Source organism: Mixophyes fleayi, chromosome 1 (genome assembly GCF_038048845.1).
Source record: "Mixophyes fleayi isolate aMixFle1 chromosome 1, aMixFle1.hap1, whole genome shotgun sequence".
NCBI classification, from domain to species: Eukaryota; Metazoa; Chordata; class Amphibia; order Anura; family Limnodynastidae; genus Mixophyes; species Mixophyes fleayi.
In genome coordinates this window covers 341,614,199-341,686,287 of record NC_134402.1, presented here as the reverse complement: position 1 = coordinate 341,686,287, position 72,089 = coordinate 341,614,199, and the positions used below count along the sequence as shown (strand labels likewise).

At 40.3% G+C, this 72,089-nt stretch overlaps 1 protein-coding gene across 2 annotated transcripts; it reads left to right on the top strand.

Annotated features, from left to right (window-relative positions):
• The first annotated feature begins 38,219 nt into the window (after positions 1 to 38,219).
• On the top strand, positions 38,220 to 67,005 carry GNB1L (G protein subunit beta 1 like). Of its 2 annotated transcripts, none has more exons than XM_075216542.1 (7): positions 38,220 to 38,306; positions 38,775 to 38,911; positions 40,643 to 40,768; positions 51,433 to 51,589; positions 55,396 to 55,491; positions 65,182 to 65,397; positions 66,651 to 67,005. In XM_075216542.1, the coding sequence occupies exons 2-7, from the start codon at positions 38,796 to 38,798 to the stop codon at positions 66,915 to 66,917; spliced, it is 978 nt and encodes a 325-aa protein (XP_075072643.1). In that variant the 5' UTR covers positions 38,220 to 38,306; positions 38,775 to 38,795; the 3' UTR covers positions 66,918 to 67,005. The 2 variants fall into 2 exon arrangements, with proteins under 2 accessions (XP_075072643.1, XP_075072634.1); XM_075216533.1 differs by having other exon boundaries at positions 38,234 to 38,306; positions 38,779 to 38,911.
• The last annotated feature ends 5,084 nt before the right edge of the window (positions 67,006 to 72,089 follow it).

Here is a 72,089-nt window from a genome sequence, read left to right as displayed (position 1 = left end):
TTTCCTAGTTATATTTTTATAGGCGTTTTAACAATTGAATAACTTTTAAATTACACACTATTACCTTGACTTAATTACATTGTATTTTTAATGGAGATCCTTCCATTTACTCCCTTTTTTCTCACAGCCCCATGTTATTATGATGAAACATATATTTTACACATTGGCTTCCACATAACCCTATATAGGTTGTTTTTTTATGAAATGCTGCACAACTAGAGATACAAGCAAAAGTGGTTGACTTTTAAGAAATCCAATATTCCCCTCCGACCATAACAAATTTTGGGACATACAGGGCCAGATTCAACATGTAACGCAAAGTGAACGCAATTTGCAGGACTTTTTTAAATGGATGGAAATTGCATGCATGCCTGTAGTCAAGTACAAGCGTATCTGAAGAAACATTTCCGTTTGAATACAGGCAAAAGTACATTCTGTCTATATGGTACTAACCGTACGCAGACACAACACACTGCAGGATACGTACAATGGCTATTTGCAATATAAAGTCCCATGAAAACGCATGGATTTTTTTTTTTAAAATACATTAACACCTGTTAATACTATAATCATCATCATCACCATTTATTTATATAGCGCCACTGACTCCGCAGCGCTGTACAGAGAACTCACTCACATCAGTCCCTGCCCCATTGGAGCTTACAGTCTAAATTCCCTAACACACACACACACAGACACACACAGACAGAATCATTAATAAAAATACATTTAATTTTATTGTTTTAAATGAAATACATAAAAGGATGTTTTTTAATGCCTACTTTACATCATATGCATTTTTACAGTTGCTCTTAATTGCAAACACATGTTCTAGCATAAAAATTAAATAGATAGGGGACAGACTGCGCTTCCAATAAGATGTAGGTGTAGCCTGAATGGTAATAATGTAATGAGGGGAGGGGTTCTACCCCTAGTTCAAAGATGAAAGAAAAGTATTACCTGGCGCATAAATAACAAATGTGTAAATCAATACAAAATATATTTATTACAACATAAACAAAAATCCATAGCTGGTCCGGACCAGTAAAAGGAATATTTTTTTTTTTTTGAAAATTCTTTTTTATTGTACAGAGAGATAAACAGGTTTACATCACATCAGATAATTACAACACATTTTCTCTATGTACAAATAACAATTTTCCTTTTTTAGACATACATGTAACATAAATAGGAAAGAAAAAAAAAGAGAGCAAGAATGGAAACGGGGGGAAGGGGGGGGGGGGAAGGAGACTGACCAAGTCACTGGATAATGTAGCCTCCTAGTGTGTCTTATGATACATTCTACGGCATCCTATTAACACCAGTTAATTGGCTATTTGCCAATCCCTCTCATTCAGGCTAATATTTATCCGAGTCAACCTCCATCTACCTTCCTCACAGATTCCTCAGTAAGGACCACCTAGTATCCTCAAAGACCCGCATGATATGGAGGGGAGATGATTCTTCCAAGGTGTCTATATACGCACCCCATTCAGCATGGAAGCGCTCCACTCCTTTTTCTAAATCATGGAAAGTTGCTCGTCTATCAAAAAATAGTGTTTCCATCAACTCCGATGTAACCTCCAGTATCGATGGGGTCGTTTTGGATGTCCAATTGCCCAAGATTGCTTTTTTAGCTAAGGTGACCATGATTGTGAGTATCGGTATAATCCGCGAACCTTCTATCTGTTCCTTCCAAGAATCAAAGACTGCGAACAACAGTACTTCATAATGAGCAGATACTTGTATTTTAAAGGTAAAGTTTATATGTTACCAATTTATTCCAAAACTTAGCAATCTTTGGACACGACCACATGTTGTGTATCAGAGAGGCCTGAGCTTTCTGACATTTCGGGCATATACCTGATTCTGTTACAACCATAAAACGCCTCTGCAATTGCGAAATATATGCCCTAATAATTGTTTTGATATGGACCTCCTGGAGTCTGGCAGAACTGAGAGCTTTCATTGTGTGTTTCATATAACATAACATCTCTCCTGGAGGTCGTATATTCGGGAGATCTTGCTTCCAAGACTCCCATGTTTTGGCCCACACCTTATCAGGTACAACATCAATTAAGTCAGCATATAAATATTTGATCTTAAACCTATTTATTCTAGCAAAGACTAAGGTTGCTTCTAAATCACCTGTGCCTTCAACGCCATTGCTTAATAACCATTCTCGTTGCTTACTCTGAGCATAGTGTCGGATCTGTAGATACATATAAAACTGATTATGTGGGAAGGCAAGCTTTTCTCTTAGTTGCTGAAAAGAATATATTGTGCCCCCTGGGTCAAAGACATCTCTCACCCCCATAATCCCTTTCTCTCTCCAAGCTCTGAAGATTTTATTTTCGAGTGAGGGCAAGAATTCTGGGTTTCCCCAAAGTGGTAGGTATTTTGTGAATCTCGGGTTGCTTTTAAACTTTTTATTTATTGCTATCCACGCCGTGTATGTATCTCTGAATAAGACATTGTGCAGTTTTACAGATGGTATCTTTGCCCTGGGTAAATGAAGTAGGGCGGCTGGGGCATATGGATAGAAACATTCTTCCTCTAGTGATTTATTAGTAAAATGCTCAATCCCCAACAACCAGTCTGAGATGTAACGAAACATGGCAGATCTGTTAAATGCTTGTATATCTGGGAGACCCAGCCCCCCCTTGGTTTTTGGTAGTATCAGCCTTTTCCTGGCCATCTTCGGCTTCTTATTTTGCCATATAAACTGTAAAAGGAATATTTTAATGGAGCTGTGAATTGTGACTCCAGATCCTTTTACTGGTCCGGACCAGCTATGGATTTTTGTTTATGTTGTAATAAATATCTTTTGTATTGATTTACACATTTGTTATTTATGTTCTAGCATGTATACCTGACTGTTATCACTATAAATCGGCACTTACACCTGCCCTGTAACTGGTGCTAGTGATACGACTAAAAATCACAATGGACAAATGTGGGTGCGCTCAACCTTGGTACGTCCTTTACCGTACATTGCCTATCTGCATACGCTCTCTCTCCCTTGTTCCATCCTTCAAATCGCAGGCGGTCGGAAATGTCATGCACTTGCGTAAAGTCTGTTTGTGAGCATGCGCATAGCGATTTCATGCAAAATACGGCAAGCAATGTATTTAATATTATAGTGGCCGGGCCTCCCATTGACATTTCCTGCAACTTTTAAAGTCACTTGCTATTTTTATGTGCAGTAAAGCAGGTACAGGTGTGTATTTCTACTAATGCTGCTAATCCAGATATACCACAATTCTAGGAAAATGAGCCTCAAGATTTCTTAGTGGCAAAAGAAGAATTAATTTGAAAAACTGTGACACATGGAAGCGCTAAATATGAAATAAGCGAGAGGACAATGGCATGCAATGTTTGCCTTATGGTATTACAGCTGGATGGATATGGAGCAGAGATCCCTGCTGGTGTAAACTGTGTGATAAAGGATAAGTGAGCTGAAAAATCTGTTTTAAACAACCTGTTAATGACACTGAGCTTATCAATGTTCTGCTAAATTGCAATGGTTTATGGAGCGTGTAAACCTGAATTCAGTGAGCAGTTAAGTATCTTTTGTTATTACGGAGCATTCCAAATACAGCAGGTATGTTTTTCAAAACATTTGCTTTCAGACTATATTGCTGAATTTGTTCTGGATTGTGCATGTGTCAAGGTATTACAATAATTCAGTTTATTTTGGTTAGAGAGGAAAACTGCCAGCTTTGTCTCTCAATAGAATGACACATGGCACATTATTGCACTGATGTAAATAAATGTATTATTAAATTAGCCATCAATATTTTTACTTATCTTAGTTGCGATTTCCATGTTTTGTTACTGCTAAAAAGGCTCAATTTTCTAAGCCGGAATAATTATGCCAATCATTTTGAAACCGTATGTTAAAGTGAAAGAGATGATAAAACATAAGAGAATGCAGGATTAGGGAAGTGGTACATAGGTGCTTTGTGCAACTGTGTATTGAACTTTCAGTGTTACAGTGCCAACCAAATACAGCGTATAAGAGCTGGGCCACAAAGCACATGTGTGCCATTTATAGAGAGAATATTACAAAAGCATCAAATTATGACTAGAAAAACTATATTTTAATTAAAGACAAACAATTTGAAACCATTTGTGTGATGGTCCAATTAAAACTAAATAGTGTAGTATGATTATTGTCTTCCTCCCACTTTCCTCCTCCCCCTCCTTTTCCCAGTTTGAAGTTTTTATTCCCCTTTGTTTTTCACTTTAATCTTTCTTGTTATTTTCTTCAATATTTTTTTTTTGCTTTTCTTGTAATTGCAAATGTTTTATACTTCAATGACATATATCTTAATAAAAAATACTAATACAGAATATATTCAAAAAGTATTTAGTCTTGTAAAAATGCTGTGGGACATACCCACTATAAGAACCAAAACAAGTGTTCTAGCACAGATATTTTAAATGTCCCCACCCCAGCTCACCAGTCCTCCTTAGACAAATGGTTTGTTTTCATAAATAATTATCTTATTCATAAATAATAATTATTAGTGGCCTTTTGCATTTCTGTTACCTGCTGGTAGGTTGTCAACTCTGCATGAAACCCTGACAATCAATTGGACAGATTCAGAGTTGGGGGAGGTGTCCTTGTTAAACTATAAATCGAAGTATAAATTTGCAGCCTTTTTTCTGGATTTGCTACTAACCCTAATGAGGTCCATTATACTCGGTTGTGTCTCAGGTAATTCTACAAACAGTATGTCCCACATTATAACCAGCACTGCCCCAAAGTAATGTGCTTGCAGAGACTAGCAAACAATATGAAGCAGTTACACAAATAACCAGCAGTGCCCCCAGCACTTTATATCAGCCGTGCTATTTCACACAAATGAAGTGCCTGAACCACTACTACTGCCTGGCTGGCTTCCTTCTTCTCCATTTGAAGGGTAACTAGTATAGCCCTAATACAGGGAGCAACACATCTAAGTATAGTTAGAGGGAAAAATCAATAAAATAAGGGGGCGCTTCCATAGTGTAAAATCATTGAACAATTTATTCAGCAAAGTATAAAACAGATTATGCACATATGGAAGTACAACGTATACAGGCGTGGATCGAAACAAAGGTTTCTCTGAAGCTTTAAGGGTGTATTTAAGGGTCATTTTGTAGAATGTACTAAACAAATGCTAACTAGAATCTGATTGGTTGCTATAGGCAACATCTCCACTTTTTCAAACCCGCAGTTTAGTAAATATACCCTTATCGTTGAATCAAAGTATCGCTTCAAGCACACAGCATTATGTACATGATGAAACTCAAAGTGTTACAAGCCAGACCCTCAACGCGTCTCGTAATAAACTTTATCAGAAGGGGGTTGGCTTTTACATTTAAAATACACATATTTATTGGGCTCCTCTAGTTCTGCATATCAGATGTATCAAGGTTGTTTACCATCCACAGATCCTTCAACGCACACCTCCCACATGAGCAAAATAGTTATTATATATATACATATATATATATATATATATATATATATATAAAATCCCACACACATCATGTCAATTTACATACATGTAAAAGTATATATATCTATAATATAAATGTCTAGTGGCGTGTGTTAGTCTGTCTGTGTGTGTGTGTGTGTGGAAAAAATAAAACCAAGCTGCAGCGCCACCTGCTGGGCGGAGTTATACACTGACCTACTAAATTCTTAGGGGGGTATTCAATTGTTGCTTTTAACGCGCTAAAACAAAAAAAAACGAGCGCTCAAAAAATATTACAGTTTATACAGTAATATGCGCGTAAATACCGTCAATACGGTAGTTTACTCGCTGAATTTCCCTGAGCTGCGAGATGAAATTTAGCGAGTAATTACCGTATTAACGCTAATATTTTTAGAGCGCTCGTTTGAGAGCGTTAACGGCAACAATTGAATACCCCCCTTAGTGTGTGTGGGGAAAAAAATTCAGAAAGGGCTGAAATTTGGTATACTAAGATGTTTTTAATTTGTTAATTTAATTTGTTAATTGTTAAAAGTGTTTATAAAGATTTAAAATATATATATATTTCTTGAAGGAGAAGTGACAGTTGGGAGTGGTTGGTGGTTGCCGGGGGTGACAGTGGGGAGTGGTTGGTGGTTGAGGCCTGGGCTATGGCCCAAATGCATGACAAGAACCTTTTTAACACCTTAAGTAGCTTGATTTGACTAGAATGCATGAGTATCATGCACGGGTTAACTTGCATATATATATATATATATATATATATATATATATATATATATGATACCAATAAAAATGTATAAAAGAAATACATGCATATTAATTACATTAGGTCATAATGTCACAATAAAAAAAAAAAAAATCCTAACATTTTAAGAAAACATTTTACACCCTGTATATAACCTCATCGCCGACTGTTGTATCCAAATTATGTTTGATCAGATCTTTTCACAGTCCTCAGACCTGCATTAAAAAATGATAGTATTCTACAGTTTATCTAAATAAGACCACTCACTGCATATTGTTAGAACGATCTCGTAGATAAATGGCACCAATGAAAAGTTGCTAATGATTTTTAATATGTAGTATCATTGTTCTTAATCAGCAACATGAACCAGTTATGTAGGTTGCAACTTTTGCTTCAGGATTTATAAATCTATTCCTTGTACATCTGCATGCTGCCACTATTTCATTGCTCTGCCGTGTGAATTGGGAAATACTGGGTTAACCAACATTAGAGGATTATGTTTATCAGGTGAGTGACTTTCGCTTACAGTACTCTGATTTGTGACTCAGATTATATTATATGCCTGTCAAATAAATTAACTCTGGTAATAAATGAGCAACTTTATAATTACTGAAAACTTCCTATGTACATTTACTTATTTTTTGTTGTCAAGCAGATGTATCCTGACCCATATTATTACACGCCTGTGCCGATGTGGTAACCCAAGCCGAGGAAGACATGCTGGAGGTAAGATTAACTATGCTTACAGTTTCAGTATGGTGATGGTGACGTCTGCTGCTCTTTTTTACTGTGAACTAGAGGTGATACTCACTGGCATACATTAGATCAGGGGTAGGCAACCTTCAGCTCTCCAGGTGTTGTGAAACTACAAGTCCCAGCATGCTTTGCCAGTAGATAACCTGCAGATAGGTGGGAAGGCATGCTGGGATTTGTAGTTTCACAACACCTGGAGAGCCGCAGGTTGCCTACCCCTGCATTAGATTATATAATGGCATGTCATTGTACCTCTATGGAAACCACCCTAGCAGAATGATTAAATGCCGTTACTCTACAGAATATAATGTTTTAACTGGCACACACCTAAATTCCATATCAGAAATAATAATGGTGGTGCGTCTTACACTTGACACATGTGTAATGATTGTAATGACACAAGTCCTGCCATACTGTGGACAATCTACACGGTTCCTTAGAAAATACAAAAAGTACTTGAAAGAAGTGTTCACAGCAGAGAATGTTGTGCGCAGTGAGGAATGGTCAGTTAACTGGTAGCCAAGAGGTAGAAATGACAGACAAAAACACTGATTAAAAAAAGAATTGCAGCCTGACAGGAGTGGGGTAAGAATGATGAATGTTTATGTTAATGCATGGCTTTTACATATTAGAATGATTAATGCTTATGTTAATTTATGACTTTTACATATTGATTAATTGCATTTGTTTTACTGGCTAAAACAGTGCAAGTGGCAATGAGATCCATATGTTTGCTGGCAAACTCCCTTTAAAAATCTTTATAATCACTTTTCATTTATACTCTGACTAGATCAGTGACTGTTATGTACACAGTACCCAGACTGGAAAAAGGAAAGAAAAACAAGTTTCCGATGTGTTTGCACGGAAAGTACTATTGTTCTGGGGCCTTGTGAAATAAAATTATTTCATCTATTGGCGCTTGTTCCTATCTGCTGCCATTGGCTTGTTGCTCTTTCTCCATCTCATTGACCATACTAGTATTACACTGCCAGATAAAGCAAACAATTGGCTTCTTTACTGCTGGGTTACTGAAACATATGGGTTCCTCGGTTTGAAAGTTTTTTTTAACTTTGCTAAATTACTGTTCACTACATAAAAACTGCCAATGAGTAGTTACATTTTGTAGGGTTCTCTGATTAAATTTAATTTGAGGCTGTGGTGTCATCTGTATGATAATGCAACAACATCAGGGATGGATGATGAGAGACCCAACTCAAGGAACGTTACATCCTCTGCAAAACTTGCTGTTTTAATGTCAATCACAATAACAAAAATTGTACCTTTTAACAACCAAAATGAAGAGTACAGTGTAAAGTGGGGAAGCTGTGTGTTTATCAGAGATATGATCACAGAACACTTTGGACCTCATTTACAAAGTACACTGGATGTGAAGAGTAAAGCATCTTGCTTTTACATAGCAGCTGCATCTAGATCACGCCCATTTCTCCACAAACTGGAAGTGAGCCACTGGCGGATCCAGAGGGGGGCGATCGGGGCATTCGCCTCCCATAGCAGCAATCTTCATACTTTAAAATTGCTGCTGAAATGTCCGATCACTGGGAAGAAGGGGTCGGTGCCAGCCAGGCCAACCAGAGTGACGGAGGGGCATAGCTATGCAAAACCGTCCCCCTCCCCCCCCAAAAAAAAATAATTCTAGGTCTGCCTATGAAGTGAGCCTAAAATTCTGGTAAAACTTTGAAGAAGCAGCCTATGCAAAAATGTAACTCTCACCTTTACAGTCCAGGTGCCTATCAGTTTAGGACCATCTCTTTCATCATACACATTTTTTTACTGCTCAGTTTAACCTTATTTATGTCTTAAATTAGTCATGAGTGAAGGGATATTAGGACTGCCTTTATACATGTGCCAAGTCTTTTTGCAGAATGTAAATTGCAGCCGGGGATGCCCTTTAAAATGCACTCCTCATTTTCTCTGCATTCAATAATCTCACACTGAAAAATTAAATGCTGCTTCACAAATCTAGATGCACTGGTGCATGTACACCTTACATAGCAAGAAATGCCATCTCTGCACCCAACTTCTCCCATTGGCAAATGCAAACGCAAACATATGCTTTGACACAAATGCCACCATCTTGCTTCGCAAATCCATGGGCTTTGATGAAAATCTAGGAGAACCTATGCAACTCAATATTAACTGTCATAACCTAATATCAGGGAGTGTCTGCACAAACCCTATTATGTTAAATAAATTCCAACCTCATATCCATCCACACTCCATCCCGCCCTCTCTGCTCTGCTAAGGACTGCTGCCTTCTCACTCTGCCGCCAAGACTTCTCCAGTGCTGCTCCCGACCTCTGGAACTCAATCCAGCACCATAACAGACTTTCTACTAGTCTCCAGTGCCCTAAAAACTCATCACTTTAGCAAAGCCTACCATTCCTTAACTTATTCACTACTGCCCCCCCCCCACTCGCTCACTCAGTCCCTCTCTGTGTTTATGATCCTCCCCACTAGACAGTAGCTCTCTCAAGCTGGGCTCTCTTTCCTTGTGTCTTCCAGTCGTCAGTATTGTATCCACCTCCTCACCCACAACACACTACCTCTCCTTGGACTCTGTCACCGCCCTCAGTGTCCCTAGCCCTGGTTGCACTCATGCTCCTGGGCACAGGGTTTGCCTCATGCTGACATGCTCCCTTACTTGTACCCATCCCTCCTCTTTACTCCTCCCTGTACTATGCAACTAGCTCATTGTGTAATTTGTAGTTGTTCTGCCCTAGTAATTAACTCATTCCTCTTTGTACATTGTTAAATATGTGTATCCCCTCACACACACACTATACTCTGCTGGACCCTTTGCAGAGCCTTATAAATGAACGATGATGATGATAATAATAATAATAATAATAATAATAATAATCTATTATACTGCACTGAAAGTATAATAAATTCAGGAGCACATCTGAAAGAACATATAGTTTTATCTGTTATAATTTTGAGTATTGTTACTGATACATTGTGATCCCGCACACCTCCCCTCCACCCTGCCTACATGTGTTCTGACTAGCATAGCATATATCCAGGTTTCTAGCCACATTGTTTGCAGTCTACCAAACAAAGCCAATGGTAAAGATATGTACAATATTTCCACTATGGATTTCTCAAAATGTTAGCATATGAAAATGCCCCCACAAATGGCATATGGGCTTCAACATTTTGAGTAAATTGAAATTTTAGAAGAATCTCATTTTTTAAAACAATATGAACATAAGAAGAATTCCAGATATTCTTGTTTTAGCCTATATTTATGTTCTTGGTTATTTCAGGTGTTTCCTTGCCTCTTTGAATAAACTTCTGTAGCCTCATCTTAAATAGCAATCTATTCCAGAAACAACTCTGTGCAACCTATCCTAAATGCATTCATTTACATCAACACCTATACAAGTCCCTACACTAGTTGTTTACAATCTTCAACAAAATATTAATAGTCCTGTCCCTTAAGCTGGGTACACACTACAGAAATTTCGACCAACTTTTTATGCCGAGCAATTTTACATGCGATCGATGGTCCGATCGCTCGGTCCATGGACTGCATACACACTAGCCTTGTTTAGGACGATAAACGGAAGAGCGGACGTCCCTTTAGCAACTTTTTACAGCCATGTTGTCGTGAACAATGATTTAAATTCGGTACACACTGCAGCGACATTTTCGGGGAAATGTACGAGATACCGAAGACATTAGCATAAAGGGGTGGACCCTGCACTATAGTTAACTCCCAAAACAGCTTAAAAACAGAAGACTACACTGTCCCTTCATTCCTTCCCATTTCTAAACGTACAATGGCTACAAAACAAGAACAAGCAGCCGCACTTCTCATGCTTACTGTGGCAAGAAGAATGATGGTACAGAACCGACGAGAAAGAAGGAGAAAGAATAGATCTTGTTGGAGCAAAGAGTGGTTCAAGAGGAGAGACACGTTCTGCCATATGCCCCTGCTACAGGAGATACGGGACAACAACCCCAATGATTTCAAGAATTTTCTCCGTATGAATGATTTAACTTTTCAGGAACTGCTCCAACTTGTAACCCCTCTCATCCAGTGGGAGAACACCCATTTAAGGAGACCCATACCGCCAGAGCAAAGACTGGTGGAAACCCTACGTTTTTTTGGCAACAGGGAGAACACTGGCAGATCTGAAATACAGCACGGCTATTTCACCTCAGGCTCTTGGCATGATAATACCTGACACCTGTGATGCTATCATTGAAGTTCTCAGTGACCAGTATATGAAGGTTTGTACAAAGCAACAGTATTTATTTATTTTAAAAATATCGTTTTACAAATTAACATATTTAATGTAGTAAAAATAAATTTAACTTGGAATGTGCAAATCATAGATTGTTAGGACCAGCGCAACAGTTTATAAATGTTGGTAAGTGCAAAATTTCGCTTGTGTCCATACCAGGTGTGTCCCCAACGTAATGTGGCATCCTTACTGATGGTAATGGCGTGGATGTCATACAAGGGTGAGACATGCCGCTTTGTCCACCCATGGTCTGAAATGTGTATGCTTGTTTGTGTCTATGGTTAGTTGAGGAAAGACATGTGTCCGGCCACAAATCTTCAGTGGAAGCCCTACACATGATGTTGCACAGCAGCCGTTCCATTTCAGTTTGTATGCGCTTGCTACTACTTCTTATTTTGCTAGCTAATGTTGATTTGAGTAACTCAAATGTGTCCTGTTCCTTTCTTGGTTTTAGCAGACTATTAGCACAATCAAGCATCCTTTCTGCTAGTGCATCACTTTCTGGTATTTCATGTATTCTGCGTCTCTTTCGCTTCTGATTTATTTTTGCTGGTGTATCACCTTGGGTCGCATCTTGCCTGTCTGCAGTTAGCTGTCTTTCACGTGGAGTGGGATAAATAGTTGTAGCATCCGGGTCTTCAACTTCTAGCAGGAGAGCATCAGACAGTAGTGCAGGCTGCAAAAGAGTAAACAAATGAGGGGAGGCAATTGCATGCATGTTCAAATGTTAACTATGTACACATCTTTATGTTTCAGGTCCCATCGAGCGAAGCAGACTGGAAAGTGATAGCGGAAGACTTTGAGAGACTATGGAATTTCCTAAATTGCGGTGGTGCTATTGATGGCAAACATGTCCGAATCATGCCACCATCAAACAGTGGATCTTTCTACTACAACTACAAAGGGTTTTTCAGAATTATTTTAATGGCCATCGTGGATGCGAACTATGAATCCCTATTTGTGGACATTGGGAAAAATGGAAGAGTCTCAGATGGTGGTGCATTGGAGCATACTGCCTTCCATAACAAACTAAAAAACAATGCCCTAAACCAAGGGTGTCCAACCTTTTAGCTTCCCTGGGCCACATTGGAAGACGACGAGTTGGTTTGGGCCGCACATAAGATACACTAACAATAACGATAGCTGATCATCCAAAAAAACATAGTTAACATATATATATATATATATATATATATATATATATATATATATATATATATATGAGAAAAAAAGTGATATATATATATATCTCATTTTATTTTTCAAATCCCTCTATACTTACCTTTCAATTGCCCTGTTTAAAAAATCCTCTCTAGTTATTATACTATAATCACTTTTTGTATTGTTACGATGCAATATCAATAAAGTGCATTTAAGCCAGGCATTGTATATCAGGGTGCCCTGACCAGGCCTGCGGTACATGACATATACATCACTGTGACCCCAAATTGTGACCTGTTTTGCTAATTACACCACTATGTTAGTTAAGGGATAACAACTTATAATGGGCCAAAGAGAATAATATAAAATGCCCCATTAGTATTACAAGTAGAAGTATGTAGCCATGTAGCAGGGAGATAAGGTCCATGATGCTCCAGGACCAGGTGACTTTTATTCACTGGTCAGCGTCCCTTGAAATAATAAAAAAAAATCCCCCTTAACTTACCTTTTAAATGGCTTGTTCTCCTGTCCTCTTCTCTTCTTTTCTCCAATTCTCTGCTGCTGATTGTTCTTCTCGCGCGGGCGACTCCTCTGTGCTGCGCTCCGCAATGGATGTTGGGCGTGATGACATCACGCCCGACATTCACTGCGAGCACCACACGGAGGAGGAGACAAGGGAGGGAGCCGGAGTACTAGCTGACGTGACCGCAAGGTAAGTATTTTCTTTTTTTTTGCAGGATTTTTTTTTTACATTAACAGTGCTGCCCCCTTGCCACAACCAAAACTCCTTCTGGGCCACATTTACAGGCGTGCTGGGCCGCATGCGGCCCGCGGGCTGCGGGTTGGACAACCCTGCCCTAAACCTTCTATTGCGGAGCAGCACTAAATATGGATTAAATTTTGTCTTTGTGGCAGATGATGCCTTTGCATTGCATGGGAATGTATTAAAACCGTACCCGCAAAGACATATAACCCATGAAAGGCGTATATTTCATCACAGACTGACACATGCTAGGCGTGTCGTAGAAAATGCCTTTGGGATTTTAAGCAACAGGTTCAGAGTTTTTCAGTCTACAATCAACCTGCGTTTGGACAAAATAGACAAAGTTGTGATGGCCTGTTGTGTTCTGCATAACTTTCTGCGGCGTAAAAGCATTAGTGGCCGTACCACCCAAGTCAATGTGGAAAGTAATGGTGAGGACATGGAGGTAGTGGGCCTAACAGCATTAGAGTGTGGCCACTCTAAAAACAGTTGTTCTGTGGCAAAATTAAATCGTGAGGCCTACCTTTCATATTTCAACGGTGATGGTGCCGTGCCATGGCAAAATGATTGAATATGTATATTTATAAACATGTTATGCATTGTTATTGTGTTGTTGATTGTTTGAACATTAATAAATCTGTTACATTACAACATAATGATGTACTGTACTTACTGTGCCGCTTGCAGGTATATCATATGCTTGCTCTACCTCTGGTGATGAACTGCTGTCTGTGGGCAAGTTGCTAATGGACGTACGTGGTGTTTCTTGGTCCTTCACAAAGTGTAACATATCAAAGTACCATAGCTTTGGCACATACACATCTTCAGCTGCAGCTCCTGATTTTTTGGATGCTTCAACTTTATTTAATTATTTTTTATACACAGTCCTAAGGTTCTGGATCTTGCTTTTTGCCCATTCAATAGTTGCTGATAGGTGATATGGCAGACATGCTTTTACAAGCTCTTGCATCGCAATGTTTCACATCATTCTGTTAGAATACTCCTTGGATTTGGCTTTTCACAAACATGGGTGAGCCCGGTAGGTCTCAATAAAATCCTTTATTAGGTCAGCATTTCTTTCATATGTCATTATGATGATCTGTTTTGCTATAATGAAAAGAAACATAAGTCCCATCCGTGCTGTAAATATCAACAATGCAAGTACACATGTATGTATCAATCAGAAATAACTTACCGTATATGTGAACGAATGTACAGCTCCGAAGAATCGTAAAATCCCTTCGTATGTAATGGTCATGAACGGGTTACAGTTATAGAAAAAAAACTGGTTATTATACACGAATAGTCTTCACCCACAATGCTCCATTCTCTAAACAAACGCCCGTGTCAGAGTGTATAAAATTATAGAGGAGCCTGTCTTGCGCCGAGGAACGTGAGAAGATGGAGAATAAAGAGAAGGTGTTAGTGGGGGTGGAAACAATGGAGACGGAGACGCAGGCACAAATGGTGCCGGAAGGGCCAACAAATGTAGAAAAAGTTACAGAGGGGGATGGAGATGCTCAAGAAGAATGTACTGCAGGTAAAAGAGCAAAGTCAATGAGCCCTAGAGAGATGGAGATGATGGTCAAAGTACTGGACCAGTACGACTACGACTGTCAAAAGCGAAAGTACAGAAAAGTGAATAATAGAAAGGAATTGATAATGCAAAAACTACTGCGATTACTGAAGGAAAAACTTGGAAAGAAAATAAATAAATTCCAAGTCCAGAAGAGGTGGTCGGACCTTAAAAATAAAGAAGCTTGGAGACTGGAGCGAATCCGTAAAAACATAAAAAAAAGTGAGTAGCCCGTGTAGTCGTGTAATGTACCTGTACGAAGGACTTTATGTATTTCATTCTACTGTCACATGAACCAATGCAAATGTATGATTATTGTTTTGTCAGAAGCAAGAATTAACGGTGACAAGGCCACTGTAGATACCACTGATGTAATTACACCTGTGATAAAATGCGAAAAAATAAATGTGCCCGAGGGACCACAACACAAAGTGATCTCGAGCATTGTGCAAGGTGAGCACATGTCAGGTGTTGGAATAAAACTTGTATTAACTTTAGTACAGAGATAGAAGCAAAATGGTAAAACCTTTGTATTTTCTTGTTTTATAGATTCCATCGTCATATCAGACGAAAGTTCGGAAGAGGGAAAAAATGTCGCCGAGCTCTACGATCATTTGAAAAAAATGAAAGACAATATTGCGAACATTAAGAGAAAAATCAAAATCCTTGATAATACTTTCCATGATATGTATATGCTGTTTGTGACTGTTGTCCCACAAACCAGTACCACCATTTCACTATAATACTACTTTTTTTTCACTTTTCAAATTGTACTGGAGAATTTGAATGTTTCTATTGCTTTTACCAGCAATAAAAGTTTTGCATTCACACTGTGTGGTTTATTTAGAGTATTTCAGACATATTGGGGCATATCCATTATGTAATAAAGGTTATTATGGCGTTATAACTTTCATAGTTTTGAAACTTTATAGAGGATAAATTAAAAATGAATGCCAACATACATCCAAAGGGTAATAACCCACGTGCTTTCTACACGTGTAACAGTCTACAGCCAGACAGGTGCAATACACATCCATACAAAACACAATGATGTGCGGATTCCGCACCACGTGGGACTGTGATTGACATCAAAAATTTACATACACACGCCCCCCAGGTCGAGGAAGTATCGGAGGATTGTCGTGGATCCGTCGGAAGTTCATACACACTACACAGCGAAAACGAGATTGGAACGAAAATATTAAACGGTACGACCAACCAAATGAGGCGAGAATCGTCCACTTGGGCAGACTTTCGACCATCGTGTAAGTGTACACACTGACCCGACTTTTGAACGAGCGGTCGTATGTCGTCAGTTTGAGACGATTATTGGACGAAAACAGTGTAGTGTGTACCCAGCTTTACTTACTATCCATACTTAATGACTTTCCCAGAATGTCCGGGAGAATGCCGAAATAGTGGGTGATTTGTTATATTCCTTAGAGAGCCAGCCAATCTCCCCAAAGCCAAACCAGACAGAGTAGTGGTTATTGGAATCCAGGATAATTATGACGTTCATGTCATTATGCTCTACCCACTGTGGCATAATGATGTGATTCATACTCTGACCACCACAGCGTAATGATGTGATTTGCATTATCTCTGCAGTGGGAATAACTTCAGGACAGAAGTCACATCATTAAGTTCCACCCACACCTGAAAAATCTTAAAAGTCAGCAACTTTGCCCTTGTCTATATCAAAAGCCCTCTGTGGCTCCACTCCTCCTTGCACTGCGTACCTGATCACTAAAAGCAGAGGCTTCAACAATTATCCTATTTCCTCTTAGAACCTCACTCACACCTCCAAAACATTTTCTGCGCTGAATCTCATTAGTGGAACTACTTTTTGTCCCTAAATTCTTACCAAACTATTTTCTCCACTTAACACCATCATTTTTGCCAGTTGTATATGTATGCTACTATATATAATTTCCGTAATGGTATAGCTCTACAGCATATGTGTGTCTCTTTTCAACAATAATTATTAAAAAATAGTTAATGAAAGAGTATTAATATAATTAATATAATACTATATTAATGAAGAGTCAAGCTTTCTTGATGTAAAATGTATAACATCTTCCATAACAACTGTTCATTTCTCCAAAATGCATTAAACTAGTATTTTCATCATTTTCAAGATCCATAGCCACCGTGACCAAATCATACGACAGTGATAGTGAAGCAGCTAATGCCGATAAGGGAACTAAGAAATGCTTCAGTACAAGGAAAAATATACTAAAATATATTTTTAAAGAATTAGAGAGGCCTGGAGAAAAGATTGTTACCAGGAATCGTGAGTAACTCAGGGACTGCGGATGTACTTATTACTTATTTATTACATCCACTAGCCCTCCTTGCAGTTTAAAATCTAAGGACCTAATTCATTAAGGAAAGTTAAGCAAAAGTAAGCAAGTATGGCAAAACCATGTTGCATTGGAGGGGGAGGTAAATTTAAAAGGTAATGGCAGATTTATGTTTGGGGTAGGGCATGTCCTAGATCAACTTTAAATTTCAGTGTAGAAATAAGATATCAAGTATGTCTGTGCTACATGAAAAAACAGACAGTATTTTCCTTATGTGCAAAATAATAAACTCATTTGCTGCCCTTGCATGTTAACATGGTTTTGCCCAGAAAACTCGAGTAAGAAAACATACTCAATTTTTTGCTTAACTTTCCTTAGTGAATCAGACCCTAAATCTCTGGGTGGTAAGCTTTCTAATCTGAGTAGTTTATTACCACTAAGCCTAATCATATACAGTATTTAGTCTTTGACATGTTGAGATTTCAATATTTGTCCCTACTCCCATTACTTTGCCGTGCTGCCTGCTTAATGTCGCAGAGCTTCATGCCTTCAACCTCTACCACATCCCATACTTATGTCTAGAAAATAAATAAAAAAAAGTTTTGTGCGTTTTTTTTAAACCACATGTAGTGATGGCATACGTACATCCCTATTCAACAAGGAGCAGATCTGAAGAAATGTATCTTGTTGAATACGGGTCTAGGTACGCTCTGCTCTGACAGACACAATACACTGCAGGATACATACAATACATATGTTGAAAATTAAGTCCACACAGAGGAAAAAAAAGTATTCAATTAATGTCACAAAAGAATTCAATAAATATAGTCATTAATGACAAAACATTAAAAGACAAAGAAATCTCCCCACATAAAATATATTTATTAAGATGTTATAATGTCTATTATACATAAAATATACTTTAGAAGTTGCTGCTGACACATGTCCTAGCATGCATATGCGACTATTATCACTATCACTCGGCACTTACACCTGCCCTGTAGCTGTTGCAAGTGATACGACAGAAAAACATATACCTTAGAGATGCCCAAAGCTTGAATCGGATGTTGCTGCGTGTTCACGCTTCGCACACCTATACTGTACACTGACTACATGAATATCCCTATTCCCCTCCGTGTTCCACAACTAAAATCGTAGCCTCCGGTAAAGGTCTTTAGTGCTTGAAGATGAATTGAATGTTTTTGTGTTCACTGGCGTATGGTCTGGTTCTGGGCATGCGCAGAACGATTTTATGAAAAATACAGCACATAACGGTACTTACGTCCCTTAATGAATCAGGCCCTATGTGTGTGTATGTATGTAAATATGTATGTATGTATCTATGTGTGTGTGTGTGTGTGTGTGTGTGTGTATATATATATATATATATATATATATGTATATATGTGTGTGTGTACATATTCTGTATATACTGAAACAGAAGGCACTCTGCTCCTCTGTCAATTCTGTTGGCCAGTGTGGTCTTTCAAAAAATCCCAATCTTGACACATGACATTTCTTTATCTTTCCTACTGGAACCACCACTAATCATCTACCCACGGTCATTCATGTAGGAAAGCTAATGCAAATATATCTGGGAGTAAATGTATAAATCTGCGTTCTTGAGAAACTGCCGTTTTTTGGCGATTTGCTTGTGGTATTTAAAACTGCAATTTTATAAAAAAAAAACAAAGCCTGGCAGGGGATACCTACATTCCACCGGTCTCAAAACTTGTGGAATAGGCTTGACATTGGTCCCCAAAATCAATAACAATAGGTTCAGCAACAAAAGATTATTTTGAACAAAAACTTAACACCAGCTTTTTTCCATGAGTAAAGTTGATCACATATGTACCCACCTTGCCCAAGCAACAGGATCCATTTCTAATTTCCCATATGTGTGGTTAGCCAAACTGAACAGATCTGGCAGCTTGTCATTCAGCCCAGATCTGATGGAGTTGGAAGATGGCCACAACACAGCAGCAGTAGTATCCACCTACCAAATTGCTGTCATTACTGCATGCATGACACTTTCTCCTGGCTCTGAGAACTATCCGGCCATTTCTGAAATCACAAACAGTTACAATTAGATTTTTATTAGGTAGTGTTCCAACATCTTTTCTAGTTTTCTGTGCAGCACTGAAGGAGTCCAACTCTTTTCTATATATTTAATTTAATTTATGGAAATGTAACAACAGTTTCTATTTCAGTTATGCAAGTACTTCAAAAAGGTGTACAGTTATTCCCATGGGAGCATCTTCTTGACACTTATGAAGGGATTGGCCAAATATACAAGGGCCTTGGACCTCATTGTTAAACTGCATTAAAGAAACATGGATTACAGTGAACCTGCTACAGCCTAAGATATGTATATTTGGATTGTCACTGAGTAGATGTATGGAACGTAATACCAGTATTTATGTTACAAATGTTCTGACATTGGCAAAGGTAGTAATTGATAGATCCTAGCTGGCCTCAGGAGCAGCAAACAGCAGTAATTGGATAACTTTGTTTAATGAGACTCTAGACTGTGAATGGTTTTTGTATACTAGTAGAAACTGTCTACTTAAATATGAAAAAGTCTGGTCCTTGTGGATCAATTTCAAGTGGGCTATCTGCTCAGGGGCATAGCGTATTGTTATAAACTCAATATTTGATTGACATGTTATCAGAGAAGGCAAGCAACATATTATTGTATGAACATTTTACTGTTTGCATACAACTAACTGAATGCAATCATTGAACTTAGAAAATGGGGTTTTGTACTGGGGGAGAGGGAAGATATTTATCTTGTGTGCTCTGTATTAATATGTAAAGCCAAATAAAAATGACTTAATAAAAAAAAAAAATCTTTGGCAACTGACAGTGAAAAAATTTGGAGAAAACATTTGTGTTAAATAATGTTAATTAGATAAAATTATATGTAAAAATATATTTCAGAACTATAAACTTTTTTTCTCACAACTTTAGCTATTTTGGACCAAACAACAATATTCTAAACATCTTAAAACGTATCATACGCTTGTCGGCGGAAATGCCGAAAATCGCGTGGTGCGTGCACTATTACCGTTATTATGCGTGTAAAAATCCATTATTACGGTAGTTTTCTCGCTGGATTTCAGCTCGCGGCTCCCTGAGCCGCGAGCTGAAATCCAGCTTACTATTACCATAATAACGGTAATCGTTTTAACGCGGCGGGGAATCGGAAGAATTGAATATGCCCCTAAGTGTATCATATATCAATTGGCTGGAAGGCAGAGAAATAAATAATTTACAAAGAAGGTGAATACCCCCACCCCCTAGAAAGGTGTGCATATGACTTTTTACTAATTCCTCAAAAATTCTATTTTGATTTCATGATGTAAGAAAAATAAATGGGAAAAATGTGTGTGAATAATGTACAGCAACTTAATTTAAAGATTCTTCTTTTGTTTATACTTCAAAGACACTTTAGAATGTCTCTGGAACGCAACTTGCACACAAAGCTTTGCCCTAACTTATCCACCCCTCTACCTAGCAAAACACAGAATTCCACTCTCCACACTATGCCATTTTGTGACATGTTTTGATGATCACATATTTGAAACCCTAATAGTGCTCATACCATTACTCATATGACCACCTCTTGCAACCAGTAGCTCTTCATTACAGAAACCGCCTAACTCGACTCATCCACCTTCTGCTGACCACAACTGCACCCCCATATAAAATATCTATGGACCTCTACCCCTAGCAGCTACACCTCGGCAACTTAAAACTGCACTAAGACTACAGACATGCACTTCCACGGCAACCAACTACAAGCAGTGCTCCAAGGCTATGAACATATAAGTAAAAACTCATCTGAGTTTGAAACATGCCTTTTACTGTGCAGATGTGAAATGGTTATCAAAACTAGGGGGATTGTGTCTCATGGTTCAATCAACAGGTTCCTTACTCAGACAATCTCCAGCAACTGCAATGGATCCAACCACAGCTGATGAGTCCACCTATAAAAAAGGCAAACATCATGTGACCAAAAATAAATTCTTACACATAATTTATATTTACAAGACCATCAAGGCAACATGTGTCAGAGACTGAACAGCAGCCAAATTTGGTAGAATCTGTCGCCATGCCTACAGAGGGAGATAAGGACACCATCATTACCCTCAATGTCGCAGACAGATTCAGCACTACCTACTGCTGAAAGTGAAACCACTCAGCAGGTGCTGCATGCAGATATAACTACGCCTACCTCTTCTGTCTACTTCCACTGACAGTGGTGTTGCCAGAACACCATGAACATCTACTCCTCAGAGACGAAGGGTGGCAGTGGTAGTGGCCATGGTAGGCACCTCCTAAGTGAACCATCCTCTAAAAATGGGAAAGAAAAATACTTTTGTATGTGATAAAACAAAATATTGTGTTTTGTGTATTTCTTTACAGCTCTAGTGATAAGTACAAAAAAGGGGGGAATACTACAGCACTAGATCTTTAGATGTAGATATGCAAGTTTAAATTACCTCCCAAATCTTTGGCCTAATAATGTTCCAGTTCATTCAGAATATACATCAGGAGGTGCTACCACTGTACACAACATGGATTCATAGAGAGAAAACAGTGATTTTGTTGTAGTGCACAAATCAAACAGACAATTCTTTTAATGATCTATATCAATTTGTATCCTGAGGACATATCATAATGTACTAAACTATATTATATACAATAAGAAGACATTCCCAGCTTGTGGTTTTAACACACCACACTACACATATTTTAATATATTCACTGATATATTGATTTTATTTTAAGTTATATAAAGATTTAATAAAAATGTAAACAATAAAGTTGTGTCTTTTCAAGCCATATGAAAAACAAATATCATAAGCATTAGAATAAATAAGTTCTCAATTAAAAAAATAGTTCTATCTAACCCAGTGTAGAAGAGAAAGTATTTTATAAATATAGTAATGTGACTTCTAATGACCTTCATTGGACAAAGTACAATGTATGTAACAGTTTCTGTATTAGGATGTGGTTACATTCACTTTAGGATACTGAACTATTCCTAAACCTCCAAGATCAAACCCAAACGTGGCATAGAGGTGTTTTATTTGGCCAGTTATAATGGTCCATGTGTGGTACTGGAGGTTAGGTTGGAGCCCCAAGAAAAGGCAGCCCTTTTCCCACCCCCTGACCAATTCCTGTCCCCACCCCACCAAAAATAACTTTCACCCCCCCCCCCCTATCCCCCAGAGGAAGAGGACATGGCGGGACCTCTGATAACTATGGAGGCACCCCTGCATGAAGAGGCCATGGAGGAGTCCCTGGTAGAGGAGGCAGGCCCCTGGAGAAGAATGTGATTTTATGTAATTCTGTAAGCTAGTATAATACTATTTTTTTTGTAGCATAAATGTGTAGGCCTCAGAAAGGCTTCCTTTACTAAATGCTATTTTGCTATTGCAATTCTATTGGTGTCTGCCTTCATGGGTCCTGTAAGTGTTTGTTGCTAAGTAATCCCTTCCCCCATTATGTCTGCATGTGTCTCCAGAATGCAGTTTCCTGGCTAGTAGTGTGTTCAGAATAAGATGAAGCTTGCACAGAAGTGGAGCAAAGTCTGAAAAAAAGAGGTAGCAGTATCTATTAGACCCCTGTATACAGAGGAGCCATATGGAAGGTGTTGGTGAAGGGAGTACACCCCTGTCAACTGTTTAAAAAGTTCAAACGGAAGACTGGAGTAAAGGAAATACCCCAGAGTGATAGAGAGACACAGTGAGAAGAAGGAAAATATATTTTTAAAAGAGAGAGACGACTGGAGTCCCGAGGAGAAAAAGCCATCTTGGACTCAAAGGCTGATCAGTATATGGATATGTAACCTCTGTTTATTGATTTACCGAGACTGTGTATTATACCAGTAGTCAGATAGGGACTAAGTGGAGAGGCCTGAATATTGTAATGTAAAAGAACACTTTTGCTGGACTGAGATAATATTAACAAGGGATCAGTGTAGGGACAATTGATTAGAAAGCAGAGACTGAATATATGAGAAACTGCGCAGACTACCTCACTGTCCTCTCAGCCACATATAAGAGAAATTCATAAACCTGCAGTGTGAAGAGCTTACGATATTGAATTGACTATATGGTCATGTCTAAGGGGGAGATGATGAAATACCCACTACACATATGAAACATATGTCCTTTTAATGGTGGAGAAAGGCAAGTCTACTAGAACCTGTGTTATGCAAGGCAAAATAGTATAACTACAAGTGATTTATTGTGATACTGGGTCAAACCCACAGCAAGAAACCTGAGTTAGCAGGACATTTGGCTGTTAAACTCTTGGTCAACCGGAGACATATAAGGAGAGAATCATATTGAAAAAAACTGCATAATCATTTATGTCTATTTATGCTGTTGAACTTAATTCATGCTATTTGATATCAGTAATATTTGCCAGATAATCATAGTTAAAAGAGAGGTACCTCTTAGTTGTAGGATAGTTGTAGGATAATAGAGAGGAAGGAATATATATGTATAATAGTATAGGTATTAGATAGTACTATTTATCAATTATATACAATTGTTTGTTTAAATTACAAATTATATTATATTTCAAAATACTATAAAAATCCCTTTAAAAGCTCATACCTCATTAATAAATGTGCCAGTGTGGCTACTAACGGTAATTTCCATGTGATATTACTAATTTCTGTGTGCCTTTGGTCCAGTGAAGGGGGGCGCAGGGTTCCTTGGTCTCCCTCTGGTGTTGCTCCAACCAGGACACTACCCAACAAAGACCCTTCAGTAATCAGACCAAGGTGGAGGCACTGCACAATCTACAATACAAGGTACTTAATTAATTTGCAGACCGCACATACAAATTGATATATACACCCTAACCGGGAAAAGGGGTGTTACTCTCCAGGTAGAGAGGAAAAACCACCAGACATTTTAATTAAAAAAAATGTTATGTTCAAAATGTTTATTTATAAAAAATGATTTAGTTAAAAATCTCTTTAGTCACTTCCTGTAATTGGTCCGACCGTTGCCAGGGCGCCGAAATAACAGCGCTTGCGCCCCAGCTATATGGGGCAGCCAGGCGCGCCTCTGCAAGCCTGCGGGCTGATTAATTTGGCCACTATTAGTTAGTCCACTCCTGAGTGTGTTTAACAGGGCAAGCCCTGATTGGCCAGCATTAGTATTTAAGGCAGGGAGGGCTTAGCATCCCTGCCAGTTATAGCGCTTACTGACCCAATTTGCTGACCTGCTCCTGTCTGTCGGACCCTGTCCTATGGATACTCTGCCTGTTGGACTTTCTGCTGTGACCTTCTGCCTGGACTTTGGACTCTGCCTGTTTGCCCGTGACCCTTTGGCCTGTACCTTGGACTCCGCTACTTTGCCTGTGACCCTGATCCTTGGGGGGGTATTCAATTGTTGCTTTTAACGCGCTAAAACAAAAAAAAGAGCGCTCGAAAAATATTACAGTTTATACGGTAATATGCGCGTAAATACCGTTAATACGGTAGTTTACTCGCTGTGAAATTTAGCGAGTAATTACCGTATTAAAGCTAATATTTTTAGAGCGCTCGTTTGAGAGCGTTAACGGCAACAATTAAATACCCCCCTTGGTGTGTTTACTGACCACTATGCTTGTTTGTGACCCTTGACCTTGGCTACCGTCTGACTATACGCTGCCTTCTATTCAGCCTCCTGGCCTGCCGCTAAGGGCTTGTATTACCAACTCACACTACGCCTGGAGTTAAGTCCTGGGGGCATCTGAGTACCGGTGAGCATATAAAGCTCTAAGGGAAAGGCGGCTGCTATAGGTGAAGACCTCCATCATCTTGTTCTCTGAGTTGATGTTCAGACCGTCAGCCTAACATGTGTTTTCTTTTTTAAAAACAAATTTGTACTGATATGATTGAGGTATGTTCTATATAGCTTTTTGATATCATGCAATTACACCTTGCAACAGTACAGATGGATGTGGTAATGCATCATACAAAGGTTAATATGCAGGGTTGGTATTACAATTATGTCATGAAACATAGAAGTAATACGGTGAGTAAGGGTAATGAAGAAATTGCACGCCTATGTGTTCCAGTGTCACTCAGGAGAAATAAAGTAGTATGTAATGCACTAAGATGCCTTTGCTCATCAATACAGAGAAGAGCAAATATAAACACAATGATGTGTGCATTCGATTTTACGTCCTGTGTGCTAGTCCCATATATATCAAGAAACGTATTGGCTGCAATCGCTCGACCTTGAATACAGACGTGAGTATGCCCGATTTACGTGTGTTTTTTGTTTTGTTTTTAAAATGCACATTGTCATTTCCCCTTCCTGCCCGGCCGTTACCAGGGCAACGGCCGGACGCCTCTACAGTAGCGCTGCGTCCCGGCGGTGCTGGTAGCCGAGCGCATGCGCGCAACAGGCAGCCTGTGGGCTGATTTAATGAGGAGGGCTGAATTTACAGGCATTAGCCTGCAACTGTGTATTTCAGGGTCAAGTCCTGATTGGCCCTGCTCTGCCTAGTAATTAGCCTGCAGGAGTGTATCAACTCCTGATTGGTTTGTGTCTGTATTTAAGGCAATGAGGTCTGCTGTCTCATTGCCGGTTATAGCTTCTGTTGCCAGTCTGCTGACCTGCTCTGTGCCTTGTTCCTGCCTGTTGGACTTTCTGCTGATTACCCGTGTATGACCCTTTGCCTGGATTTGGACTTTGCTTGTGTATCTCGTGACCCTGACCTCTGGCCCGTTTACCGATCTTCCTGTCTGCTCGTGACCCTTGACCTCGGCTTGTTAATTGGAATTGCTACCTGCTGCCGGCCATTGACCTCTGCTTGGACTTCACTCCGCTTGCCTGGGTTCTCCCCAGCCGGTACACACTTCACGACCCTCTGTCAGGCTGCAGCCCAGCCTGTCCCCACCATCAGGGGCTCCAGTGAACACCTGACTGGCAGAGTAGACTCCGGGTTGTGTTGTGCCGGCTGGAGGGATTCCTAACATTATAACCGGCCAAAACACGTTCTGGAGACGAGGTTAAAATGGATGGAAGCGGAACTACACCGTCTCCGGCGCAAGCCCTAGCAGGCCATGTTGAGTTCCTGTACCAAATGATCCAGGGATTGTCTGAGCGTTTGTTCAGGAAGAAGTTGCAAAAACTTCACAACCCACTCCGAGTTCCACCTGTGAACCTAAAATGAATTTGCCGGATCGGTTCTCCGGAAATAGATCCCTGTTCCGGAATTTCAGGGAGAGCTGCAAGCTCTATTTTCGGTTGAGACCCCGCTCCTCCGATTCAGAGCAGCAAAGAGTCGGGATTATCATTTCCCTCCTACAGGGTGACCCTCAGTCCTGGGCCTTTTCCTTTCCGCAGACCAGTCCTGCCATGCAGTCAGTAGAGGCTTTCTTCGAGGCATTAGGTCTACTATATGATGACCCGATCGAATGGCCTCCGCTGAAGCTCATCTACGGGCCTTGAAGCAAGGCCGGCGGTCGGCAGAGGAATACTGCGCTGAATTTCCTGATAGTGGATGGAATGACCCTGCCTTACGCAGTCAGTTTCGTCTAGGCCTGTCGGAACAGATTAAAGACTCTTTGGTGCAATACCCGACTCCTACCTCATTGGAGGATCTGATGCACCTCGCCATTAAAATCGACAGAAGAATTAAGGAACGAAAGTCTGAGAAGGAGGCATCTTCTCTTCCATCTGCCTTGAATCCTGTTATCACGGATGGTGAGGAGCCTATGCAATTAGGAGCGTATCGTCTCTCCCCTGAGGAAAGAGACAGGAGGCGATCACAAGGCCTATGTCTCTATTGTGGCACAAAGGGCCACTTCTCCCGTTCCTGCCCTAATAAGCCAGGAAAAGAGCATGCCTAGGGAATGAGGTGAAAGTTCACCTAGGTCTGCAAATTGTTTCCCCAAAAAATGCTGTATTAATCCCTGCACAGCTCACGTCCAGTGCTGGTTCTGTGGACCTGTCGGCCTTCATTGACAGTGGAGCTGCAGGCAACTTCCTCGACATCGGGTTTGCCCGCTCTGCTGGAATTCCGATGATAAAGCTCAAATCTGCCATTACTGTATGTGGCTTAGATGGGAGTCCATTGCCTGGCGGCAAGATTACCTGGGAGACCCCGCTACTACAGTTGAACATTGGAGCTCTCCATTTGGAGTCCATAATCTTCTTCCTTATCGAATGTCCGTCAGTTCCTTTGATTCTGGGCCACCCTTGGCTATCCCGTCATAACCCTGTCATGGATTGGGTAAAAGGAGAAATTGTCCAGTGGAGCTCTTATTGTACACAGTCTTGCTTGACACTGCCTCTGCGTGTGATTTAGTCTATTCCGGAGCAGCTTCCCTCACAATATCATGAGTTCTGGGATGTCTTCTCTTATTCCTGGTTCTAAGTTACCCATGGGACGCCTGTACTCCCTCTCTGGTCCAGAGACCAAATCCATGCAGGAATACATTGATGAAAACCTGGAGAAAGGCTTCATCAGGCCATCCAAGTCTCCAGTAGGAGCAGGGTGCTTCTTTGTATCCAAAAAAGACGGAGGACTAAGACCCTGTATCGACTACCGAGGGCTGAATCTCATTACAGTCAAGAACACCTATCCCCTTCCCCTCATCTCCGTACTATTTGATCAACTAAGAGGTGCAACAATCTTCACCAAAATTGATCTTCGTGGTGCATATAACCTCATACGTATAAGAGCAGTTGATGAGTGGAAGACGGCATTCAATACGTTCTCTGGCCACTACGAGTATCTGGTCATGCAGTTTGGTCTTAGTAACGCCCCTGCAGTATTCCAGGACCTGATTAATGAGGTGCTACGTGAGTTCCTGGGACATTTCATTGTTGTCTACTTGGACGACATCCTTATATATTTGGAGTCATTATCAGTACACCAGGGTCATGTCAGACAAGTCCTACAAAAATTGCGAGAACACCATCTCTATGCTAAACTCGAAAAATGTGAGTTTGAGGTTCAGAAGGTATTCTTTCTAGGTTATATAATCTCCTCGGAAGGATTCTCCATGGACCCAACCAAGGTCCAAGCTATCCTGGACTGGGTACAACCGAATAACCTCAAGGCGGTCCAGAGATTCCTGGGATTCGCCAATTATTATAGAAGATTTATTTGCGGCTTTGCTGATATTGTGGCTCCTATTGTCACCTTGACTCGCAAAGGAAGCAACCAGCTAACTGGTCAACCCAGGCAATAACTGCATTTGAAACTCTGAAGAAAGCCTTTGTGTCTGCTCAGGTCCTCAGACATCCAGATCCCAAGGTACCGTTTATTCTTGAAGTTGATGCCTCTGACGTCGGTGCTGGTGCCATCTTGTGACAAAAAGATTTCCATACTCACCGCTTACATCCATGTGCCTACTTTTCCCATCAGTTCTCTTCAGCGGAAACCAACTATGATGTGGGAAACCGAGAGCTGTTGGCAATCAAATGGGCCTTTGAGGAATGTTGACATTGGTTGGTAGGCGCTGCACACCAGATCTCCGTTATAACGGATCATGAGAATCTGCAGTATATACAGTCAGCCAAACGACTAAACCCCCGGCAGGCTCGTTGATCGCTGTTCTTCACCCGTTTTAACTTTGCAATCACCTATCGTCCAGGTTCTAAAAATGTCCGGGCAGACGCCCTGTCCATAAGTTTCCTGGCACACCATGCTCCAGTTACTAGTCCGGAGTCTATTGTTCCCTCGTCTATGATCCTTGCTGGGTTAACCCAAGACCTGAGTTGTGCCCTACAAAGGTTTCAAAGATTAGCTCCTGACAATACTCCAGTAGGATGCTTGTTTGTCCCAGTTCATCAAAGGAAAGCGGTCCTTGCTGAAGCACACGATAATCAGACTGCTGGACATCCTGGAGTTTTCAAAACATTGGAAATCCTTTCCCGCACGGTATGGTGGCCATCTTTGTCTACTGACGTCAAGAGTCACATTCTTTCTTGTGAGGTTTGTGAAGGAACAAAATTCCCAGGACTCGCCCGGTAGGTCAGTTGGTTCCGTTAGCCACTCCTGCAAAACCTTGGACACATTTGTCCATGGACTTTATTGTTGATTTACCACCCTCTGCGGGACACAATACCATTTGGGTCGTGGTAGACCGCTTCAGCAAAATGGCACATTTCATTCCACTAACCCGGCTTCCTACCGCTCGAGATCTGGCCATTCTCTTCATCCAACATATTTTCTGTCTCCATGGACTTCCTTCTGATATCGTTTCTGATCGTGGTTCACAATTCATTGCACAATTCTGGAAATCCTTCTGTACCCTGCTCGGAATTAAGCTCAGTTTGTCGTCCGCATACCACCCTCAGTCAAATGGGCAAACTGAAATGGTTAACCAGTCCTTAGAGCAATTTTTACGATGCTACACGTCGGAATTCCATGATAATTGGTCCTCCTTGTTACCCTGGGCAGAATTTGCTTGTAATAATTCATGTCACTCATCTACCAAAACCTCTCAGTTTTTCTGCAATTACGGTTTTCACCCCAGATCTAACTCCTTGTACTCACTCAAGTCCGCTGGTATTCAGGAGATCCGCTCCACTGCCAGGGATCTCAGAGTTATCTGGAGAAAAATCCAGTCATCATTGAGACAAGCCTTATTTGATGCAAAAAAAAATTCGGACCGCCACCGTACCACCTGCTCCCTCAAGATGGGCCAGAAAGTATGGCTATCTACAAAGAATATTAGGCTCAGACAGCCTTGCAAGACGTTGGGCCCTAAGTTCATCGGTCCGTTTCTTATTATCAAGCAGGTGAATTCTGTCGCATTTAGGTTAAAAATTCTGGGCTCGTTGAGAATCCCCAACACATTTCATTGTTCTCTATTGAAGCCGATACTATATCCTAGTCAAACCCAGTCTTCAAGTTTGCCTGAGAAAAATTTAAACAAACCACAAAGATACGTTGTTCAGAAGATCCTTGATTCTAAAAAAGTGCAAGGTCAGGTGCACTTCCTAGTGCAGTGGAGGAATCGCGGATTAGAAGAGCGGTCTTGGAATCCACAGAGACAACTCCATGCCCCTAAACAGCTGAAGGAGTTCTTCAGGAAATTTCCGAGGAAACCTGGGTGTCGGGGTTCCTTGACCCCTCCTCAAGGGGGGGGTACTGTCACGAGCCGCGGCGGTACTCACAGCCGCCGCGGCTCGCTTCTGTCTTCTTCTGGCGTCCCAGCCGTCACCTTGACGACCGGGACGTCATTTCCCTTTCCTGCCCGGCCGTTACCAGGGCAACGGCCGGACGCCTCTACAGTAGCGCTGCGTCCCAGCGGTGCTGGTAGCCGGGCGCATGCCCGCAACAGGCAGCCTGTGGGCTGATTTAATGAGGAGGGCTGAATTTACAGGCATTAGCCTGCAACTGTGTATTTCAGGGTCAAGTCCTGATTGGCCCTGCTCTGTCTAGTAATTAGCCTGCAGGAGTGTATCAACTCCTGATTGGTCTGTGTCTGTATTTAAGGCAATGAGGTCTGCTGTCTCATTGCCGGTTATAGCTTCTGTTGCCAGTCTGCTGACCTGCTCTGTGCCTTGTTCCTGCCTGTTGGACTTTCTGCTGATTACCCGTGTATGACCCTTTGCCTGGATTTGGACTTTGCTTGTGTATCTCGTGACCCTGACCTCTGGCCCGTTTACCGATCTTTCTGTCTGCTCGTGACCCTTGACCTCGGCTTGTTAATTGGAATTGCTACCTGCTGCTGGCCCTTGACCTCTGCTTTGACTTCACTCCGCTTGCCTGGGTTCTCCCCAGCCGGTACACACTTCACGACCCTCTGTCAGTCTGCAGCCCAGCCTGTCCCCACCATCAGGGGCTCCAGTGAACACCTGACTGGCAGAGTAGACTCCGGGTTGTGTTGTGCCGGCTGGAGGAGTTCCTAACACACATTACGTTATTTTTGTGTTCATTAATGAATCCGGCCCATCATGTGCATGTTTGCATCAAACACCACCTGTACATTGAGACATTGATAATAATGGCGAAACATGCGTGCAATCTACAGCTCCCAAGACATTAGGTAATCCTAAGATGCTATAGAAAGCTAAATTTAGCTCATGACATTGTGCCTCCTGCACAGGGAAGAGTCATATGTACATTACAGTCTGTTAGTGCACTTGTCACATGAGTAAAGTGCCTTGAAAATGTCACCTGTGTAATGCCTAAGACTTGGGAGCACACAGATTGATATGAATATGTGACTGTGACGTGTAAATCACACAATAATTTGTTAAGCCCAGAAATTGCATCAGAGCATGCAGTTAAAGGTTCCAAATCAACCCTTACCTCCTCATAAATGATTCAGGAGGTTCCTGCGGTTCAGGCGAAACATCTGAATCACCTCCTGATCTGATAGGAATTGCAGGGCCGACCTTGTGCAAAAAAGCCTCACCCGAATCTGTACATGCCGCTGCTGATCATCCTCCCCCTTCTCCTACGATTTTCCTCCTTCGTATGCTGTATGGCAAGCAAAGCAACCACACCATGAATTTTCCCAATCATCAACATTTTCACACACCCTCAATAGTAGAAAGGTTTTGGCCCTTTTTCCATGTATGATACTCTAGGCTATGCAGTTTGAGCAATCTCGCCTATCAGAACCAGGTTTAAACTTTCTGCCATTTTCCTGGAGGTTTTATGTGTGGTTTTTCAGCTTAATACATTGCACAATTTGTATTATGTCCATTTGTAAAAATTGGGATGGTGGTTTCAAATAATGTGGTTGGATATGCACTTTCTCCTACCCTATAAACACTTCAGAGGACTTCATACCAGTATTACATCTAAAGAGATGTAACTTATTGAGGTATAAAAAAAGACTATTGTGTCTCTATTTACTATAACAGAAGTGGACCAGGTGACTGGATATTAGTCATCAATTTAAGAGATACATAACTTAATGTGCCAGTTTGTTCATTATCCATCAGAAAGGTTTGCAGAGAACAATGTTCACCTGCAGTTCACAACATTCTATTTGACCTGTTGACATAACTGGCCACTCATACTCTGAGTTTGAAATGTTCAGGCTACAGGAGGAAGGACTTTCTCCTCAGGCAAAAGAGACTTTGTTGAGAGAGAAATACATTTACTAATATATTGTTGCCTGGAAAAGCAGCCACGTGAGGGAAAAACCCATCACAGTGAACAAAAATAGCCTGATTTACGAAGCACAACACAAAGCACCTTGATTTTGTACCATGCATCTTCATGGTCCAGCCAGTGCACATCAAGGTCCACTCCTCCGCTCAACATTCCAGAGTAGAAGTGCAAAGAAGTGGAAATATCTTTAAGAGATGAACTGTAAATATAATATAAAAGTACAATTTGAATTGCCGTTTTTCACCTAGTAAACTGCTTGCTTTAGCCTTATTTATTGCTTAAATAAATCAACAGTGGACATCCAGCATATCTTTGTTACATGTATCACTTTTGCCTGAAACTTTTTATTACTGTACATTTGTGGTACCCCAAAGCCCTGTTGAACAGCACAGAGGAGTGCATAAACGCTTTTAAAATGCAGGGCTACAAGGGGTTAATTGTGCTCCTGAAAACTTGTGCCCAGGAGTGATTGACAGGAGGATGAAGGCCCTGATTGGCTGGGGGAGTAACAGGAAGAGGATGTGCAGGAAGGAGGAGAGAGAGAGAGCAGCATGGTAGAAGGAACAAGGGGGAGAACGTGCAGCCGAGCAGAGACAAGAGTGAGCTGCTGCCAGAACTGTGACATTGCCAGCAAAGCGGACAGAGAACAGCTGGGGACACGCAGTGGGCGCCAAAGACAGTCTCCACTAACTGCAGAGCCGTCTCAAGGTAAAACCCTAGTCTGCAGTGTACTGCACACACCCCAGTGTCAGAGGGAAGAGTGATGAGAGAATCTATCCAAAACTGACATTGCATTCTTGTACAAGGAAGGATTGTGAGAGCTTTTCCCCAGATCATACCTTTACACAGGCTGCAGGGAACAATTAAGACGGTCGTTTCAGCTATATCCTGTGTGTGTGCTGATATCTGGACACCATACCCTGTTGCAAAGCACATGTGCTGAAAGAGATTCATTGACTGTTGATAGAACAGCGCCATCTTGTGGCTGAAATGAGCAACAGCCCTGCTTTCTACTATAATACTTAACCCTTGATGGAAACCTCTGCAGGACATTGGAACACTACCAAATTCCTGTGCACAGGTCAGCCCAGGACTGAGTGGAAAATATGGTAACGTTACCAGGGATAATATTGGTGCACCAAATGTTTTAGATGATGTTAATGTTATGTGATTTACCTAAGAATTGATTTATTAATATTGAAGGTGTGACATTCAGTGTTAGTGGTACCGCTGCAATTCAAGTTAACTCAGCAGTAGATGCTAAAAGTGGGGCGCCTGACCATAGGGAATAGCACGGTACCCCAAACACCTGAATAAGAAGGAGCCCTCTAGTGTGCGCGGTAGTGACCGTAAGAGTCTTGATGGGTTATTACTGATGGTTCTTGCATCATCACCAGTCAGATATTGCTAACTTGAAAGTAGTAACTGTGATTACCAGTGTGCCTTATTAGACAATGTGTATGTTATATGTTAAATGTTATTGTGCTCTATGCTGATCAGACGCATTATTTTGTCATTACTATTGAGCTAAAGGGGTCAGTGGCGCGGTGTCTTACCGAAACTATCCTTACCGCATTCTCAATAAACCCAAGTTGTTTGACCAATCCTTGTCCCTTTCATTGAAGTATTTATCTCCTGACCACCGGATATCCGAACAGAAAAGAACCTGACTCGTGTCTGGAGGACAAGGTAAGGGAAGGATTCCCATCAGTACTCGACCACCACACATTGCTCAGAATGCTCTTAGAAATGCACTTCACTGCTGAAGGACTAAACCTTAATGGGCCCTAATTGGCGAAAACTGTATTTGCAGGTGCACACACCACCGGTAATAAAACAGTCCCCTGTATAATAACAATATTTAACAAATGTGCAGCATGTCTCCACCAACCACCCTGATTTCCACCATAACAGGGAGATCACAAGTCTGGGCTCCTACTGCTATTATGAAATCCAGCCATAGAGCTAGATAGCCATAGCTAATTTTCACTATAACTGTGAGACTATGAGTGTAGATTCTCTCTGTCCCGGGCTTGTCTGTGCAGGGATAGGGGAGAAGGTGGGGCAGCAACAAAAAGCATATATTCTAGCCCTCCAGTGAGTTGTGGGAGCAGGAGTAGTTAACAAGATCGGGACCCGTGAAGTGCCAACATTGCCATCCCACTGTAATGGACATGAGTCCCTAAGGTCCCTTCCCATTATACCAGAAGAGTAAACAACCAAAAAAACACTGTTAGGGACACACATTGAGGACTCAGTCAGTCTAGTTTAATACTAGCTATAGTGGAGCAGTGGAGTGTAATGTGAGGTAGGTGTTCACCAGAAAACCCCTGCAAGTAGGTATGGTCTTTGCTGCTAACCCCATGCAGGTCGTGGTACTCTGTACAGGTACCAGACGTCAATGGTAGATGAATGTGACCAAGAATGTATATATGATACACTGGATAGATGAAGATGTAATGAATATAGTAGATGGATTAAAATGCTAGGAATAAACCGGATTGGTGGTGATACCAGGAACACTCCAGATTGTTGACATTACCAGGAATATACCTGATTGTTTAGGATACCAGGAACATACTGGAACAGAATATATTACCAGGGACACATAGTCAGCAAGCAGAGTAGTCATAGACTTAATAATCTGGCACCTTATTGTAGCCTCAGCTGCTTTAAATAGTTTAGGAGTAATTAAGGGGCGGGGAGGCAGCAGCCATTAGGAAAGTGAAAGAAGTCTTATAAGGAAGGGTATGCGCATGTTTGAAGACACAGGATTTGCCTTGCTTGTATCCCTGATGGTTTCTCGAGTTCAGGAACCACTGACTCAGTTACAAGTTAAATGCCAACCTTTATTGTTGAAAACACCACAGCACAGCATACAATATAAGACTTTTGTTGTCGCCAGATGATCTTCCCAAATGCCACCTAGATCCCAAAAGTTCCTCACGAGTCCAACATGACCTCTTGAATCCCGACCGCTTGGCCCAATATCACTCCTTTGCCACAAAGCAAGATTCCACAGCCGTGGTACACTGCTTTTGGCATTCAGCCAAAGACACTCGGTTCATGGAGGATTTTGGAGACAATCACTTAATCTTGGATCCTTCGGACGAGAACGCGGTCACTAGTCCAACATCAAAGGTATCCCGAACACCAACTCCCAAAGCCCAAGGGGAAATCGACTCTCCTCCCCTTCCAGCCTTTTACTGGTGACACTTGTCCTTGGTTCCAACCCTCCTGCCTTCAGACTGCCACTTGCCACAAAATGGCCTCACATGACATTCAATACTCCCATTTACTTTGTCACTCAGTCCGAAGTCCACAGCAGAAGGAGGGAGACCACGTGGTGCAGACTTGAAATGCATTCCCTTCTCCTCCAATCTGATGTGCTGATTGACCAGTCTACATTATGTACAAAGTCATGTGATCTGCAAGCTATCTGCTTCCATCACATTAAGTCTAATTCTATAATGTATGACATAAAGAGAATAAGTCTAAGCAGGGGCATATTGCTGGGTAGGTAAAGGCTTGCTGGGCCATTGTTAGATAGCAATGCTCTCTGTGTGAGGATTCTTACCTTCTCCTCGCTCCTGTGTCCCAATCTGTTAGCCGCGCGGCACTTGCAGGATCGCGGTGGGGCCGGTCACATGACTCCTCGGTGAGAATGATCACATGATCACGCGGCGGGGAGTTTGAAACCCTTCCTGTACAAAAGAGAGGCTCTGACGCTAAACCTGTGTCAGAGTAACAGGTTATTTACCTACTGACTCCCGGGAGTTCAGCTTGTCCTGTTGGTTCTACTGTCTGCTGACTCTAACCTGTGTACCAGACCCGGCTTGCCTGCTGTTTACTCTCCTCGGATCTTCCTTCTGCTGTTCAAACATCTGACCTGTGTACTTCTCCATGTGATTTCTTGATTGAGGTGTCCCTTCGTTAGTCTAATCACCAACTTTCCTTATTAGCACTTATAGACTCAGGCGTAGCGGAGAACTTTATTTCTGCAGAGACTGCTGCTAAATTACCCATACCCACCATTTCCCATCCTCAACCTATCGCTATTACCGCTATAGGTGGAAGTCGGTTTGTGGGCGGGTCAGTTAAATTTCGTACTGTGCCTGTGTCTCTTAAAATTGGTGTTCTGCAAGTTGAGACCATCTCATTCTTAATTATCCATAAAGCTATTAAGCCTCTAATCTTGGGACTACCTTGGCTCAAAACACACTCTCCAGCACTGGATTGGCAGAAGCCTCAAGTGTTATCCTGGGGTTCATGTTGTCATTCCCGTTTACAAAAAGTGATTATTCCCGAAAAAAACCCTTGTACTCCCAGCCTCTACGCCTGATGATATTCCTGCTCCATATGCCTCTTTTTCTGATGTCTTCTGTGAACAAGAGGCCTCCAAGCTACCACCACACCGGCCTTGGGACTGTGCAATAGAATTGCTTCCTGACAAAACCCATCCACGTGAGTATATCCTATCTCTATGCCGGAATCTCTGGGTATATCTGCTTATATTGAGGACAACCTAAAACAAGGGTTCATAAGGAAACCTACTTCTCCAGCTGGGGCTGTTTTTTTCTTTGTCAAGAAAAAAGATGGAGGTCTACACCCATGTATTGATTATAGGGGTCTTAATTGGATCACGATAAAAGATAGATATCCTTTACCCCTAATCTCTGAACTCTTCGACAGAATTAAAGGAGCTTCTGTTTTTACCAAGTTGGATTTACGGGGCGCTTATAACTTAATCCGGATCAAAAGAGGGGATGAATGGCAGAGCATTTAATACTCATGACGGCCATTTTGAATATATGGCGATGCCCTTCAGGTTATGTAACGCTCCAGCAGTTTTCCAACATTTTATGAGAGATCTTTCAGGACATGCTTTATCGTTTCATGGTCATTTATAAAGACAACATTCTCATTTACTCTTCTGATCTAAAGTCCCATCGAGAACATGTATCTACAGTTCTGACTCGCCTTCTGCAGAATCAATTATTCTGCAAACTTCAAAAATGTGTTCTTTGAATGTGAACGCCTGCCTTGGGTTACATAATTTCTGGCTCTGGTCTTCAGATGGATCCCGGGAAACTTCAAGCAATCTTAGATTGGCCTCAGCCTGTCGGGCTTAAAGCAATTCAGCGAGTCTTGGGATTTTCTAACTTCTATAGACAATTCATTCGGGAATTCTCTTCTCTAGTGGCACCAATCACTGCTTTGACTAAACGCTCTAAAAATTCTAAAGTTTGGTCGCCAGAGGCAGTTAGAGCTTTCACTCTACTAAACTTAACCAAATGAACCTAAAATATTCCTAAACTGCGCCCCCCCCTTCAGTGTTGCGCCCTGGGCGGTCGCCCCTATCGCATAGCCCTAGTTTCAGCCCAATGTGAGAGCAGATCGAAACAAATGTTTGCCTATTGCATGGGGACAGTTGGCACAGTCACTTCACAATGGGGACATGGCCACCACACTGCAGGTGCGTGCATAGTGCTTTTGAAATGCTTGGCTGTCTGTACTCTTCTCCCCTCCAAACAACCCATTCACGGCTGCTCCCAAAATTTCTCACCGCGTCACAAAGCTGTACTGACTGGGAAAGCGGAACAGCGCCCTCAAATTGGGAAGTTTGCACTTACAAGCACTTCCATGTGGCCTCAGTCTCCATCTTTATTGTTGTCAGAATCCTTATTTTGTAAATAATTTGCCTATCTCTTCATAGAGGCTTTACAATGGACTACTGTATTCCAGCAGCAAGCTACGTAGCTCATTTAACATCATCGTATAATTATGATACTGCAAACTAAATCAGAAGACAGATTGTCACATAATTTGACCGCTTCTTGTTACGATGATTATTCTCACAGTTACAGCTGGAAGCGTCTGTATCTTACTGTACTAGACTGACAGAGAGAGAGAGAGAGCGGCACTGCTACCAGCCAATCACTGTGCGCCTACTAGAGTCTGCGGGAAGAAGTCGCCTGATAACCGTTCTGCTATTAGTGGGTTTCAGGCATGTCGGCGATTGGCTGTTTTCAGGCGGGTGGGCGGGTCTGAATGTCACCGGTAACTTCCGGTTTGTAGTAATACACAACAGTCCCGATCTGGGGGGAAGCAATGTGCTCACATGGGTTAATACGATAAAGGTGATATGTCTGTAATATCACTGCGGGCAAACTATAGCGCTGTTTTCCAGCCACGTACGAGTAATGTTTAGTGTTAGTGTAATAGGGTTATTCATGCGCTCCTAGCACAAGTAATAATTAAAATTCTTAATCCTGCGCGAAAATTATTTTGCTTCCTAGTATTATACTAGGTTTTTCTTCACCAGGGGTGATACCTGTTTTGAGCTTTTGTGCTATGTTGCCTTTTGCACTTTAGCAGGTCTATTTTATAATGAAAGAACGATTCCATTGTTCAGTTACAGATATTTGTGGGTTTACCGTGGTGATGGACCAGCTTTCTGTTTTTTATCAATTGTTGGAAATGCCAACGTGAACAAAGTACTAATTATCAGTTGTTATTTCACAGAAAAGGTTTATATTCCATGGGCTCTGTAAAAGTCATCATGTAGTCTTCACACGGTTTCACACTTATATTTATTTATTTCTTAGCTAGATTTGACCACTTTGAAGATGCCACCTCCACCCCCGGATCCAGCATTTGATCTTAGAGGTATTGGTGGAGAAGTCAATTGCCTGCATTTCAGTTGTAAAGTTGATAAACCATGTCCACCCCTTCTATTTTCTGGGTGAGTAGTAACAAATGTCCAGATGGGTTTTATTATAGCACCGCTGTACCTAAAATACAGGTTGATTTAAAATGAATAATTACAAACATTAAAGTTTATTTTTTCAAGTTCAGCGTGATCCCAGGCTAAGGCATACAGGGCCTCAATTAGAGTCGGACGCAAAGTCCATTTCAGGCGCATCCTGCACATTTCCACTGATGGGGCATGCGCAGTCAGCAACAGTTTCCTGCAGTTCCGTCTGCTTTTCAGACGCAAGTGTACACTGCAACAACTTGCGTCTCAGTACGAGGGAACACGGAGTTATGTAGGCGTGATCGTGAATAATTCAGATACTATGGGCGTCTACCCGCAAAAAATACCCTAGTTGGATCAAGACGCAGGTGGAACACATGTCAAAATAAGACTGAAAAAGTGCGGCAGGAATTAGGTGGCACAAGTAGTTAGCTAGCTGTGGGAACTGGTCGCAGCTTGGTAGGGTATTACGAGTGGGGCGCAACTGGGGTTGCATGCCACTCGTGATACTCTACCAAGCTGCGGCGCACTCCCATTCCTACTCTTTCATGTAAGTCTGACGCTCATTGCGTCCGACTCTAAATGAAGCCCACAGTGTATATATGTCTATGAAGAAAACTGCATGTGTTAGCAAACCAGAATATAATCTCTGAGTTGGAATGCCAATCCACTTGCACGTGGTGTTTTTTTTCACCCACTCATACCATCACACTGTTGCTATGCAATCACATATTTGAAATCTTATGGTATGTATATGATTTTGTTTGCATAAACTGTTGAATTCTGATATTTATTTACAGTTTATAACATACAGCAAGCGAGTTGATTTTATGTTTATATTCGCGGTGCAAATTCCAGTATTTTAATTGTTTTGTGTGTCAAATAATCCTATTTCTTGATAGAAGTTGAAAGTTTCACATTGTGGGTTATTTAACATTTCTCAAAACCATAATAACTAATCAGATACTGACTTTTACTAAACCTAAAAAAGCTAATTGCTGGTTGTTTGCTATGTTTTTAGTTTGCACCTTTGAGCAATGTTTGCAAATAACCTTATGTGTGCCACTTTACGGCAAGCTATTTCCTCTGTAATCACACACTTTAGGGTTAGAGATTTCCGCTATGGTCACTATACAATACTCGCATTTCGTATCTGAAATTTGTCCCTATATTGATGTATGCGTGCTGCCCCCAAACCAGCAGGATTAGAATCAGCCAATTAAAGACAATTGGGTCTCTTTTGCGCATGTCAATTAATCTTTTTGGCAGTTGTCTGCCTAACGCATTTAAAATTTATGTCAGAGAAGGTAGTAACATAATAGCTGTGTCATGTAGATCGCCATGCCACATGATCACTCAGTGAACAAGAAATGGCTTATGAATGAAATGTATTGTGCTTTTATTTTATATTTGAAAAGCAATTGCAACATATAATTAAGCATTAAGTCGTATTGGATCTCCCGAACCATTTTCAAACTGTGCAGGCATTTCTCAGAAGCACAATTGTAATTTCATAACTTGTGCTCTTTTCTAACTGGCTACTTTAACAGACTTCCTTGTGCCCTATCATCAAAATAGCCAGACCTGTTGGATTTGGCCACTTTCATGTATTGCCAAATGGGATACTGATGCTGTCACTTGAGTCATGTGGGCAACTTTGGAAATAGAAATATTTCTTAAAATTATCAAAATCTTTTGTCTCTGACTTGTTATACCCAGATCCTCCAGTGGGCAGATTCATGTGTGGAATCTAAATACGCGGAGAGCGGAGACCGTGCTAAATGGACATGATGGCAAGTCAGTCTACTGGATTCATACTCTTCATGATAGGGACTGTCTTATGAGGTAATAAAGCCACACATACCTCCAGGCTGTCCTTTTACCTTTGAATGGTGCTTCTGATGAGTATTTCTTTATATCTTTGTGCTTGTGATTTTTTTTTAGCTCCAAAACTGTAATAGCATATATAATGATTATCTATAATGTTGTCTTGCTAGCCATTAAAGTTACCAGTGTTTGTTTCTCTTTTTAACCATACAGAGGTCTGATTTTCTTCTGGCTGACATGGAACTTATTTTTTTATTTAGTTTTGTATGGACAAATTCCCACAGACTCCTTAAAGTATCTGATGCTTACATTTTCAATAACACGTTTTTATCAGAATGTAGTTTAGTGTTTTGTTGTGTTTTATGATAATTTGTATCTAAGTCCCTGGTGTGTGGGGCTTGTGCCCTGTGAACAACGTATAGGAGCCTACATGGATAGAGTCTAGCATAGTTATCTCACTGCTAGTGTCATTGTTTGTAATGTACTGCTGCCTTGTTCACTAGGGAATTACTTTAGTAAGTGAATTCAAGATTTAACCCACATCTTGGGATTACTGAATCCAAATATTCATTTTCCTGGAATTGTAGTGTGCAGGACACAATTTTCAAGAGCTAAAATTTAATATGACATTCTATGATTATTTATACACTCTAAATCATAAAACACCTTATGGGACAAATGTAAAAAAAAACAGCAAGTACCATTATTCTAAACAGGTATTAAATTCACAACCATAATGTTATAGTGTATAAATGCCACAGGAACATAATGGTTTTAGGCAGAGCCGTAACTAGGGTGGTGCGGGCGGTGCCGTCGCCCCGAGCGCAAGCCCGAGGGGGCGCAGCAGCCGCCCGCTACCTTCCCCTCTGTGGCTCAAAGTAAAAAAAAAATATCTAAAAAAAATAAAATAAAATAAAATAAAAAAATATTGCCCCCCCCCCGCGACTCATGCAGGGGGGGTGCCGCGAGTCGGGGGAGGGGGGGTCGGTTACCGCGAGTCGGGGGAGGGGGGGTCGGGTGCCGCGAGTCAGGGGAGGGGCTAGTGTGGTGGCTGGTCAAAGAATGATCACACTGTCTGTCAGACAGTGTGTATAAAGTTATTTGTCAGGACCCGCCCCCTCCCCTTCCAGGATGCTGTGCTCCGCTCCACCCCCCCCTCTGAAAAGAAAGTGAGGAGCGGCCATTGCTGAGCAGAGAGAGTGAGTCCCCTGCATCTACTGCTGACTGCTATGCTGACCATCCAGGAGGGAAGAAAAATAGGTAAGTAAATGTTATATTGTAATTAAAATATATATTTAAAAAAAAAAAATAGGAAATAGGGTGCTCCATCCAGGAGCAAAAACTGAGGGAGTGTAGTGGGGAAGCAAAATCTATGGGGGCAGGGGACATGAAAATGTATAATGATTATTTTTTGGTATTGTATTTTTTGGTATTTTGCATTTATGTATTCTCCCCTGTCCCTCTCATCTACCCCATCTGTGCCACCTTCTCCCCAGTCCCTCTCATCTACCCCCTTGTGCCACCTTCTCCCCAGTCCCTCTCATCTACCCCCCTGTCCCACCTTCTCCACAGTCCCTCTCATCTACCCCCCTGTGCCACCTTCTCCCCAGTCCTTCTCATCTACCCCCCTGTCCCACCTTCTCAGTTCCTCTCATCTACCCCCCTGTGCCACCTTCTCCACAGTCCCTCTCATCTACCCCCCTGTGCCACCTTCTCCCCAGTTCCTCTCATCTACTCCCCCCCCCATGTGCCACCTTGTCCCCAGGCCCTCTCATCTACTACCCCCTCTGTGCCACCTTGTCCCCAGGCTCTCTCATCTACTACCCCCTCTGTGCCACCTTGTCCCCAGGCTCTCTCATCTACTACCCCCTCTGTGCCACCTTGTCCCCAGGCTCTCTCATCTACTACCCCCTCTGTGCCACCTTGTCCCCAGGCTCTCTCATCTACTACCCCCTCTGTGCCACCTTGTCCCCAGGCTCTCTCATCTACTACCCCCTCTGTGCCACCTTGTCCCCAGGCTCTCTCATCTACTACCCCCTCTGTGCCACCTTCTCCCCTGTCCCTCTCATCTACCCCCCTTGCACCATCTTCTCCCCTATTCCTCTTACTTGTCATCCTGCAGCCCACTTCCAGCACTGGGTTTATATGTATTTAAAAATCCAAATTTATATAGTGTATGTCGTGTAAAGTACAGGAAATAGAAAATTTGTCATTTTCATATTCATAATCTATGATTTCTATTTTCCTCCACATAGTGTCTATTGCAAAAAATACAGGTGTAGCCAAGGGCTCTTATATTTCTTCCCTATAGTGAGAGAAATTTGTATAGGTTACACCTGTATTTTTGAGGCTACCAACTACACAGCAATACAAAAGAATTCATTCAGTAAAGTGCTAGCCACATCCCCACATTAGGTTGGCCACACCCACTTGGCAAATGTCACTCCCACTTAGATGGGGGGCGCCGGTGCCCTGTCTCGCCCAGGGCACTAAAATGTCTAGTTACGGCACTGGTTTTAGGGACCCCTCCAACTAGGACTGGAATCAGGTTGTCCTAAACTGCCTCCAAGTTCAGTGCTGTGTCTGGGAACAATATGATTCTGATCCCATTGCTATTTATTCCAATACAAAATTAGTGTCTTATTTGGGGTGCCATGGAAACCATCACTTTCAGACTTCTTCCCAAAAGGGGAGAGCCAATCTACCTTTCTCTGGAATATTTACATTAACAGGTCACTGATGTGTATTAGGTCCACCCTGCCCTGACATGACCCCCTAAGAAAAAATAGTTTCTTCCCAGCTGTGAAGATACTGGATTTTCTGGCTTAATTCTACCCACTTCACTCTGGCTGGCCACCCATGGTGGCCTTTCTAGGCCAGGGAAGCCTACCCAGTACCTTCTAAGGTTCTTTATAGTCACTCAGGCAAATGAAGTTAGAAAAGTACAACAGTATGTTTATTGTAACAAAAACAATCACTAGAATATTATGTACACACAGTAAATAAATGCCAGGCAGGTTCTCCACATCATTTGTCCCTTATCCCACTAGCTTAAGGAGTTAGTCACGTCGCTGTCCAGAGTTGACGACGCATGGATCTGCCGATGTATTTCACTGGTAGAGCCACTAGCAACTCTGCAGCTACCAGCCATCATTTCCCATAATGAACAACACCTCCCCCCTGGAGTGGCTCTTTTATATCTAGGGTCAAATTTCCACAGTGCTTTTCCCTCCCTGGGCAAACTCCCGGGTCTCTCCCTGTCAAACATTGGTGAGTCCTGGACTAGGGGGTTGGAGAGGGGAGTGGCGATGAGCTGTTATTCCACAGAAACTCCCCTGCCATATTGTAGACCAAACTTCTGGAGTTGTCTTGTGAGAACAATGGATACTAATTAGCCCCCCCCCCCCATTTGCTTTGAAAGACAGAGAAACAGATTTTTGCAAGTGAAACTAACAAACTTTTTTCTGGTCATAAAGAGACAATCACCCTCTGGTCATTCAGTAGTTAAATAATCACCTTTAAAACTACTGAATTAAATCTGGCATCTAGTACAAGTTATTCCAATCATAATAAGAACATATTCTTATTTACATTCAGCATACAGAGAATTAAAATTTGGACAATGTGGTTTTTAGAGTGAAAATCACTAAGAACAGAATACCAATAATGGCATCATATAGTAATTGGGATTGCAGTCAGCGAGACTCAATAACTACCATTCTGACACCTTTGCCAGTCTATTGACATTTAAGGCAAAAGGGTATCTCTCATGTACCTGATAAGTCTGCTGTCACCTCATTTCTGCTGTACTTATGTCATTGCAGCCATGTGATCATAACTCAGCAGTTTGTCTGGTCTTGGTGTGTTATTGGCCTTGGTCACTGTTGATATCATTATTAGTGTCGGGGTTTTTTTTATCTACAGAAGCAGCTGTGTTTTTGGCTGATCACTGGGCTCTGTAGCCATAAGGCAGCCATTTTATTTTTACTGTCCTTTTGTTCTGATTATAAAGTTGGAGGAGCTAATTTTAATACAGGAGCAGGAGTCTAAGGTGCAGGTTTGTTCTTTGTAAACTTCATACAATCTATCTTTTGTGAGTTTCTTCCTCAACTTAGCTGCCTTCAGTCACCTATCTCTCTGCTTTCTCTTGGACACATTGTTGCCTTGTTGTTACCTGATTGTTATCGTTCTGTTTTTTTTACTTTTTCTGCTATTCTCTTAGTATACAGAATTATCACTTTCAGGAGTTATAATTATTTCTTAGAACAGCCCTGCTTACTTTGCTGTGCAAATTATGGTTTCTATTTAGCATCATTTTTGTAAAATGAGTATAATATTTAGCTATATCCTAAAACATGGATATGTATTGGTGTCTTATGGATGGTCCAGTTTCCTTTCACAGTCCAAAAGCATACTGATTGGTTAATTGGCTCAAAATAGAACCACATGTGTGTGCGGGGGGGGGGGGGGGGTGGGATTAAGATTGAAAGCTGCAATGGGGCAGGGAATAATATGAATGACTACATATCTTTTATACAGCATTGCATAATATGATTGGCACTATATAAATAAATTATAATACCAGTGTTGGGCAACCGGCGGCCTTCATATGCTGATTGCCTGTGGTCTTAATGAGGCAGAACTTGGGGCAGCTGACTTCCGCTTTATGTGACCTCCTCTGCACATGTCAGTGAGGTCACTCTGCATACCTGGAGGAGGGAGGGAGTGTAGTGTGCTTCTCTTCCTTCCTCTGTGTGGCCCCTTTGAAGGTCCTTTTGTGCAGCCCTCCAGCTATGTCAAGTTGCCCATCACTGTCCTAGGCCATCAGCTGCAACTACTTTACAGTTAAAAGTAATTCACAAAAAGAGCCTTCCATTTTGCAAGCCTATTCCTTATTAATCAGACTCAAAGTAGTGCTGAGCGAATGCCAGTATGCACCCTCCTCCATGTCATTCTCACAGATGAAGCTGTTGGTGCTCATTTGGCATAGTGAATAATCAGCTGCAGAGTTGAGAAAGAATAATTGTTGTGGAAATCACCTGTTCCCTAAATTAATGTCCTTTTCATGGGTAACTGCAGTTAAAAATCATGTTGAATAAATAAAGTTTACAGTGTGCACTAGACGTTCCTATTGACGGCGTTTAAACCACATGAAATTATGAAATTGTTTTGGTTGAGGGGCCTTGCACATTGTGTGTACCTGTTTTTTTACTAGCGTTATCAATAAAAAAGATATCTAGTTATTAGACTGTGCAGTGTCCTTATAATGTGGTAACATACTTCTCCAAGTTCCTGAGAATGGAGTGTTATAGCTTTGGGGGAGATTCATTTTCCAGGTGCAAAGAAGCATGAGCAGAGATTGTCAAATCTCCGCCTCAAAGTCACAGACGTTCCGGACACACTTTGCGGTTAATTGAATTTCCCCCTATGTGTTTTTTATTTCTGTTTTGATTTAATAATCGCCAGAACCTTCTGATAAATTAATATAAAGAACAGTAGAAGTGTTCTGGCTTATTTAATAATGCAATGGAAAAGCCAAGTGCAGACATCAGCAACTCAGTAACAGTTTTAGGAGATAAGCTTTTTAAAACTTTTCAGCACTTACACTTAGTTAGCAAATTATTATTATTGTGTGGTTTTAGGCGACAAAAATGGTCTGCAGCGCCATACATAGGGTTGAATAGCGTACACAATTACAATATTACACAAACGGCTATGAATAATACTATAATAATTACAGTTAGAAGAGTCTGTAGTATTGCAGGTTAGTAGATTGTGAGCATAAGTGAAAGGTATTACACAGGTATGAAGTTGCCCTGCTTCTTTCTCTGGTGTATGGTTCGTTTCTGGGCATGCGCAGTGTGATCTTACACAAAATACTGCACATGGGCTGTGTAGGGGAGGGAGAGTCAAAGATAATGTCTGCTTTATCATGGCATTTGACATTTCTAGTGCTTAGTTTGGAATTGCCTATGTTAATCACAACCTTCTCAATCAACATTTACAAACTGGTGGTTAGTTCCACTGCAAACTCCCTGCCCACATGTATAATTGCTCTACAGTCAGTAAAAGTCCTTTTTTTATGTACGTTTTGTCTGTCATTTATTGGATATATACACTATATGGACAAAAGTATTTGGACGCTGGACTATTACACCAACAGGGACTGTAATGACATCGTATTCAAACACATATACAGTACTTTAGTATGGAGTTGGTCCCCCTTTTGCTGTGATAACAGCTTCCACTCTTCTTGGAAGGCTTTCCACAAGATGTTGGAGTGTTTCTGTGGGAATTTATGCCCATTCATTCTGTAGAGCATTTCTGAGGTCAGGCACTAATGTTGGACGAGAAGCCTGGCTCGCAATCTCCCCTCCAGTACATCCCAATGGTGTTCGATGGGGTTGAGGTCAGGGTTCTGTGCGGGCCAGTCAAGTTCTTCCACACTGAACTCATCAAACCATGTCTTTGTAGTCCTTGTACACTGGGGCACAGTCATGTTGGAATAGAAAGGTCCTTCCCCAAACTGTTGCCATAAAGCTGGAATCGTAGCATTATCCAAAATGACTTGGTGCACTTAAGCATTAAAATTTCTCTTCACTGAAAATAAGGGACCTAGCCCAAACCCTAAAAAACAGCCCCATTCCATTATCCCTCCTCCACCAGGCTCATGCATAGTGCAGTTAGGCAGGTAGCATTCTCCCGGCATCGCCAAACCCAGACTTGCCCATCTGGCTGCCAAACAGAGGAGCGTAATTTGTCACTCCAAAGAACACGTTTCCACTGCTCCACAGTTCAATGTCTGTGTGGTTTACACCACTTCATCCAACGCTTGGCACTGGTCTTTGTAATGTGATACTTGCATGCAGCTGCTCGGCCATGGAAACCCATTCCATTAAGTTCCTGCCGCATAGTTTTTGTGCTTACATTAATACCAGTGGAAGGTCGGAACTCTTCAACTATGGAATCAGCAGAGCATTGGCGACTTTTACGCACCATGTGCCTTAGCAGTTGTTGACCCCACTCTGTGATTTTGCGCGGTTTTCCGCTTTGTGGCTGAGTTGCTGTTGTTCCTTAATGCTTCCACTTTCTAATAATATTACAGTTGACGTGGAATATCCAGCAGAAATGAAATTTCACAAACCATCCTATTGCTAAGGTGGCATCCTATCACAGTACCACATTTAGTCACTGAGCTCTTCTAGACAACCCTTTTTGTATCACAAATGTTTGCAAATGGAGACTGCATGACTAGGTGCTTGATTTTATACACCTCTGGTAACGTGTCTGATTGAAACTCCTTAATTCAATAATAGATGTGGCCAAATACTTTTGTCCATATAGTGTATATGTAGAGCGTGTGCACATGATTTAGTGTGTGTAATCTCCACTTGTTCACAGAGGGAATAATATAATGCTAGTCAGCTAATCTTTATTTTTTAGTCATCAACTGATTGGCACTCCTCTCTAGGATTTCTACTTTTAGACACCATTGATTGTATCATTGTTTTGTATTTTATTCTTCCTTAGAAGAATGCTGAACCAATACTGCATTTTTTAAAATTCTAGTTTATACCCTTAAATAGCACACCCAGACAGATATGTGCAAATTTCAGCATAATACTGAATTGTTGAGGGTTTTTTTGTGTTGTGTTTTATTTTTCAGACCTATGTGGAAATGCTCTTTGACAGATTCTCAAACTTATGCTACATTTATTTTTTTTCTGATTTATTCATAGCCTTACTGACTAGCTAAATTCAATAAGGACCATGATATGGCTTCATGCTATTAAAACCGCTTTTCAGAATTTTTCTGAAGGAGCACCTTGTCTTATATTTCTTTTCTTAGGTCAAAAAAGGTGTATACATTAATTCGGTTTACTTAAAGAATTGAAGGGATACTTTCTTTCCACTTTACTGGCATCCACGCCTTCTTTCTACTCTTTATAACATTAAAGAAGTTTTGAATACAAGCCTTGTTTAGATTAAACTAGTGTCTTCTCTGGGCCAAGGTGATTTTTTTCCATTTCCGGCACATTTAATTGAGTTTAGTCTGTTTTTCAAGAAAACAAAAAACAGGAACACACTTTAAGCACTAAAAACATAATAAGCACAATAAAAAATATTTATATCGTACGTACTATATTATAATATAATATTTGTAATAAACAAGAGGTTCTTGGTACACATTTTAATGTTTTTTAGTGCTTAATGTGTCCTCCAGAATATTGGTTTCTAGTTTTTCTAGTCTGTCACAACACCCCTTATTTCTTTCTGGTTTCTATTTCAGTCTCATCAGTACCCAAAAGGGACAGTTAATTTTGCTTGATTATGGACCTCATGGACCTAAACATCTTCTTAATGGAGATTGAGTCCGTGTGGTCAGTCTTGTTACCAGTGGTGACTATAACGCCTTGTTATACACTTAAGGATGTCTACCTTCGTATTTCCCTATGAAGGGTGCACAAGGCGTTCCTGTGTTTCGTGGTGGGCAAGGACCAATACCAATTTTGAGTTCATTGTTTTGGACTAACATCTGCTACCAAAATGATGGCACCTCTGGATCTCACATTCATCGAAAATATCGCAATCCTTCCTTACCTCATCGACCAGCTCCTTAGAGCCACCCCCCCCCCCCTAGAATAGGCAACAGTTTATGTCCACTTGACTGTGTAGTAAATGGAGAGGCATCGAGATACACCAAGGTGTTATTCATAGGCATCATCTTTGATTACGATCTTCTCCAGGTCTTACTTTCAACCAACCAGTTTCCAGAGCCTTGTCAGACAGCTTCAGTCAACCTGTTCAGTTTTGGCTCACTTTTGCAGGCAATTGGAACCATAGTCCCACCAGTGGAGGTTGTTCTGCTTGCTCATTTCCATCTTTGAGCTCCTCAGAGAAATCTTGTGAAGGGGTGAGAAAAGTTTCAAACACTAGACCTACATCCATAAGTGTTTGCTCAACTGGTGACGTGTGGAAAATCCTGATGTGGACCTGCAGGGCTTCTCCTCTAAATCGCAATGCACCCCAATAATGTATCCAGTTACAGGATCTTAGTCATGCCTCATCATTACCATGGGAGCTTCATTTGATTTTCATTCTATCTATTTTATATGCTGGCTCTGTTTCCCAGAGCACAGAGGAAGGAGGTACTGCTGGAGACATGGTGGGCCTGTTTGCGTAAACTCTGTGGTAGTTGAATATTGAGGCCTTGATCTTGTGATTCAAAGGTCTTTTACAGTCCATAAATCATACAATGTTCCATGTCCCTAAGCTGATATCATTCAAGACTTATTACATTATCTGGAAATGTTCTTTCCTGGATGGGTGGCTTTCTACTCAGAGCTGGCATATCTGATCACTCTTCCTTTACCATCTTTAACATGGGTATGGTGTTGCTCTGTACTGTTCCTGCATGCTTGTCTTAAGGTACTTTGTGGCTTTCTCATAAATTAGAATTTATTCAGCTGCTTACTGCCTGATATTACTTTGTGAGGGTTCTAGAAAGCATAATTGCTTCCAGAGTGACAATTTTTCAATTGGTGTTTGGCTGTTAGGCTGGCATATGTGCTATCTGGCAGACTGTCATTTCTATTTATCTAGGGCCCCATGGACTCTTCCTGGCCTTTGAAGCACTGAAGTTTGCACAGTAGACTAGGTAGTAACTTTGGTCACACTTTGTGTGCACACCTCAGGTGAAGCAAGGTCAGAGTGAAAGGTTCTGCAAGCAGTTTCCTCTTAGGAATCATATCTCCCAAATTAGTTCATTTTGGGATGTCCCCATTTAGAGATCCCAGACCTGCTATCTGGGATATTTTCTTTTTTTTAGTTGCCCTGTTGGCCTGGTACTTGGCAGGTGAACTCTCAAGTTAATCTGTACAGGTGAAACTTACTCAGATTCTGAAAGTTATTAACATCATTAACTACATGTTTTATACAAACAGATTTTTGGTACATTAGTTAGAAAATAATTTATAATGTTTTTTGGGTTGTTTTTTTTTTTTTTTGCTAGTCATTTTGTATAATTTCAAAGACTTTGTATTCAAGGGATATTTAGGTGTAGTTACTTATTGACAAATCACTTTGAAATCGCATGAACATACTTTAAAAAGTAAATCTACATTGTTCCAGAGCTGTTGTCATTTTCACTTTATCCCTAGGCAGAAACAGAGCCAAAATGATTCACAACACTTATACTAAACAAAGCTGAGGTTACAGCATGCACATTTTTATCTTTGCTAGCTTATAAACTAAACTTAATGTTCATGCTAAAAATAAAGCAAAGAATATTGGCTTAGATGTCTCATAGATTTTGGCTAAAAATATATTTCATTTGGTCTTGCATTTCAATTAACGTGCAGACGCAGGAGCTGAGATAAACTAGTTTCATAAAGCAAAATATTTCCTGATCGGTAAAACATTTGAAAATAATACATTCGTCACTATAGTTGGAATAACATAAATGGCACAGACACATGGCACAATTAGTGTTATGATTGATTTGTTTTTGTTACAGACAGTAGCAATGTGATGGTTATCAAGGACACTTCCCTCTTCAACAGATTTATGTATTCAAGCATAATTATTTATGTAATTGATTTATCAGATATATCATGTTAGTCATTTATAAATTGTGCAAAGAATTTTTAATGTTAAAACAAATCTGTTTTTCTCCCTGTCAGTCAAGGTAGAGATCTACAGATATGTACATGGAATTTATCAGAAGGAAGAAATGAAGCAACAGACTCTATTGCTTTAAATAGTGTTGGTTTCTGTAAATGTTCTTTATTAAATAGAGAACATTGTCTATTAGCAATGCCAGGAAAAGAGAGTTCACAGGTAAGAAATTCCCATATTAGTTTCCTACATATTATCATCATTTATTTATATAGCGCCAACATATTCCGTAGCGCTTTACAATTGGGAACAAACACAGTAAATTAATAAACAAACTGGGTAAAACAGACAAAGAGGTGAGAAGGCCCTGCTTGCAAGCTTACAGTCTATGGAATGTTGAATCTTAATTATTTTAAAATGGTTATTGTTTAAAAAGGGACTTTTGGCTGTGTGGTACAGACCATCTGTTTATCATAAAGTAGGTTTTGTGTGTATTTAGGAAGGGCACGGTGGCTAAGTGGTTAGCACTTCTGCCTCACAGCACTGGGGTCATGAGTTCAATTCCCGACCATGGCCTTATCTGTGAGGAGTTTGTATGTTCTCCCTGTGTTTGCGTGGGTTTCCTCCGGGTGCTCCGGTTTCCTCCCACACTCCAAAAACATACTGGTAGGTTAATTGGCTGCTATCAAATTGCCCTTAGTCTCTCTCGGTGTGTGTGTTAGGGGATTTAGAATGTAAGATCCAGTGGGGGCAGGGACTGATGTGAGTGAGTTCTCTGTACAGCGCTGCGGAATCAGTGGCGCTATATAAATAAATGGTGGTGATGATGATGATCATGAAGGGCACTCAAGTCTCAAGATTTTGTCATGTTCTCTGGATATTTTGGAGAAGCCTCAAAGACAGGTTGTGTGTATGTATGTATGTGTGTGTGTGTAAATACACAGTATGAGCCTCCCCAATGTCTGGAGAACTTGACAATGTTATGAGTCACTGTATTTGTCCTGAATACACATAGCAGTGCTTTACTTTGAAACTTGTCCACATTAAGAACAAAGTAGCTGTCTCTACGCCCTATTACTTGCATTGTGAAACCAAGTTAAACATCTATTAATGTTAGCACTAATGATGGATTTAATAGCACTGCAAATTATATGCATGTCTCCTGGTTATTTTCTCACTAACTTTTTATTCACCTTATTCCCTAAGAATGCATCTGAGCTGAAGATTGTAAAAATGTAATGTTCAGCGAAAAAATATCCCATGCAGAATAAGCCAATGTATGTTATGATCTACATGTAATGTTCATTGGTTGCATATTGATCAGCTATTGCATGTTAAACATATATCATGTGCTGTGTGTCTTTCAATGCGGCAGACTACATATACTCTGTACAGCGCTGTGTAATATTATTGGTGCTATATAAATAAATATAAATAAATTATAAAGAGAACTAATGGATACTATACATCAGCAGCAGCTATTTACATAGCGCCACTAATTCCGCAGTGCTGTACAGAGAACTCACTCACATCAGTCCCTGCCCCATTGGGGCTTACAGTCTAAATTCCCTAGCATGCATACACACACACACACACACACACACACGTCAATTTAATAGCAGCCAATTAACCTACTAGTATGTTTTTAGAGTGTAGGAGGAAACCCACGCAAACACAGGGAGGACATACAAACTCCACACAACATATATGTGTGTGGTCGCTTCTGTCTGCAATAAACAACCACCAGTATTAGTTAGACATACATAATATGATATCATCATCATCATTTATTTATATAGCGCCACTAATTCCGCAGCGCTGTACAGAGAATTCATTCACATCAGTCCCTGCCCCATTGGAGCTTACAGTCTAAATTCCCTAATATATACACACACACACACACACAGACTAGGGTCAATTTTGATAGCAGCCAATTAACCTACCAGTATGTTTGTGGAGTGTGGGAGGAAACCGGAGCACCCGGAGGAAACCCACGCAAACACGGGGAGAACATGCAAACTCCACACAGATAAGGCCATGGTCGGGAATCAAACTCATGATTTCATTGCTGTGAGGCTGAAGTGCTAACCACTAGGCCACTGTGCTGATATGTGTTATTTATTGTGCATGGCAAGAACATATGCAAATCAAAATAAGTTTTAACTAGATTGGTGAAAAGTATTAGTAAAGCAAGGAGTATTATCATTGCATCTTGGAAACCTGGATTGTGCAGAGACTATAATTGTCATTTGGATAAGTCTTTACTTATGGTGCTTTATATGCCTCTTGCAGATTTAGCACAACAGCACAATCGTGTACAAGCCCCATGATGTGTTTACACTTTACCCCACCAGCCTGCAATTTATAGCAAGTGAATGGTACCAGATTAGTGGTGCGATATGTCGAGTCCATTGCGCTGCCAGGGTCTCCAGATCATGATGTTAATCCAAAGAAAACATGCCCCGCTTGTACTGAGAACGTTGTTAAAAACTGCTTGTAACACCTTGAATTGTAACTAGTGTTTTCCGGCACTGTGACGGCCTAACAATTCCTCGCTCTAATACTTAAGGTTGAGATTAGCATCTAGTCTCGGGTAGTCTCTTTTCTTGGCTGTTGCAATATGGGCAGGAATTTATTCGTTTATGGCTACAGTTATGAGTTACACACCGTTCCCAATTTATGGCACCAAATGCATTTATAAAGATTATTAGTTTGTGAAAGGGCGTACCCGTCATTTTAGGCTATTGTAGCCATACAAGAACATTAGAGGCCTCTGGCAAAGCTAGCAATTATTTTTCTTAATTAGTAGCACTCTTATAAGCATACATATTCTCTTAAAATTAAGGCTGGCTCCTGTCTGATCTGTAGAGACACAAGTGATGAGATAAGATTTTTATTTTAGATTGCTAAATTGCCTATCTTGGACTGACATGTATGTACAAAATGCAGTCAGAAAACTTCCCATATTGGGAGTTTCATCAGTACACGCTTTCCAAATATCGTCTTAGAGTTACGTCTGACCTTCACCTTGTCTCGTCTCTGGTAACCACCTCTCACTTGCGCCTACAAGACTTCTCCCGTGCTGCTCCCCAGTTATGGAATTTCCTACCACACCCAATCAGGCTTTCCCATTGCCTTCAAATCTTTAGACATTCTCTAAAAACGTATCTCTTTTTTAAAGCTTACAAAATGTTCCTGCGCTGGAACATTCTGTGTTCTTTTGTTCATATTTGTTGTGGGTTATCACTTCCCCATATCCAGCTGCAGTCAGATCCAGGAAAACTAGTTTACATTCTGTAGCGCCTGATTTTTTTTCTTTTGTTTCTTTTTTAAAGCTTGCCTTATCCCCTGATCATACTGTTCTCACAGCTGTCCCAATCTCCAGTCTTAGGCCAAACTCACTCCTCTTTTTTTCAGATTGCCCTCTTCCACTTAGTGCCTTTTACACATGTCTGCATTTTCTGCCTTGTAAGTCCTTGTTTTATGTATGTCCTGTTTTGCCTTCTGTACGGTGCTGCGGAGCGCTGTGGTGCCTTGCAAATCTACAATAATCGTCACCCAGAAACAAAAAAAGAGAAAAACTTCAAACAAAGGTGTGTAGTTAACAGCTATTCCACATGTAACATTAAATAAGTGTTGTGAAGTTTTTGTCAGTAGGTTGTTACATGAAGGAATTATGGTACAAAAGATACAATATGAGAAATATACATAAAAATATATAAATAATTTTATCTACTTTTACTTAAATCACTGGCATCTTTGATATACTAGTAGACTGAATATAAATTACAACTGGTTTCTGAACCCAGGTATATTTGGTGGTCAGTGATACAGTGCGCAGGGCGAAATAAGGGTATGCAAATCAGTCATCCCGAACCTCTCCATCATACATGCCATCTTTGCTGCAAACTGTGGTGTATACGAAGATGTACTTCTTCCAATTGAAAATATATTGTCCTCTTATAAACTTTGCCTTTTTTAGATGTGAAAAGTAATGTGCACATTTTGTTTTTGTTTTGTTTTTTCAGGTTCAGGTTTTGGACCTAGTATCCAAAAAAATAATGAGCTCTATGGATCCTGCTACTGATAAATGGGGAATGGCAATGTGCATGAAGCTTTGGCAGGTTAGCTTTCTGTTCAACAAATATGATCTTTTTAAAGTTGCTACTATAAGCTAAGTAGCTTCCCAGCTAAAAGTGATCACATGACACCGAATCTAGCAATAGCCATATCTCCCATATAGGTGGAACCATTTTATAGAAAAATCCTATAAATGTCTTTTTTTTTATTGCATGTTAACTTGGTGTGGTAAGAAAGCAAGTCAGCAGTAGTAGTATTTCCTATAGCTAAATATTTAAATTATTGCAAGGGTTTTCTAGCATAGAGATATAATATACTCAGAGTAGAGTTAGTATACTGATAGACGTAGCAAGCAGAATAGTCTAGGTTAACCACATATTTTCAGATGCTAATAATTTAGGATTGGTAATACTGATTGGCATGAAAATGGGCATATGGAGAGAGATTGTCAGGGAGATTTTTGAAAATGGCAAGAGAAACCATTTAGTAAATTTTGAGATAAAGTAGATTAAAAAATAGTAATATTTTTTCTATCAAATTGACCCTAGTCTATGTGTGTTAGGGATTGTACACTGTGAGCTCTGTTGGGGCAGGGACTGATGTGAGTGCCAAATATTCTCTGTACAGCGCTACGGAATTGGCGGTGCTATATAAATGATGATGGGCCGAGGTGATGGGAAGTGTCTGAAGTTTACGTTATCAGGTTAATACAACAGTAGTTGCGTTTCTGACATTAGACAGAAAATAAATATATTTTTATACGGGAGAGTGAGAGACTGACTTGCATTAAAATAGAAACAAGTTTACATTTTGGCAGGCTGGAAAATAATTTGTAAGACCGAAATGGAAACCTGCCTACAGACATACCTTGGAGGTCACCCAAAATAAATGATTTCTTGCCCTGGTGAGGACTAGTGTGGAAGTCAACCAGACCCCATAACAGTGCTCACCTGTTAACAAGTTCAATAAAATTATTAGATTGATTTTATTTAAGACTCCCTCCCCCCCCAAAAAAAAATAATTAAGATATTACCAAAGTATTTTCAAGAAGTTATAGCATTTAAAGTACCAAAGAGTAATTTGGCTTCATTTTGTTCATATTTTTGCATCTGATTTATTGTTTAACAGGCCACGTAATTGTTCAGATAAAGAAACCTGTTAATAATCACAGATTTTGATTTGCTTACTGGAAAGTACATGATGTTTTGTAAATGTGCTGTTGAAAGCTTTATGGCCTCCAGGTTTTTTGCATAATTGTCAGTTGTAGAAAAGAATCAGGTAGCAATAAGGAATGCAGAGATTAAATATTTCTTTAGCAAGCTTACTAATGCACTTAAAATAGACAAATAGTAAATAGCACAACCCAAAATAGCACAGCCCCATCCCCCTTTTTTTAAAAAAATAATTGTAATGAAAAAAAGGGAAATGGAAGACAATAAACACAAGGAATGAAAGCGATTGACACCTAATTATTTTTTTTTTTGCTTTTTTCTTTGTTGTTTTTTTGAATGTCACTATTTAATTGTGTTTTTTTTTTTACTTGTAAACACAACTAGCATAACTGCAGGCTCTGGATTGTTACAGTTCCCGTTTTACTCATCCCATCTTGGACAACTTTTAAATGAATACAGACAGCAGTGTGTTGAGATAGCTAATCACACTGGGACTGTTCTATTACATAAAAAAAAAAAATCCTAGAAATACTTTATCTTGCAGAAGTGCAACTGGAAGGTACATAAAAATCACATAATTATACAGCTGGGTACACACATATGCCCCCTGGTCTCTGGCAATTCAAGTCCTTTTGTGGGGAATAAAACTTAGTGCACCCTCTTGCAAAACAGGGAAACTCTCCTGCAAATGGGCCCTATTTACCCGTTTCTTATCTAAATAATCCCATTCCACAAAATGAAAACTAATTTGTGCACTTCAGTGCAAAACTGGGCACACTTGAGTGCCTAATATGCACTTGGCAAAGGACGTTCTTTATCCACCCAACTCTTCTCATCAGCCTGTGCAAACTTTTGGACCTCCACAGATTCTGCCTTCTTGGACCCAACCCTGATATTGGTCCCATCTACCTTATAATAATATAGCATAACAATGGTAAAAGACCATGTTCCATAGTAATTGTTTGCCATGCATCTATCCTTCTATCCGGAAAATTCACATGCTAAAATATTGACAATGGAAATTTTGTAGGAGAAATGTTCAGGGGGATGTACAGCCAATGTTCTGAGAGATTTTTTAAAACTGAACTTTGTCATTTTTAAGCTTTTTCATTGAAAAACTAAAGACTAACAGGAAAGTTATCCATGATACATTACAATTAGCCAATTGATGGTTAGAAATGGAGCGCTTTCCAGTAATCCTATACAGAGGGCACAATTCCTGCTGCTGCCGCAAGGAAGGATCGCTCCACTGCAGTCTTCAGCAATAATGTAGTTAAGGCAGAGTGCTGAAGAAAGGAGAAAATTCCATAGATCAAGTGCATTCAATAATACTTTTTTTTAATTAAAATAAAAGAATCACATTTGCAATAGCCATGTAAAATACAGGCTTCAATTGGTTAATCCTGGTGTACGCTACTACGCGTTTCAGAAATCTTTCCTCATCTGGTACATTTGAGAACACTCCATATTGCCTTCTTGCTACACCACATATTTATAGGCCAATCATTAATATGACAGCCCTATTTGCTTTTTAAAGTGGCACCTTCTATTTTAATTATAAAAACCTATAGTACCAATATCATATTGCACATATAATCCATATACCGTTCATCTCAAAATATATGAACCCCTTTACAGAAATGCATACATACATCATAAGAACACAGTGTAACTTTGGACCTTGCCAAACCCATGTTGCATTGTAGGGGGAGCTAAATGTAAAATGTGTTGGCAGATTTATAGTTGGGGTAGTGCATGTCTTAGCTTTATTTTTACAATGATGTTAAAAGTTGATCTATCAAGTATTTGTGCGCTACATTAAAATACAGCAAGTTTTTAACTTATGTGCAAAACAATAAACTAACTTACACCCTTTGCATTGTGACATGGTTTTGTCCAGGAGAAAACTTACTATTTTTTTTTACTTTTTTTCTTTCTTTTACCCACACACCCTGTGTACTAAAAGCATATTTTAGAGATAAGGTGTGTTTGGTTATCCTTATTAATGGTGATTTTAATGGATGGATCTCCATGAAATCATGCTAGCTAAGCCAGATGGGCTACCGTTAGTTTTAAAACATCTGGTGGATGGAGAAAATAGCTCCCTTTGCATGGTGTATACTTCGCAAAGATCTCTTTTACTCCTCTTACCATTACACTGGGATTTTAGAGGCAGTGCTATTGGCTGGCTTTTGAGTCTGGGAACTGACTGTTTATGTTACGAGAAGTTTATGTATCTAAAGTTGGATTTTTAAATAATGCTTTTTTTCCTATACTTTTCAATTGAGTTAAAAAAGCGATCATTTAAGGAAAAAAACATCATTACCTGCACAGAAAAGAGCACTGTTGTCACTGTTACGAAGAACATTTCAAATATTATGTCACTGATATCACACATCATACCTTATGGCATCAATGATTAGATCAGCAGTTGAAAATATTATGTCAATATATGCAAGATCATAATTAGTAACAAAACCCTTAGATTTAATTGAAAAACACATTTTGCTGAATATACAAGAATACAAATATATTTTACTACTACTATTTTTCCCTCTATTATTTGAAACTAAATGGGTCATCCAATGCTGGTGAGAAGGATGCCAGTTTCTATACTATGAACACCAGGCTGCAGGGCCACTTTGTGTCTCTGGCTCGATTAAGGAAAGTAAAGCAAAAAAAAATTGTAACTGTTCACCTGGGCAAAACCATGCTACATTGCAAGGGGAGGTAAATTTAAAATGTGGAGACAGATTTATAGTAGGGATAAGGCATGTCCTAGATTAACTTTAAATTTTAAATAAAGCTATCAAGTATTTGTGCGCTACATGAAAAAAACAGTCAGTATTTAGCCTATGTGCAAAATAATAAATTTATTTGCACCCCTTGCATTGTAACATGGTTTTGTCCAGGAGAAAACTTTTTCAATTTTTTGCCTTACTTTCCTTAATGAATCAGGCCCTCTGTGACCAAGTCTATAAAGGTTGTAAATTGGCCATGGCAAGAGTTAAACATGTTTAAAGTAGACAGTGTAACTCTATATCTAGGAAGGCACGTTGTTACCTTTGTAGGAATAACATTTTTGACAAGAAACTTAGTTTAGGTAAAAATAAGGTTCTCTTAAAAGCTGATTTGCTTGCATCTGCACGATTATCCAACTCTATTGCACTGGGAGTTATTTATTTTTTTAGCATTTCTTTTTAGCTTGTCTCTGTGCACTAGGCCTCCCTTGTCCCATCCTCAAATACATTCTGCCTGGCTTCCCTTCCCCTGACTGCGTAACCTCAAACCATATTTTTATACCAGAGGTGTCCAAACTCAGTCCAACAGTTCAAGATGCCAGGATGGGCTCTCCTTTCCTCTTTTTCCCTTGCTAACACCCTCTTCTTTTCTCCTTCCCCCTGCACCTTTCCCCTTCCTCTCTTATCTTACTAAGATCCAACCCCCCAATCTCCTTTTCCTGTCCCCTTTTTTCTCTTTACCTCTACCTTCATTGTTGGGGGTTTTTCATAATGATCTCAATAATTTTTTATTGCCTAATTGTTCTTTGCAACTTTGTCTCTTTTACTGTTAAAATTTCAAAAAACTCCCTAATAAAATGTTTTAAAAAAAAAACCATGTACAGCTGAGTTAATCTATTTGACTGGATCATTAATTATCCCACCTGTTTCTACAGACAGAAATCCTGAAAACATGAACTGTTGGTAGCCCTTGAGGATTGAGTTTGGACACCTCTGTTCTATAACCTCAGTTCCAAAATTTGACCTCATCATAATTCCTCCACATTGTTCCCTTGTATTTCACATACTATGTATGTTCATGTATCTGACTACATTCATCAGTAGCAGCAGCAGCTATTTATATAGCGCCACTAATTCCGCAGCACTGCACAGAGAACTCGCTCACATCAGTCCCTGAATTTGAGTAAATGATGTTTACTGGTATCACTTAATATCTGCAGTTAGTGGAGTCAACTCTTCAGTAATTATTAATGTGTATTGTAGGAATAAAATATCCCTACTTTATAAGGAGAGTTTGCCACCTCTAATTTAAGTTAACAGGACCGTATCCATGACCAACGTAAAACTCAGGTCAATTATGTAATTTTGATCAGTGCATAGTGATGTAACCATGTATGTAGTAAAAGTAGAGCATACCCTATACTGAATGTAACAAGCATTAGAAAATACCTTGGAAAATATATATCTTGTGGACCCATTTCTTTTTTTTTTATTGAAAAAGTAACTATTTGTATAAAGATACAAAAAACACAATACATTGCATTCAAGTGTACGCAGTAAAAACATAATTATTCATACATTTTAGTACAATACAAGGTATAAAATACAAGATATAACATCCTACACTATACATCAAGTACTGCACTAACCATACAAACTTAAACAATATAACATTTCAAAAAAATAATGGATGTGAGGGGATGGTGGGTGAGAGGGGTAGGATGGGGAAGTCACAAGCCTGAAGCTTTATTGAGGACAGACTCAAATATGGGAAGGGTGCATAAATAAGGCATGACATTCAATAACACTTCAAACAGTGATAGGGGAAGCACAAGCCAAAGGTTTTAATGATAAAAACACACATAGGGGGAGAAGGAGAAGATGGAGACAACAATCAATCATCCTCTTCCTCAGGACTGTCAATGGTGTTATAGTCTCTTAGCTGGCTGTGGATCAGCCTGCGACAGTCCTGGATGGTTATCTTCTCCCGCTTCAAATTGAGGCGATTCCTGGCAAGCCACATAGCATCCTTAAAACCGTTCATAAGGCGCCAGGCCTCCTGGATTGCTCCAATGGTGTGGGTCCCAGGAAATAATCCATAAAATACAGAATGGTATGAAAGGCAAGTCCTGGGCATACTGTCCTTAAGTTCATGTTCCAAGGCATCCAACAGTGCCTGTGCAGTGGGGCAGTCCCAAAAAATATGCTGAGCTGTTTCCCTTCTGTTGAGGGGGCAGTGATTATATCTGCACAGGTTGTGGGAGTGCATGAATGTCCTGAGAGGCAGACCGCCCTGGATAGCCATCCATGCAATGTCCTTATGTCTATTAGTCAGCCTTTTAGAGGCCACATTCTCCCACACGTGTTTTGCTGTAGCAACAGGGAGCCCTGGAATAGACTCCATAATGTCTTTAGCTCTGATGAGCTTGTGGACAGTTTTTGGCTTCCACAAGTCTGATTTAAGTCCCTCCAGATGGTGCTCCCTCACAAATTGTCCAACATCCCGGTAAAACCAAGGTGTAGTCCAGTTTTAAGGGAAGGAGCTGTCCCACCCAAGGGTCCTCCAAGGAGGCAGGAGGAAAAAGCGAGACAAGGACTTCCCAAAAGAGCAAATCTTCTTTTCAGTAAGAGTTATGCGGATGTAGTTACAAACGAAGAAGGCTCGCAGCATGGTGGTTATATCTTTGATCCCTTTCCCACATTTGAGGGACTCCTGGTACATAACCAACCACTTCACTCTGCCCATTTTGGAGCCCCAGATGAAGTGGGAGACTGTCCTCCTGATGGTCTTGCAGACGGCAGCAAGAAGTAGCCAAGCTTGGACCGTGTACTGCATAATGGGAAGGATCTCGTTGCGCGGTACCAGTGCTTTACCTTAGATGATAACGTCTCTGAGGCTCTACAAGCCAATCTTTTGTCTGACTGTCCCCACTCGTCTCTTCCCAACACTTCAGGGCCGCCTCCTCTCCACCAAACCAGACTCCAAGAATTTTGATGAATTCCGACTTGATTGTGAAGGGGAATGCAGCGGGGGATGACAGGTGCCACTGCCCGAAGAGCATCAACTCTGACTTTCCACAATTGACCTTTGCCTCTGAAGCTCGGCCGACGTTCTCGCAGGTCTGAACGAGTGCTGTCACCGAAACTTTGACAAGTTTAATAACCATAGTGTAGTCTCTTCCGGATTCTGTTAATGTGTATTGGCTAAATGGATCTTGGTGCTCAGTGGAAGTCTGGGCCATTGTCTTAGGTTTTTTTTTCTAAAAAAATAAATAAAAAAAATATTCTTTTGAGCTGTTCAAGAAAAAACAGGAGTATATCATTTTGATGTTGTACTGCAATATAAGTATTTGTATTAAGTACAGATTGCCACTAAAATGGAGAAGGGTTATGGCGCAAGCAAATAGGTGAAGATGCTGATGAAAGTGTAGTATACTGCAACAGGATGCATATATATCAGCGAGCACAAAGCTCGACATACGTCACCTGGAATGGGGTGACAAGTGGTCTCAATGTAAATAGTACCGGATAGATGATGGTACAATACAATCATCATTTAATGCTCAACAATTTCAAAACGGTGGCTCAGCAGGTACCTTGCTGAGTGTCTATTCAAATTACATATACAATAGTAACATGAATCTTTACCATCCGTAAGGATAATGAATAAAACATGGACCATACACAATTGAGAAACCTACCTATCACGGAGAAGGGCACCTTATATAAATCCTTCAAAGGAATCCTGGGCCATTATTGTTATCCCTGAAGAAGCCTGTTCGGTGAAACGTGTTGGCTACACGCTTACACACATTTTTCATATCGTGGCATTTACACCGCTACGAAAGAGGATTTCCTCCACTTCAGGCGCATGCGCACTTGGATTGAGGCGCAGCCGCGACCTCTCCGCTTCAGATGAGACTACACATCGCCTCACTACTATTCACGCTGCTGGACACAGCAAAGATTTTGAAATAGGACCCGGATACCATCCCTTCCAAGGGTAAGTCCTTTATCTGTTGCACCACAAACTTGTACTCCTGGACTGAGCGCATTCGCTCCACTGGATCACTTTTGGATGTCAATGTTGTATCGGATCCACTCGTCCTAATGATTAACAGAGACTTTATCCCTATGGACTTTGCACACTTACTAGTGTACTAACCGGAGTTACAGGTGGACAACTATCTCTTTGGCTGTGATTCAGTTTATGATTGTGTATGGTCCATGTTTTATTCATTATCCTTATGGATTGTAAAGATTCATGTTACTATTGTATATGTAATCTGAATAGACACTCAGCAAGGTACCCTCTGAGCCACTGTTTTGAAATTGTTGAGCAATAAATGCTGATTGTATTGTACCATCATCTATCCGGTACTATTTACATTGAGACCACTCGTCACCCCATTCCAGGTGACGTATGTCGAGCTTTGTGCTCGCTGATATATATGCATTCTGTTGCAGTATACTACACTTTCAGCATCTTCACCTATTTTCTTGCGCCATAGGGGACCAGCTTTTCTATATATTTAGCCACTTTCTAGGGTTGGGACTACCCTTTTACTCCGTCCCCCAGGCAGCAACACTCACCTGCATATCAATAGGGAGCGCGGTAGCTCACCCCTTTATACTCTACAAAACATATCGTGCCTAAACACACACAGATTTTGTTTTAAAAAAAATAAATAATTAAAAACTAGCTTATTCTATTTACAAATACCAATACATTTTAACAACCCTCCCTCTTCCAGATAATAAGGCAAAGGTGGGTAAAGGTAAACATTGTTTAAACTTGACATTTTATGTACACTAGGTCTGTTGGATTTTCCACTCTTGAGTATTGGTGGCTCAGCTTTTTTTCCTTTTTTTGTAATCACTTACAAGTGTTGGAAAGTAGTGTTCAACTCTTCATATCACAACCGTAGTCATTTTATAAGTGAGCTGTCGCCATTTCGTTAGTTATTTTCTAGGGACTCATTTATTTTGTATTTATAAGCATGGTAAAATAATGACAACAGTATTTTTTGTGAATGCATTAAGAGAACAAATTCATCCAGTCATTCTGCTGAGTGCATGAGGGCTACAACATAACAAGCTAAGGCTTTAAACCTGACATTCCCCTGGGATATTTATCCTGGCTTGACCAGTTCCTGTCTGACTGGTTACTATAATTCACTCTGGTGAGATGATGAATCCTTTTCTCTGAAAAATGACACATTATCCACTGAAGTTCCATCTCCTTGGAGTTATTTCAGAGGCTAAAATAAATGAGGTGTCTGGTCAAAGTGTCCTACCCTTTGACCTCTGGCATCATTAATCAAATCAATATCTGATTGGTTATAGTAATGGCCAGACTATGTTAATCCTTAAATAAATGCATCTATATGAAATAAAATGGTCACTAAACATCAATGCAGAAACAAAGCCCAATTTATTGTAAAGATGATAAAATAGTCTTGGTGGAATCATATTGGTGTAATTCTATACTTCAAATTATACAGTTCACTGAACAATGTGTAGTTTGGGCTATTTTGAGCTTATTTAATGGAAGGTTACTCTTAGAAGTAAAATGTAGTTTATTAAGGTATATGTCCTGTGTCCACTCCCATTTAATTGTATATGTAGGCTTCTGCACATTTATAATGTAGTACTGACCATTGATCAATTTTATACACTTTATCTCTCGTGTATTTACCTCAATGGTTGTTTATGATCATTAACAAAATAAAAAGATGCGACTCTCACATTTCCGTGTGTAAGACATTTGTTTAACTCCTTGCTTTTCAATGTTGATCTATGTTTTTATTTTCTTTGACAGCCTCAAACAGGATCTAGCCCTTTGGTTATTGTTGGCTATGAGGATGGCTCAGTGGCCCTATGGAATGTGTTAGAACACAGATTGATGAGTAGGCTCATGTGCCACAAGGAGCCTGTTATAAGCCTTGACTTTGACTGTGTGAATGCCAGAGGGGTCTCGGGATCCGCTGAGAACATATTGAGGTCCTGGGCCCTTGATGAACAGCAGAACCTCAAGGTAAGACATCCAATCTCTTCTGGTTTACCCAGTCAGCTTTTGCATTTGTTTGAAAACTTAATTAGTAAAGTATAGTAAGTAGCCCTCTCATAGCCAATTAATCACTGACTGTTTTCAGTTCAAGTGTCCGGGATGAGTTATTTGATACATGGTGTGATTTTTCTGTTTGGTTTTGTTTTCAACATTTTTTTATTTTAAAAAAAGTGCTCATGTACCTGTAAGCATTGTCTCTAAGGGGATTTTTCATAGTTTCATATTTTACATTTACATGACAGTCAATGTCCTCTATTTACCTTCAGTTATTTGTCATCAGTGTAACTACTGCATTGATCATGTTTATATACAGCACAGTTTTTAAGACACAGCGTTCCTCTGCTTTGAAATGTGCATACATCTCTCCATCTAATTATATATGTAGGCTTCAACACAGTTACATTTGATCAATTCCATGCACTTTATCTTGCAATTTTTACCTAAATGGTCTTTAGTGAGCATTAATAAAATAAATATATCTGCCTCCCACATAAGTGATAGGGATAGTGAATGATTTCAGTTTTCCTTTCCCACTCATCCATTAATAACTCAAAGCAGATGTGGGAATGCTACATTCCAGGTACCTGAGCTAATGACATCATGTAGAAATCAACACAGTGGCTTGCTGGTCTTGTGTTCCAATAGGCAAGGTTTTGTGTAATCTTTCCAATAGTAGAACCCTGGGCTTCAGTCCAATTCCAGCTCTGAATTCCAGCAAGCAATACGAAGACAATGCATCAGGATAGTTTATATTAGCTATATTCATAGCATCTATTTATCAAGTATGCATCTCTTTTCTGCATAGTACCACGGCATGCTATAGTAGTTACAAAATAACACATGAAAGCGTTAAAGACAAACATAAGCATTAATTGCTGATGTCCTGCTAAGCTTGAAGGCCAGTGTAAATAATGTAAAAAAGTCAAATCTATATGCATACTTCTAAACTTAACACTGTCATTTGTTTTTGATATTGCACCTATTTTAATGTATTTGCATGTAAGGTAAGTGGCCAACATAATTTTTAAAAAAATGATTGTAAATATTGGCCGTTCCCCTTCCCGTCTGTCAACAGATGTAAGTTCTGCCAGAGAAGTTGAGTCTCAAGAAAAAGAGATCTCATTTTTCTGCATTGGTTAGAAGTATTAGAAAACATACAGCATAAGCAATATCATCATTGGATGAAGTTTTAGTCTAATGTTTTTGTTCTATTTCTGGAGACTTATAAAGTACAAGAGCTTATCAATCCAGGGATTGCTGATGTCGCAATACGGCAGGACAAGAAGATTTTGGCTACAGGTGGCTGGGACTATCGTGTTCGTGTGTTTGGGTGGAAGAAGATAAAACCATTAGCTGTCCTACAATACCATTCTGCAACTGTGCACTGTGTGTCCTTTTCAGATCACATTATTCCTGAAGAAAGATTGCTAGCTGCTGGCTCTAAAGATCAGCGAATTAGCTTATGGTCCGTATATACACAAGCTTAGAAAAGCAGCAGTTTTACACAGACTTTCACTGTATATTTTGTTAAAACTATCAAGAAACTATCTGGATTAAACGGGAGCATCCATCACATCTTGCCTATTATGCTTCTTTTTTTTTTTTTTTTTTGCTGTATGTAACAAACCTGTAACGTTTCTCTTGTATTAATTCCTGTACATGACAGCATGTAAAGTAAGTGTTGGGACACTGTGTCCATTCCTACTGTTATTGAACTCCACACATTTCACTCTGCTTCTAAACTTTTACATATTGTCACATTTTGAGGAGTTGATGTTGCTTCTATGCTGGCATACTTACTATGAGTACCCAGCCAAAGTACATAAAGGAAGTGGTATTAGAGGAAAGCTCATTAAACCAGTCTGTTACCACCAGACTGCAGGTTCAGGTCCATGTGCTCAGAACTGATTGTTGGCTGATTACCAACTCAATGTAAGTATAGTCAAACATAGTTTATAGAAGTATTGCATTTAACTTTTAAGATGATTACAAATGCTTCTCGTTTTCAATGTAGGCAAATTTAATTAAAAAAAATAAAAAATTGCCCATTGGTTACAAAAAGTTTGACATGTCTGGTATGATTACATTGATTCAATCACGACAAGTATGATTTGAAGGAATGTATATGACTTGTTCTTCCTTCACAACTTTCAGCATTGCATCAGTCTGCCATTTTACATTTTAGAGTACAGATTGGAGAGTTCTATTCATATGATATGAAGAGAAGTCACACTTCAATTGTTAATGTAAGGCTAGAGGTTTTTCCTTCATAAGTAAAATGGAACAATCTATGTCATCATCCATATATGCAAATGGTAAACCAAGTAACCATGTAGGTGATGCCTGTACTATTACATTAGTTTTAGATGACAAGTTCTTCTCTTTAACCCTTTATTTTACAAGCATTGAAATCATACACCATCTAGTGATCAATACTGGAACTTCTGAAACAACTGACTACTGTAAACACTTATTTAGATGTTGCTTGAGAGCAGGGTCGGATTAACAATGGGCCTGCAGCCCCAGGCCTCTCCATAGAAATAGGCCCAGGCCAGCCGGGGGGAGGGGGGGGGGGGAATATATATATATATATATATATATATATATATATATATATATATATATATATATATATATATACATATATATATAATTTATTTATTTTGTGAAGGCACCTGGCGCAGGGGAGGGAGGTTTGGGGTGATGTGCAGGGTGGTGATTTGGGCTGCCACTGGCGGCTTCCCTGGTTGCCAGTGGGCGGTCCCATTTTTGGGGAGCAACAGGCAGCCAATCGTGAGGCTGCCTGTTGCTGAGTGGGTTGACCGTTGTGCCAACAGGGGCTATGTGTGACTCTTGCTGTACAAACTTTCACCTAGTCCCAGACTGAGGTCACTGACGCTCAACACAACAGGTAGGAAGAATCTATTTTTAACAGGCGATATGTGACAACAGGGATATGTACAAATATAATATGCATGTGTGAATGGCACGTGTGTATTACCATAGGGATCAGTTCCTTTTCTTACAAAGAAATTACCAACTTTTTAAATGACGATTATACCCTGGTGCCACTGACAGTTAACTGTGTTTTACTATTTGTATTTTGAAGTCTGCTTACATGTATGAACACTTGAAGAAAGTCAGCCTGCTGTATCTGTGGTAAAAAATACTTTCAAAGCATACGAAATGCTTTGAGAATTCTTTATTATTTCTGGATTGATGCTATACATATGGTGAGGATTGGACTGACCCGGGTGACACTTTAAACCAGGATCCGCTGCATGGTGGAAATATGCATGTTACAGATAAGCTGTTTATAATACCTTTTAAATTGATAGCGATAAATCGCTGGAAGATTCCTGGAGTGCATACAGATAAGCCAAAGAAAATGTTTTCACTTTGGTACGAGCATACACTTGAAGTCGGGATTGGTGCACTCGTGTGATAGTGTAGTATCATCAACAAACTGGACAATCTTTGGTTGTTTATATCTCTCTATTTTCGGTCATTCTGGTATGGAACATGATATAAGAACTTGAGAAACTTCGGAAAGAGATCTCTTGACATGGCTGAATAATTCAACTGTCTGGTACTCCTTAATCCTTATTATTTTAGATATTAGATGGTATCTAGTCGATACTACACTATTGGGCACCATATTTCCTCTTTTTTACTCCTAGATTCCTCCAGAAACACAGTCTTGTATTATTGGGAAGTGGCTGCCGTCTGCAAATTGACAAGTGGTGGGACTGTATTGACTGTATCGACTAACAAGGGATCCAAATACAGAACTTTTGCACCAAATTGTGTCTGTTTATTACTTGAAAGAATAGTTATATATAACAATTTGGCTATTTGAGTTGCTAGGAGGTATGAAAATAACCAACCGCTAATAATCACGTTCTCACACATTAACTGCAGTCTGTATCGAAAAAAATATTTTGCTCTCTGTATTGGGTGGCGGTCATAAGGTTGCCCGCTGTATTGGGTTGCGGATCACAAGGTTGCCTGCTGTATTGGGTGGCGGTCATAAGGTTGCCCGCTGTATTGGGTTGCGGATCACAAGGTTGCCTGCTGTATTGGGTGGCAGTCACAAGGTTGCCCGCTGTATTGGGTGGCGGTCACAAGGTTGCCCGTATTTTTATATATAGATTCAAGTTTTATTTTTGAATTTATTTTTCTTAAGTTTTCAGCACTCTGTACCTTGTTCAATGTTAAAAACCTGAAAAGCATTTTTAATGTATCTTTCTGTAAAACCACTTTATAAATAATAAGCAACCATTGTTTGTATTTTGTCTTTAATGGTCAATAAAATAACATACCTTTTATCTCTCAACTGGCTCAATTGCATTAGGTTTTAATGGACTATCCTGATTAGCCAGGAGTGATGCTCTATATATAGATAGAGAGATATATAGGTATTGGTAGATGTAAATGTGGTTGGACGGAAGTACAAGCTATGCCCTCCATCATGCTGGCCACACATCACTGTCTGCACCTCTGGTGGCCAGCACAATAGGCGCTTTATAATTTTCAGCCCCAGGCCCATGTGGCCCTTAATCTGGCCCTGCTTGAGAGCACCTCTGCCAAGGAAAGGATAAAAATGTATACATTATTATATAAGCGTAAAGCAAAATTAATTGTCAAATAAATAGTTAAATAAAGCTGTAAGTATGATCTAACTTTATTCAATATTTCATTCACTGCACTTACTGCTATTTGTCTTTTTTTTAACACATTTTTGTGTAAATAAAAAAATCACGTTGAATTATTTGTTCAGCAGAACCCATTTTAACAAAATATTGTGTTTGTAGTTATCTTGCAGGAATAGTTCTGAAATGACCATATTATGTAACCATGACCGGAATTTTCAGTGATGTCTTGCAAAATAAAATCATAAATTGTACAGCACATCTTTATTTATAAAAGACAAAATAGTTAATTTTAAAAAAATTATTAAAATGTTTTGCATTATTTACGCTGATTTTTGAGAGCATGAACAGATGTTTTATGATCTGTGATTAACAAGATGATACCTCAGCGCTTCATTATCATCATAGCTCAAAACATGGGCATCTGGGTTCAGTGATGTGGAAGCACGCGTGAATTCACACCATTGGTCAAATATATATAGACAGTCAATTAGCTACATATGAACAATTGAGAGCGACCTTCCCATTACCCAACAACCAATTCCTCCGGTATCTACAGTTGAGACATGCACTGAATGCCCAATTTCCTGGAGGTTTGCTTCATATGTCAGCTTCTCTGATTAAAAATATAATGCAATCTGTAGCATCATATAAAACTATTTCTGTGCTCTATCCCTTATTGTTACCTCAATTGTCCCCGAAAGGATTAGATCTGCTCAGAATAAAATTGGAAACCGATCTAGGGGTTCTTTCTGATGAGGAGTGGAATATGGTAGTGGGAAGTACAAGACATGCCACATCTTGTCTTAGGTTGCAGCAGATCCTTTTTACATTGTACACAGAGCATACTTAACACCAACCAAGATGCACGCAATGGGACTGCACACCTCTTTGGAGTGTCCCAGGTGCGGTATCCCTGAGCATACATTTTGGCATCTTTTATGTTTAGTCCTTCTGGGACTGCATCTCTTCCACACTACCTGTGACCAGGGGCGGATCTAGATTTTTATTTTTTTTTATCCGGGGCGATTTCGGTGCTTGGGAGATCTAGTCCCCGTTCCCTTTTTGAAAACTCTTGCTGCCATATGTGCAGGTCTGTTCGGCAGAGACAGGCAGGGAGTGTGTTCTAGCCGGCTGCTCTGATTGTGTTTAAAACACAATCCGAGCAGCCAGGCAGCACACTCTTCCTGCCTGTCTCTGCCGAACAGACCTGAACATAGTGTGCAGCTGTCAGCAGCACCTCCCCCTCCCCCCCTTGGAACTGCCACTGCCTATGACCCTTTTGTTATGCCCTAAGATCTGTCTATTTGGCACTACATTAGAAGAAAATTTAAGTAAACCACACTTCAAGAATATATTTACCTTTATCTACCTGGATAAGGTTATTAGAGCTAGGGAATGGATGGCGACTGAATCACCTAGTGTACCTCACTGGATTAATCTAGTTACTGAAGCATGGAGGCATGAGCGGTTCATGTATGAAAGTAAAAAGGCCATACATAAATACCATAAGATATTGCACCACTGGGATGAATCAGGTTGTTATCCATCCTCATCAGGATGATATGGTGGGTTTGGGGAGTCACCAGGTGGATTGCTAACTCTCAGCCCTGTGCAGCTTCAATTGATCAGACCTGAAGGCAGGGGAGGGCTGGCAGACTTTAGCCCGGGGGGCAAGCACACAGCACTGGCCCATAAGTAGCGGCCCATCCTTAAAGGGTGGTTTTTGGTACAATATATATTTATCAATAAAAAAAGAGGCTATTTTAGTGTTGCTTAATCCATATATATATTTTTCTGCCCAGGCCCAGAGCTGGGTTGAGGCTCTGGGGGGCCTGGGCACGTTAGACCCCCTATGATGTAACATGGTTATCATTTTAGAAAAATACACAGGCAATACTGTGTGTACTACAGTTAGGCGCACGCAGCTCTGCCTTCACAAGTAGTACAGTGTGAATCAGGACATACCTCCCAACTCCTCCTAAGTGAGACAGTCACCCAAATTCG

What these genes read in the sequence shown, in the direction of transcription:
- GNB1L (XM_075216542.1), top strand. Translation starts at nt 38,796, where the DNA reads ATGCCACCTCCACCCCCGGATCCAGCATTTGATCTTAGAGGTATTGGT. An exon ending in GATAGGGACTGTCTTATGAG is followed by an intron (nt 40,769 to 51,432) that starts GTAATAAAGCCA and finishes TCTCCCTGTCAG; the next exon opens with TCAAGGTAGAGATCTACAGA. An exon ending in CAGGAAAAGAGAGTTCACAG is followed by an intron (nt 51,590 to 55,395) that starts GTAAGAAATTCC and finishes TTGTTTTTTCAG; the next exon opens with GTTCAGGTTTTGGACCTAGT.